The following is a 69837-nucleotide window of genomic DNA, read 5'->3' on the forward strand; positions in this document are numbered from 1 at the left end:
TCTGAATGGTTATTTGGCCATAACTTTCTCTAGAAAACTCCAAATGAAGTGATTCAAAAAGATTTGGAAACCTAAGACAAAGGTCTAAAATTTTGTTTTAGGGACCAAAAGCTAATTATGAGCCTAAGATGCTCAAATATTTGTTACAAAAACTTGGTGAAATTCTAGAAACATGGAAAGTGCAGGGTTTAGTACCCCAAAATAGTCCCTAGTAATTTGACCATGACTAGAGCTACAAAACCTCAAATTGAATTATTCAAAAAGGAAATTAAAATTAAAACATAGGGGAACAACTTTCATAAAGAAAGTGAGGTCAAACTGATTCTACATCTTGGCCAAATTGTTAGGAAAAATTAAAGCATCAATTATGGAATTTATTAAACTTTCACAAAATGACTTGAAATGTAATAGATACTTAACATAAATGATTTGAAGAACACATATATTATGTGAATATGTAATTGAGACTTATGTTTCCATCATGAATGGAATGAAAATGCTATGAACATCAATGACACATGAAATGAAATAATGAGACTTATGAATACATAATGATATTAATTTGCCCATGTATGCCTAGACATTAGTGTATGGGTTGGATAGATTGACATGCCAAATAGAGACCACAGATGTAGTACTATCCATGGCTTTCGAGCCTACTTCATGGATGATCATTGATAGACAATGTATGTCTGATATGGTTATTTTTTTGGCTTTATACATGCCCGCTGACTTTATGCCTGACATATTTTATTGGCTTTCATGCCTGCCCGCTGGCTTTATGCCTGACAGATGTATACCTGATAGGCACATGGGGTGTCTAACTAGTATACTTCCGTGTATCCAGTCTTAACAGTCTGTTATAGGTTACTTGGGCATTGAAAAAGTAATAAGAAGATTGAATGTTAAGCAAATAAATGGAAAAGATCCTTATGAACTAAATTGTGCTTAAAAATCAACAGAAATGTGCAATAACTCATAATTAATGAAAATGCATTTCTCTTATATGACACTACAAACTTGAAATATTTATTTTTATTTATTTAGTCTATTTTCAATTTATTACTGCACCACTAAGCAATATACTTAGCGCAATGGATTTTTTTTTACCTCGTGTAGGTACCGAAGATACAGCCCAACAGACAAAGGACTATAAATTGGACTTCAGATCTGCACTAGAGTCGGTGTCACCTCAGGAGAATATTTTTAGTAGGGCCCATGAGCTACAGGAAATTTTTATCATTGTATATTATATTTAATTATTAAGTTTGTAATGTAAATTCTGAATTTGTATAATAAATTTTGTACTTTATGTAAGTTAGTAAATTTTATAAATTTCCTGTATGAAATGAGTTTGCAAATTTGATATGGAACAAGATAGAAATGTTATGGATGAAAATGATATATGATTTGAATTATTGAAAATGATGATGGAAATTGAGATTGATATGGAATTATTTAAACAAGTTATTGATTTTAACAGGTTAAATGATAATACAACAAGAAAAACTCTGACAGTTTCTCCATTTAAATATTATAATTTAATTAATATTGGAATTAAAATTACTAATAAATAAAGCAAGATAAGATAAGGTGTTCCGACACAAAATGTGACGTTCCTTACTCGGCCACACTGTAGATCGGGTAAGGAGTGTTACACTTAAGGTATTTATAAATAAGAAATTGACAATAAACATAGGGTAGTTTCTATCCATTACGTTTCAAGCTGTAATGCTCTATTAATATAATCAGAAATATTGATAAAAATATATTTTGTGCATTATATTTCAGCTTATTTAAAAATTTAATAATTATTTTTTTTTTCATTCTCATATTTAAAAACATGATAAGAGAAAGAATTCTTTTTTTTTTAATTAAAAAAATTATATAATTGTATGAAAATTTAATTTAATTTTTTTTCTTGTATATGATTTATTCATAAGAAGCCTCATAATTTGGTTTTATATATTTTTTATTCAAAACGTAATGAACGAAGATAATTTTGTTTTTATATTATTTTTCACCATTCAAAACGTATTTTGTTATGAACGAAGATAATTTTTTGAAAAAAAAAAAGCAGAAGATAATTCTCAAAATGTCCAACTTATGAAAAGTATGGTTTCAAAAATCGGACTTTTTTTTAATGAAAAAGAACTTTTATTCATCTAAAAAAATAAAGGCACTTACAACTTTTTATGGGGTTTGTAAGCTTTTTCAGTTTTGATACTTACAACTTGTATGCTTTATTTAGACCATCTATTTTTTTTTTAATGTATTAATTTAGATATAGTTAAAAAAATGAAAAAACTATAATTTAGTATGAGGTTTAATTAAATATATAATTTAATTTTTATATTTTCAAAATTAAGCAATAGTTTATTTTTTAACATTTTAGTAAACCTGCAAGTTAATTCCTATCGTTATAATTCTAGTTAAGTTACCGTTAATTTTAACAAAAATGACCATAATACCTTTAATTTTATTTTTAATTTAAAAATAAATTAATTTCTAAAATTTTATTTCATTGATAATTTAGTATATGAGATTTAGTTAAACCTATAACATATAGTTTTTATAGTTTTAAAATTAAACAATTTAGTCCTTATATTTTAATACGCCTACAAGTTATTTTTAGCTGTTAGAATCACTGTTAATTTCTCATTAAATTTAGCAAAAAGTAACCAAAATGTCTTTAATTATATTTTCAATAGAAAACAATTTAGTATCTAAAGTTTTATTATATTAATAATTTGCATCTAGATTTATATTTTCTTTTCTTTTTTTATATTAAAATATAATATAACACATGAAAAATTTTACAAAGTGATCATATATATATATATATATATATATATATATATATATATATATATATATATATATATATATATATATATATATATATATATTAAATAACAATGACATAATAGAATTTTATAAAATTATAAAGGCTTATTTGTAAATAGTTATAATGTTTAAGGATTAATTTATAAAATATATGAATGATTTTGTAATTAATTAAAAATTTTAATTATCTTAAATTAATTAACCTATATTTTAACAATTATAATTTAAATTTAAAATTTTTAATTTAATGGACTTGTATTTTAAAGATACAATGACTAAATTATTAATAAAATAAAAAATTATAAACTAAATTATTAAAAAAATAAAATTTTAGAGATTAAATTATTTTTATATTAAAAATAAAATTAAAGGTATTTTAATATTTTATTAAAATTAATAGTAACTTAATTAGAATTCTAATGATAAAGAGCTAACTTGTAAATTTATTAAAATATTAATAACTAAATTATTTAATTTTAAAATTATATAAACTAAATTATAAATTTTACTAAATTTTAGTAACAAATTATAGTTTACCATTAAAAATTATTTAATTGTTTTAATTTTTTTTCATCGTTAAAATATATTAAATATAACTTTTAATTAACTTATTTAAAAATATATTTTTTCTTAATAATAGCTCTAAAAATAATATCAATTATATCCTGATCCATCGGCTACTGTTTTTTAATTTTATATTTGTAACAACTCAGAAAAAAAAAAAAAAAATTTGAAGAATGGGATTGGCGTGTGACAGTGGGTTTCCCACTGTCACAGCAGCCTTTTTATTAAAAAAAATATATATATATATATATATATATATATATTTTTTCAAAAGAAAAACGGGAGGAAACCCCCCCATTTCTCTTCTCTCTCTCTCCTTCCCTCCCTTCTTCTTCTTTCTTTTTCCGGTGACCGGCCGGCGACGTCCCAAGCAGCTCCCCACCGGCCGGCGACCCTCCGGCGACCACCAGGATCACCAGAAACGGCAGCAAGAGAGGGAGAGGAGAGAGAAAACGCGCGCACAGTGGGCAGCGGCTTTCCGACGCGATTCCGGCTTCGTCCGACGTCCGATCGAGGCGATTCCGGTGGCGTTGGAAAGCTTGTTCCGAGAGCTTTCTTTTGACACCAATTTTGAAGCAAATGGAGGTCGGATGAGTGAGATATGGAGGAGAGAAGTTTCGGGTTTTTCAAACTTTTTCGTCAGATCTACGACGATCCGACCGTTGGATCAACGATCCGAGACCACATATGGACTGAGGAAGAGGAGAGGAACATGGTGGTATGATCAGATCCGGCAAATGTCGCCGGTGACCGGCGGCCGGCCACCGTGCGCGGTGGTGCCGGCGGTGGCTCCGGTGAGCTATGGAGATGGTTCAACTTCCAGAGGCTTCCTCATAAATTTTTGGAATTTTTGAGACACAGATAAACTTCGGGTAAGACAATTTTTATTATTTCTGCATGCATGGAGCATAAATACAGTGTTTCTTAAACAGGAAAAATTGGAGAAAAATTCTAAGAAAAATATATGATGAAAGTAAAATTATTTGGAGATATTCTATGGTGTTAGTTGAATTTTTGGGTGATCGTAGAATATTTTTGAGAAATATGGATGGATTTTAGTTAGATTTTTAGCATATAGGCATATAAGATTGTTTGAAATTAAGATGTTTAAATTTTATATAATTGGTTGAAGCTTGAGGATGGAGGTTTAAATATGTGAATATTAAATTGGGTTGAATTAAGAATATGTTAGCTGTTGGAAACTTATGGAATTGAGTAAAATTCTTGAATAAAATATTCATGGGTGACTAGAAAATTACAATTCATTTTGCAATAGCCTTATAATATTATTAAGGACCGCGGAGCAAAATTTTAGAATTTTTAGAGCTTATTTGAGTGGATTTTTGAAAAATGTCAATTATAGGGACTAAAATATAATTTTTAAGATTTTGAGTATTGTCTGATTTGGAGGGCCCAGGAGGGGCCATGTGATATCGATGAGATGTGATTGTAGGAATTGAGAAATTAGAAGTGTTGTTTAAGCCTTTTTGCAGGTTGGGTAGGTCCCAGGTACAGGGGAAACTCTGCCGGATTTTCGGCATGAATTAGGCTGTCTATTGCCTCTTTAGAGTTTTATCTTAACTTAGTACTAATAAATTTATAATTTAATTATTAGGTGATCGAGGTCAGCTATTTTTCTGCATCCAGCAGCCACAATAGTCATCGGTGTACTGTGAGTAAAATATTAATTTTAATTATAATTTCACTATTATTATTATATGTTCAAGCATGCCCATGCATCACTTATATGCATGTAATTATGTAGTTAAACTCTAGGCACGATTTATGTTGCATTGATAACTGTTAAAGTGCCATGAATGTTGTTGCGGTAATTTGGAGCAGTGTGCGTGCGTTGGCGTGCGTGTGATGTGGTATGGACTATGGATAGGACGGGTAGTCACGGCTTGAGTTCTTCGCTGGGACCCGATCCTTCGAGGGGTAGTCACGGCTTAAGTTCTTCAGACCCTCGATTTGGTTATTAAGTGGAAGTCCGAAATGAGTTCTTCGCTAGCACGAGTTGGATTTAAGAGAGTCAGTATAGGATCGGCTCATATGTTATGATTGATACTACAGGGTGTGTGAGTGCTCCAAATTACCTTTTTGATGTTATGATGTGAAAATGTTGTTGATGTTGCATTTCACTCTACAGGGTGCATTAGTTTTAGATAGTTATAGAGATTATGGTTAAAATTGATATTTTACTCTCGAGTCGACGCTCACTCTGTTCAATATTTTCCAGGCCACAGGAGGAGTTATTTTACAGAGCGACCTGTTTCCTTTCTCGCAGGTTTAACGTCGATTATTTAATATTATTATTATTCTCTAAATTTGTAATTTAGGACTCCGCATGTGCTAGTAGTAGCATTAAGTCTGTCAGGAACTGTATGAATTCAAGTTTGCGTATTAATAAATGAAAAGAAAAAATTTTATGAGTTTTAAATGGTTATGAATGAGGTAACAGGGTTGAGCTGGGCTCTCCAAATTTTTGTTTCTGATAATTTCTGGGCTAAATTGGCCCGAAATATAATTATAACAGTTTAATTTAAATTATTTTATGTGCATATTGGGCCTAAATTGTGGGTCTGGTTATGGATTTGAGGAATAATTAGGCTTACTACGGGCCTCGGGGGCTTTAAGCTGGCCCAGGTCCTAGTGCCGGTCCGGCCCATAGATTGGGTCGTGACAATATTTTAATAATATCATGGATAGATTTTTGAATATTGTATTAAATATATCTCTTTTTGATCAAATGCAAATTATTCATACCAGTATTAGAAAATTCGTAAATGAAAAAAAACTCCTTAATTTGTGGTTTGACTCTAATATTTGAACTCTAATTAATAAGAGAACAAAATTAACTAATAATTAAGCTAATTCTTGGGGTTCAGTCGTTGCAATTTTTAATCTAACTTTGGTATTTATCTAAAATTAATAGATGAAGAAAAATTTTTAATAATAAAATATTTATCTCATAATATAGAACGTAACTGTTATTCTTCCAAAATTTTTAATGTATAAAAAGAATATAAAATTCAATTTATTTTAGATATACTATTAATTTATTAAATATAAACATAGTGACTTCATTTAAGTGTTAAATTTAATAGTCACCCAAGATTATATGATTAAGTAAATTACCCTAAAATAAGCTTTTATCTATCACTTCTTATTAATAATAAAAACAATGAAAAAGGAATGACAAGATAGATTCGCAAGAATTCCCACTTACATTAGAATTTTATTTGATATTAAATGGGGGCTATTGATCAGAATATATAAAGATTAAGAGTTAGACTTCTTATCTTTAAAGGGTTTATAAACAGTCTGCCTCATTATAAATTTACTCAATCCAATCTATTTAAATAGTACTAATTATTAAATTTATTATTTAATATCATTATTAAATTTGTAAATTAGTCTAACAATTTGGTTATTGCCGATTCACATACATGTATAAATAAATAATTCAATGTTAAGTGGTATATTAAAATTATTTTTAAAATTGTAAGATATATATATATATGCTCTGGAAGTTGGGCCTGCGGATTGATAATTGAAGTTAACAGGGTAGGGGGGGAGATTAAATAGACAGGACGAAACCTCTAATCTATGTATAGATTAATAAATGGGATTAAATTAATTGGAAATAAAAATATTTATAAAAAAACTTATATATCAGGTTATATAAATTATTTTAAACGCTCAATCAATAAGAATTTAAGAAATCATGTTTTATAATGTGAGCTATTATATTTTATAATAGGATTTATTATATTTGTTATATTAATGACTCATAATTTAAGTAGGATTTGGAGAAATTTTTTTTTTAATTTAAATGGAAGAAATATTTTTCAATAGGATTAATGATTATTTTTCTATATTAAGAAAAATTCCTATTATATTGTTATTACTAAGTTGAGTTAGTTTCTATTAGTATTGAGGGGGCAAGCTCTATAAGTAAGAAGTAGCCCTTAGCTCGGTGTGAAGAAATGCATAGAATTTAAAAAGAATTATTTTTGTATCAGCAATGGGACTAACTAATATATTTAATATGAATAGCAAGTATAGTTAAAGTACCATATAATTAAAAATACCTTTAATGGTATATAATATAATTAAATCAGTAATATAAGCCATTTGTAAGAAGGGATCTGTTGAATGTAATTGGGATGATGGATAAATAGTATGAACTTATAATAGATTAATTATATTTAAAAATAATAAAAGATATATATAAATATGGATGTAACTTTACGTTGAAAGAGTGAATTACATAAATTTTATTGTTGTGAATGTTTTGCTTAATTTTCTTTGTGGGTTAACATACTTCTATGCTGGCAAGGAGGTAGAGGATTTAACTACAACAATTTTAATAACGTGTCTATAATTAATGAAATGCGTCATAAAATTATTGTGTGCTTCTTAGAGTATATACTCTTTTATATTAAATCGTGGATTCTACTTTCTGTAAATATGAAAAAGGTGAAAATTTGTATCTAAGGAATCACTTAAAAATAGTGCTGTTGATGTGTATAGTGTAATTAGCCCTTATGTAGGGGTAGAAGTTCTTAAATTAGAAATACACTTAAATTATTGGTACCTCTTTATCTATATTAGGTTATATGATCTTATGTAGGGCAGGAAGTTCTTAAATTAGAAATACACTTAAATTATTGATAACTTTTTATCTATATTAAATTGATATATGATTAAAATGATAATGGGTTTAAAATATGATGGATTTTATTGTAAAATATAATTTTTAAATTTTGATTGATTAGGTGTATAAAATAATTTATGCATGTTGATGTATGTAAGAAAAAGAATTTTTCTACATTGTTTTGAAATGAGAAAGAAGAAAGTGTGAGCTTGACATGCACAAACAATACAGTCAAAAAGCTTGCAATAATCAAAACTCATAAAATAATCCCAAACAATGATAATGTTGCATATATATAATTTTCTTTTACTGTTTAAAAAAGGAGTCTGGCTAATTTATTTGCTAAATAAATTTACAATTTTTTTGAAAGAAACCTTTAACACTAATTCCAGCAGATTTTTATAACTATATATAATTTTAGCAAAACTTTTTGCATTTTAACTTTTACTTTCCATAACTTAAATGGTATAATTGTTGGTTATGGACAATGTATATGTGAGATATAAAAATTAGTAAATTTTAATAATTTTATCAAAAGATATGTATCTTTCTTGTTCCATGATATGCGTGTGTTCTTAATCAATTAAAAAAAAATTGAATTTATTCGATAAAGTTGTTTATACCCTTTTAAATAATTGAGCTGATCCTTCAAGATCTTATATCGATTATAAATAACGTGTGTATAAAATATAAGACTTAGCATATTTTAATAAAATTATCGTAATTTTGTTAAAGATTGTGTATCTTTTCTATTTAATGTGAATGTTATTCTTAACCAATTAAAAATAAATTGTTTAATTGTTTACAAACAAAGCCTTAAAAAAAAAATCAATAGCTGAGGAAAATAATCATATATAGTACTGAAATCTTGCACATGGGAAAGCGGTAAGTGGAGAAGCTCATGAAAAGCAACTAAACCTTGTCGTTGATATAGGAAACAGTCCAAAAACGTTTTTAACCATTTGCTGCAGCTAGATTTGAGGGTTATACACGCTTATACTTACATGTCTATGACCCTCTCTCAGACCTTTCTCTATCAATTCCAAACACTGGGGACAAGCTGCAGTACTTTCAATTTGAATTATCAATCATGCATTCTTCCTAATGAAATAACATATTAAATTCATTATATGATAGAGCATTGTAATGCATATTGATAATAATTTTGATAAGCTAAATTTCTTTCTAGAAGGAAAAAGTGTTCTACGGATGTTAACTTCGCCGATTCTTCCTTTGAAAAGACGACTTATTTGTATTTGTGATTTATGTAACCCCACCTCATAATAGTGCTTCTGTTTTAAGTATATACGAGCATTCCCTAAAAGTATGTATGAAGTACTTGCCACCTTTCTTGAATTTGAATATTTATCCAATAATTGACACTATAAGATTCTACCCATATATCAACGAAAATTATTAATGAATTTTATTTGTTAATAAATAGTAAAGGATTTATATTTTCAGGTTGTGGGGGGAGAGAAAAAGCGAAAAGTTTATAGATTAGGATTATAGGAGTGCATTTTTACTTGGATAAGCAAACATGATTAAATCTATCTCCTCTGCACCATCGAGAGAGAGGCTTTGCATGAAGAAGATGAAGATGAAGCGCAGTAGAGACATCTATTGACCATCTATTTATAATACATAAAATTTATTTATTAATTATTATAAATCCAATTAGCAAGTATAAATCACAATTAAATATTGTTTACTATCCCATGTTACTTCAGATAATAAATACTTTTATTTATTTATCATTCTCAACTTAAAATAAAATTTTTTAATTTTATTTTTTTTTAAATATATTTTACCAACTTTCTTTAAAGATTAATAAATAAAATAGATTGAATTAATAACTTGGTGATTTCAATAGAACCAATTCTGAGTACGCACTAGCCGTGGTCAGATCTACATTAATTTCCTTCATTGAAAGCCTAACCTAGCCATCACCTAGTTAAGGTATATACTTTTTGTGTGTGAATCTTGCTTTTGTTAAAACCTAGGTCGATACATAGAAGCAATGATGGACGTGCATGCAAAGGAGATTCATAAAAGTGATTGAACCAAAAAAAAAAAAAATTAATTCGCTTGCTTTCCAACGTATCTAGATCAATGGTCAAGATAATCATATTCGCATCTATATATGTTTTACTACTTGCAACACAATCCGCTCCTTATCACTAATGAAATAAAGTACATGGAAAAAGGAAATTTTCATTTTGATTCCATGTTTTTATATATATATATATATATACTCAATAGCAAACTCCTCCTCAAAAGTTATTTTAAACGGAAGAGATTTACTCAAATCTTATATATAGCATAAACAGTTTATCTCAAATTAATGCAGGACAACATATCTCTCTTACGTTCAGATATAAACATTTGAAGCGTAAAATTTGTAGGAAAATATATTTACAGGTGGACCAACATTAAAGTAAGGTAGATTTTGATATTATGTAGAAAAAATATACTAGGTCTAACTCTCAAAAAGTAAACTCAAGGAAAAAAGATTTGCTCAAGTCTTATATATATGACAAACACCTTTCTCAAAACAATGTAAAATAATATATTGCACATTTCGCACTCACACATAGTTGAAAGTATCCTCACAGCACCTATGATCAGAATTAAAATTTATAGTAATTCTATAAATGAGGTTAATTAAATGTAAATACATCATGGTAATAAAAAGCCAATGATGAGATTTAAATTTGAGGCTACTATGATTGAATGAATATCCCTTGTTATCTTAGCTAACCCAAAGAAGAATAGAAGTAATATAAAATATTTTTTAATATATCCAAAACTTGAAATTGTTTTTTAATAAATCTCATTAGAAAAAATTAACGAGTTAAATCTTTTTAGGAAATTACTTCGATGCACTCCAAACATTAAAATTTTAGTCCTCTTTACACTTACATGAATATGTGTATCGCTCTATCAATTATTAAGAATGAATCTCGAATCTATGTGTTTTCATATATTTTATAATTTGCCATCTTTTCAAGCAATTATATATATATATATAATTCAAGAATCATAATGGCCAATTTAAGAAACGTCGAAACTAAACACAGAAAAAAAAAGGGAAATAACAATAGAATTACAAAAACAAGAACACTCAAACAAGAACAGTGATTTTAAGAACATTAGAAACAACAAAAACGAAGAGCACTCAAAGAACAACAGATATTTTAAGAACAGTAGAAGCTAGAAAAACGAAGAGCACCCAAAGAACAATTTTAACAATGTTGTTGTTCTTTGTGATTAAACACACTACATAGAGAGGCACGCATAACAGACGCAGGTGCAAATTATTCGAGGAAAACGAAAAACGAACACACGTTGACCACATTTTATGCTAGTAGCTGTAGCTTAGTTTTGCATTCTTTGAAGAATAGCACTTCTCACAACATCTTCATTTGTGAGTCCATCTGGAACTCTAGCCACAACATCTTGAAGCACCATCTCCTTGATGCTTGACATGCTTGCGTGATGAACTTTGAACTCTACTTCTTTAAGCACTTCCATCAACCTCGCACCTGGGTAATTAACATCTGGGGAAAGGAATCTTATCATGGCTTCTGATCCTACAATTTTCACATCCAATTCCATTGACTTGACTTTGTAACTTGAAGAACACCTGGTGTGATCAATCATGGAATCTGTGCTTTGATTGTCTGTGACGTTTATGCTCTTGCATTTCTTGGATACTGCTTGTAGTTTGGACTCCAATTCATCAACTTTGGCCTTGAGCTCCTCGATGTAAGTAACAGCATCTGCTAGTAGAGATGCTTTATCCATCTTTGACACATTAGGAACTACAGATCGTAGTGCATAGAATCGATGATTCAGCCTTTCTCTGCGCTGCCTCTCTGCTTCAACGTGGTTCAGAGGCAATTCTTTGCCGTTTAGTTGCTTTCTTCCTTTTTTCTTGAACCGATCAGAACTCCCAGCAACAAAATTTCCATCAGAATCAGAACGTGCAGAGTCAGATGATGACCGACCTTGACCAGTGGCATCTTTCTTTTTGTCGTATTCATTGTGCTTCTCTGTAGAGGTCTCCTTCTGAGAAGCTGAAAACATGCCAATATCAAGGAAAGAAGTATTAGGAATCTGAAGCTGAGACTCATGGCTTGGCTCCCTTGAGACCAAACAGGCTGAGTCTCCCCCGAAGAGCGATTTGCAGAGTTGCACTAGGCTCCAATCTTTATCGATCGAATCCGAGGAACCCAATTCAACAACTCCGCAAGAGGTTGAAACACAGGTCAATGTCTGTATTCCATGCATACTAGCCTCTTTAACTCTCTCACACTCGTACATCTGTAGCTGATGGTTTCCCGTCAACCAAATAAAAGCTCCGGATCCAAATGTCCTGCCAAGAATTCCATCCTCAACAGTGAAAGATCTAGTCACTGATACTGTATAAAACCATTCATAGTCAATAACATTCACGTCTGCCAATCTGTCCATGTCCATATCATCAGTGAAAAGGATTTGAGACTCTTTGTCAGTCAACTTTCTTTCAAGATTGAACCCAAATTTGTGTTGGTTCTGCTTGTTGCAAACTTTGGCTGCAAATTCTTTGGTTCCACGGAAATGACCATCGCCCCATGATAAAACAAGGCGGCCAGTGGAATCCTTGGACGCCTGCCAGAATATAGCGTAGACCCACCATTCAGGCCGGCTTTGGAGGATGAACTGGAGTCGTTGTTGGAGTGGGGGAGAGGAATCTTGACAAAACGACATAAAGGAGGATGAAGAACATTGGGACGTTATCTCCTCCATTGATAGCTTTTTCTTGCACCTAAGTATTTCAGTTGCATATGTTCTCTGTGTTTTTGGTAGAGTCAATAAGGAATTCCATAAAGTTTGAGAAATGGAGAAAGGGACAGGGGAAGCTGAAGAAATGAGCGAAGATGGTTAACAGGGGAAACTAGGGGTTATTTAAATAGAGACATTTCCCCACCTCCCACTCCCCACAGCCCCCCCACCCCTCCGCCCCCTCGCTCCCCTTCCCTTGTTAAGTTGAGAAATCCTAACCTTAAAGGCTAGTTGAATTACTCTTTTTGCCCAACCACATACAAATGTTTTACATATTTTACTTACTTTGTGAACTTTTTTTCAAATAAAAAAATTGACAATTTATTAATAAGAATTATAAAATAAATATAATATAATCCTTTCATCAAAGAAAAAAAATATAAATATAAATCATTAAAATTTTTTGTTCAAATATGTTTTGGACAAAAAAGAATATTTTTTTTCAGATAATAACAAGTCATTTTTCATCTTAAATGACTAAAGAAACATTATATAATAGTGCCCTTTAATAAATTTATTATCAGAAGAGATTAACTCACTAAACGTCAATAAAGAAATAGGTCGACCAAAAGAAAATAACTATTTATGTTGTAGTTTAAATTATCACCCATTAAATACGACATAAAATAAATAAAATCCCACTAATAAAAGAAAACATGACCTTAGTAATACGAGAAGAGCAAAACACCAATTTCAAATTCATTCCTAATTGATACATATTTAAAAAGATAAACTTATATTTGTTTCAAATTGATATAGATTTAAAAATTTATTAAAAAAATAATAAAATAAATAAAGAAAATCGATTTTGAGATAACCATTGATAAGAAACTCATCTGTATTAACTCAAAAAAAAAAATTAAAGAAGAGGAGAAAAGAGGAGAGAAAAGAGACTTGCTAACTTGATATATTTATTATATTTTTAGTAGGAACTTACATATTTATTACAATAAATATAAAAAAACGAATAATTAAATCATATAAAAAATAATAAATTAAATATGTAAATTTTATAAATTATAATTATTAAATTGTATATAAAAAAATCAGAAATTATCAGATATATTTATTATACAAAAATGTAATACTCTTTGCCCTTATATATATATATACATACCCATAAACGGTTTCATGTTTGCTCTGAGTGAGGGGTGTTTGTGATTTCTAGGACTGGAGACAAGGGCTTAGCATGAAGATGCCTTCTCCCCTGCTTTTTGCAATATCAATAAAAGTATATATGATTTCCAAGAAGTGAATAAAGTAGTATATATATATATATATATATATATATATATATATATATATATATATATATATATATATATATATATTATATGAGAAGTGCATCAAGTATATAAATTCTATAAAGCATATATCATATGGGTGACAGAGTATTATGGTTGTATTAAATTTTTGTAACAAACACGAGTTTCTTATTTATTTTCTCTCAACCTATAAATTTTTTTCATGTGTCCATCCTTTTTTCTTTCACTTTTATTCTTCATTTGCAATTGACTGGTCTACAATTTATAAACACATTATTTTTATTTTATTTTTTTTCTTAAAAATTCTGCTTAAAATTTAAAAAAATTATTTTTAAAAAAATTATTATTTAATCTCTATATTTTAAGAAACTAATTATTTAATTATTTTATTTTAAAAAATATGCTTTTAGTCTATGTATTTTACATTTCTTAAACTATTTAACCTTCCTGTTAAATTTTTTTTTAGTCAATCAAATTACTATTTAATCTCTTTATTTTAAGGAAATTAATTAGTTCATTATTATTTTTTAAAAAAATAATACTATTTAGTCTATTTATTTTAATAAAACTAATCAGTTAGTATCTGTCGTTTAAAAACATAATATCTTGAAAAATATTCTCTTAAATAAAAATGAAAATTTTACTATTTTAAGATTTATTTTAAATTTATATTTTTAAAATTGTTCAAATACTTTCATCCAATTTCTTCCATATTGTTTTTTTATTTTTTCTCCATTGGAAAACAATTTTACTTTATCACTTAAAAATTTAAAAAAATTAATTAATTTTTTTGTGTTATACCATTTTTATCAAAAGATATAAACAAAGTGAAAATAAAAGGAAAAAGAGTGTGTGAGTGTAAAAGATAAAAATATATAGAGAGAGAGAAATAAGAGATAGATAATTAATAATTATGAAACTAAATAGCTAGAATTAATTAATATATTTTTTAAAATACAGAGATTAATTAATTATTTTTATTAAAATATAAAAATTAAATAGTATTTTAATTAAAAAAATCAATGGAGAAATTAAATAATTTAATAAAAATAAAATATAATAATTAAATAATATATTTTTTTAAAATAAAAAAATTAAATAATTAATCTCATTAAAATGGTAAACTAAAGAATAATTTACTTATTATTTTCTTTTATTTTGTTTGGGTGAATTATTAGGCTTACAGATCAACTGTGGTTTTAGTGGGGATTTTTTTTTTTCATTTTTCAAATCAATATATAGATTTTTTTTTTCAATGATTACCTTTATCATGCCTGCAAATTATTAAATATCTGTAATAATCCAAAATTTTGTTTGTTTATTAATTTATTTTTACTATATTATATTTTCTCCAATTTAAATGAAAATATTTAGAATTTAATTATGTGCTTTAACTTTTATTGGCTTCATTTATGTAGTTTTTGAATTGCCGATATTTTATACTAATGTTTTATAATATTGTAAATTGAAACTTTTTAAAATTTTTGTTTGGATAAGGATGAATGAAGAAAATAAGTGCAGGGGCAAGGGTGTAAGACCTTTGGTTCTAATTGAAAAACTTTTGAAAGTCTAAGGACTACCTTATAATTTTCTTTTTTTAAAAAAATTACTATTTAGTCTCTATATTTTAATGAAACTAACTATTTAGTTCATGTATTTTAAAAAATATACCATTTAGTTCTTGTATTTTACTTCCATTAAACTATTTAGTATTTCCGTTAAATTTTTTGTTATTTATACTATTCAAATTACTATTTAATCCCTCTACTTTAAAAAAATTAATTAGTTAATCCCTATATTTTAAAAAATACTACTATTTAGTCTATCTATTTTAATGAAACTAATTAGTTGATCAATATATTTTGAAAAATATAACATTACTATGTGGAAACTAAATCTGAAATAAGGGACAGAAGATTAGTGTAGTTTATATATAAAAAATAATTAAAATACTAAATAGATAATAGTGTTAAATTACAGGGACTAATTAATATATTTTTCTAAAAAATATGGACTAACTAATTAGTTTTACTAAAATAGAAAGATTAAATAATAATTTGACTAATATTGATTAGTGAAAAAATTCACAGAGGGACTAAATAGTTTAACGAAGATAAAATATAGAAATTAAATAATATATTTTTCAAAATACAGAGATCAAATAGTTAATTTCGTTAAAATACAAGACTAAATAGTAATTTTATAAAAAAAAAAGATATATTTTAAAGCTAACAATCCTCTACGTAAATTATTAAGTGTATTCAATATATTTATAGTTTCGCTAGCAAAACAATGAATCTATCTTCCTATTTTCATAATATAATTAATTTTATGTAATTGTGTGGTGTCCTAAATTTTATGCACCGGCTTACTACTGACTAGCTCGCTAACCATATCAGTGATGTTAAGCAAGCTTGGACCATACTTGAAGTTAATAGCCCGTACTTATAGGTAAGGGCCCTAAAAATAGTTTTATATCTTATTGTTAGAGCCGTCAAATAATATTTTTGCTTCCCCATTTGTGCATGATAGGCATTGGACCTTGAACCCAGGCTGCATCAATTTGTGATCAAATGTGTCATGGATGTGAAATGTTACCCTTGTCTCAGCTTCAGCCCATTCTCATGTTTGATGCTTAAGCTGATTTTGTGCTTCCTAAACATCTTGAACTCCTATTAATTTTAATTTAATTAGTTAAATAATTTTAATCGTATTAAAAGTTGGATTATAATTTTAATTGTATTAAACAACCTTTTCTTTTAAATTTTTTTTCATTTTTTTTTAAATTTTATATAGACTCTTTGGTCTTTTTGTCTAGCTTTTTTTTTTATTTTTTTATTTCTTTCCTTTTGATTTTTTTTAAATTATTCATATAATTAAGCTTACTTAATATTTACATAAAAAAGATAACATTATTTAAATATTTTCATATATTTCAAATAAAATCTAATTAAATTATAGACTGAACGTATAAGATATTTTTATTTTTTTATAAATAAATATTTTGAATGACATGATTTTATAAAAATATAATTTCTTAATTAAGAACAAACTAAAAATAATCTATACTATTATCATTAAAAAAAAATACAAATTACAGTATTACATAATTAATTTCACAATTAAAAAAAAATTTATTGTGCAATCAATCTTACTTGTATTATCAAAACTCAATTTTGAGTTACTATTTCAAAAATAATATTGTAAAATTTTATTAGGCATTTTTTTTCTCCTTTTCCTTCTTATTTCAATTGGTTGAATCTCTCAATTTATACTTTTGATTTTTTTATTGCAATATATAATTTTAAAATTTTATTTTATTTTAATTATTTTTAGCTATTAAATTATTATTTTTATTTCAATCACTATATGCGCTATAATTACAATAAATATGGGAATTGAGACATTATTTTTTATAAAAAAATTATCCCTATTTGCTTGCTTTAGCCTATTAATTTATAAAACCATAAAACTATAATTTTTTTAACCAAATATATAAATATAATTTAAAATGCGTTGGAAATGAAAATAATTAAATAACTTTTACAAATTATAATTTTGTTTAAAATATATAATCATAAAAATTATATTTATTAATAACATAGTAAAAATTTTAATAAAAAAAAATTATTAATAAAAAATTATTTATACCAATTCAAAGTTTGCTCAAATTAATAAAATATTAAAATTATTAAAAATAATAAAATTAAAAAGTTCAACTAAAATTAATGATGAACGAAAAAATTGAATAATTTTTATCAATTAAAGAAATATATTATTTTAATTAAATTTATTACTAAAAGGTTTAGGATTAAATTAACAAAATTAAAAGATTTTATTAAAATTGAAAAAATTTATAAAAAAATTATTTTTTATTTATCCTATTTTTCAATTCATTAACTTTTTTATTAAATTAATTAATAGAGTGGTAAAAATATTACAATAGAATTTTTATAAGTTTATATAAAATAATAAAAAATGAAAAAGAAAATATCCAAAAAAAAGTATGGGTTTACTTTGAATATACTAAATATCAAATTATTTCTCCATCGATCAAATCACTCAATTTCTACAATATCAGCCCCATTTTATTGAAATTTCAACGAAATCCTCGTTTGGTTGAAATGAGCCTTCGAGAAAAAAAAAAAAAAAGGATCTTTCATAATTTTTTAAAAATTAGTTCGTATCTAAATTGTAAAAAATAAAAATATTTATTAAAAATAATTTAAAGTATATTAAATTAAAAAAATAAATTAATAAATTTATCACACTTAATTAAAAAAAATATAACTTAGTAAACTCTATTTAAATAAATTATTTTCCTTATAAAAACAAATTTTTACTTTCAAAAAATTAATTTAATAATGCAAATCGAATAAAACAATTTCTGGCACTTATTAGATAATTGAAGTTTTCGAACTGATTTACCCAATCAAACAAGGCGGAAGAGTAACCATTGGAAAAACAATCACAGAATAATTAGTGCCTATAAAAAAGGCGCCATTACCATTGCTCGTTGAAAGAGTGAAGCTTTAATTGGAAAATTTCCAAAGCCGTTGACTAGGGACTTTCAAAACTTTCAGCCATCTATCTACGTATCATAAAGCAAATTGATCATATTAAATGAGATATTATAATTTTTAAATATTTATTAAAAGTCTGTTTGATTGTATTAATTATTAATTATTTATATAATAATTTAAATAAAAATATTTAATAAAAATAATTATTAAATTAATTATTAAATATAAAATTAATAATATTACCTTTTTAACTTAATTAATTTATTTATTACTTTTTTCGTCTAAAAATAAAAATCATATTTAGAATTTTTAAGATAATTAAAAAATTATTAAATTATCTTATTTTTATAAAAAAATGTTAATAATTTATTTAATTATTTTTTTAAATTTTAAAAAATAAATATTAATATGATAAATAATTAATTTAATTAAAAAAATATAATATTAAATTTAAAAAATTATATAAATATTTATTATATTTTTATAGAAATAAAAGATAAAATTAAAAAAAATTAATTCTCTTTAATTTTTTAAATATAATAAATAATTTTAAATAATATAAAAAATTAAATATAACTATTCTTTATAGATGAAGAGAATAATATATTTTTATTTAATATTTATTAAAAAATAAATTCATTAATTTTAAAATTAATTTAATAATATAAATTATTTAATTTTAATATAATAATATAAATAGGTTATATATTAAAAAAATAAAAAAAATTTATTACTTTAATTATATTAATTATATATAAATAAATATTAATTTTATAAAAAAAAATCGACACTTATTTGACTTCGCATTTATTGAGACGCAAATCATTAATTGATTGAGAACCCCACACGGAGGTCTGTTGGCCAACCATTTATTTATTACTTCTTTCGTTGATATTTTCTGGTCATTTTAATTCTCAGTTCTATTTTTTTTAATCGCTTAATTGTGAAATCTATCAGGAATACACGAAAATATTATCCGTTGATATTAGCCGTTAAACTGCATAAACGGTTAGATATTAATTATTTATCATTAATAATAATTTAAAAAATAAATATTTAATAAAATTAATTATTGAATATAAAAATTATAGTTTTATTTTTTTTAAACTTAATAAAAAAATTTTAAAAAATTATGAAAAATAATTTTTTAATAATTATTTTTTTAATTTTTAAATATTAATATAAATACTATACTATTAATAAAAAATAATTATTATCAATATAATTTTTAACTTTTTATTAATATTATTTGAATACTTAAAAGAGATTAGGATAATAAAAAATGATTGTTACATTTTTTTGAGATGTTAAATATTAGTATTGAGGAAATTAAATTAATTATTAATTTTTTAAATATTAAAAATTATAAAAATAATATTTAATTTTTAATTTTTTTAACATTTTGCCAATTTCATCTTAACATTATCTTAAAATCTATTATTAAACAAGATTAAATGTCACGACCCAACCTATGGGCCGGACCGGCACTAGGACCTGGGCCAGCCTAAAGCCCCCGAGGCCCGTAGTAAGCCTAACTGTTCATTAACCCAACTCTAAGGCCCATTGGGCCCAAATTCAAGAAAACAAACGGACAGAGTCCGGCCATAAAATGGATTTTCCAACGGGGAGTTTTCGACTCACCCGACCTGTAAACACAATAAACCATCCATTGGGGAGCTCAGCTCACCCTCCACATACTCATCAACATAATAATAAATGGGAGCTCAGCTCCCTCATCCAATCCATCAAAACAGACTTAAAATATTAAGTTTACAGGTCCAACATGAATATAATATTACAGACCAAATTCAAATAATTACTGCTAACACTTGCGGAAATTCTAGGAGTAAATAAAATTACACAAATATCGATAAACAACCTGCGAAGTATAAAAGCAGGTTAACCCAGAACAAAATATCCTCCTGTGGCCTGTAAAAATTTTTGAACAGGAGTGAGCGTTCGACTCAGAGAGTAAAATATCAATCTTAACTATAATCTCTATAACTATCTGAAACTAATGCAACCTGTAGAGTGAAATGCAACATTAACATCATATTCACATCATAGCATCAAAAAGGTAATTTGGAGCACTCATACACCCTGTAGTATCAATCATAACATATGGGAGCTGATCCCTATCTGACTCTCTTAAATCCAACCAGTGCCCGGTAATTACTCAAGCTCGGACTTCCACTTAATAACCAAATCGAGGTCCCAGGTAATTACTCAAGCGTGACTACCCCTCGAAGGCAGGTCCCAATTACTCAAGCCGTGACTACCCGTCCTATCCATAGTCCACACCACATCACACGCACGCCAACGCACGCACTGCTGCTCCAAATTACCACAACAACATCATGGCACTTTAATGATTATCAATGCATCATAAATCGTGCCTAGAGTTTAACTACATAAATATATGCATATAAGTGATGCATGGGCATCTTTGAACATATAATAATATCGAAATTATAATTAAAATTAATATTCTACTCACAAACTTGACGACAAATTCTTGTGTGGGCGGAGGAAGAAAGGTGTCATCGGCTCACGACAATCATATTACATTTATTTAATACAATCGACTCAACACAAACAAAGAAAAGACCAATTACGTCCTAAGTCGTCTGAAAATCCGTGAGTCTCCTATACCTAGGACCTACCCAACCCTTTGCAAAAGGGCTAAAAACGCACTTCTATACTCACAATCCATACATCAACAGTTCAATCATATCACACAGCCCTCCCGGGCCCATCAAATCAATCATCCATCACAATACGCAAAATTTTAATTTAGTCCTTATTATTGATCATTTTTGCAAAAAGCGCCCAAACAAGCTCTAAAAATTATAAAACTTTGCCCATGTCCTTAGCAATATTACTAAGCTATTGCAAAAAGAATCGTAATTTTCTAAGCTACCACGAATATTTTATGGATTTTTAATCCTATTTAAGCACTAGAAAATTACGAAAAAAGAAAGGTTCGGGTTTACCTTTGCCGATTCCGACTTGAGAACGCTCGGGATGCACGACAATGGTGGGGTAGCCAAAACCTCGATCAATTCGGAGACTTTTCCAGATAGCAGTGCATCGGGCCGAATTTCATGCATCGGCCAATCAGCCGAATTTTCGCGAATTGAGGATACCTACACGAAGCCCAATAATAATATATAAAAAATCAGGGGTGTTACATTCTTCCTCCCTTACAGAAAATTCGTCCTCGAATTTTACACAAGGCAGAATAAAGCACATGATTATACATTGAACAGATAAGGGTACTTGCTACGCATGTCCCGTTCTAACTCCCAGGTGCACTCTTCCACTGACTGACTCCTCCACAAAACCTTAACCATAGGGATCTGTTTTGATCTCAGCTGTCTCACTTGGTAGTCCACTATGGCTACAGGCTGCTCCTCAAATGTCAAATTCTCTTTTAGCTCTATCACATCATTTGCGATTACATAAGAAGGATCGGGAATGTATTTCTGAGCATTGAGATGTGAAATACAGGATGAGCGTGAGAAAGGTTGGGTGGTAGCTCCAGCGGTGAGCAAGCTGCTCCAACTCGATCAGTAAACTCAACAGGTCCAATATACCGAAGTGCCTACTTGCCTTTCTTTCCAAATCTCATGACTCCCTTCATTGGAGAAACCTTCAGAATACATAGTCGCCATCGCAAACTCCACATCCCTCCGTCTGGGGTCTGCATAACTTTTCTGCCTACTGAAAGCTGTTTTTAGTCGTTCCCTGATTAAAGGAACTATCTCTGAAGTGTACTGCACTAGGTCTACATCATGCACCTTCTCTTCTTCCATTTTCATCCAACACAGAGGAGACCTACACTTTCTTCCATATAGTGCCTCATAGGGTGGCATCCCTATCTTTGGAGTGATAATCGTTGTTGTAGGCAAACTCCACCAAAGCTAATTGTCTCATCCCATTGACCTCCAAAATCCAAAACACTCATGCGAAGCATGTCTTCCAGTGTTTGGATTGTCCTTTCGGATTGTCCATCTGTCTGAGGGTGGAAAGCCGTACTGAAGTTCAACTGTGTGCCAAGTGCCTCCTGCAACTTTCTCCAAAACCGAGAAGTGAACTGGGGCCCTCATCGGATATTATGGAAGCGAAACTCCATGCAATCGACTATTTCTCGAATGTAGAGCGGGCGTCTTGTGCCCGAGAATATGTAGTCTTCACGGGCAAGAAGTGAGTGATTTGGTTAGGCGGTCTACAATTATCCATATCGAATCATATCCTCGCGTGATGCGAGGCAACCTTGATCCACAAAATCCATAGTGATCATTTCCCACTTCCATTACGGGATAGGGAGCTCTTGCAACTTCCACGACGGTCTCTAGTGTTCAAACTTCACCTTCTGACAAGTCAAGCACTTGGACACAAAGTCTGCTATGTCTCTCTTCATGCCATTCCACCAATAGCTATCTTTCACATCATGGTACATCTTGGTGGAACCTGGGTGGACACTGTACAGTGTGTAGTGTGCCTCTCGCATGATTTCATTTCTGAGGTTGTCCACATTGGGCACACATATCCTAGAACCTTGCACTAGGGCGCTATCATTGGCAAATCCAAACTCACCACCTTCACCTTGCTATACTCTTTCTATGATCTTCATTAATTATTGGTCTCTGCGTTGGGAAACTCTAACTCTATCTCGCAAGTCTGGCCTCACTGAAAAATGAGCCAACAAAACCCCCTCATCTAAAAGATCTAGGATTAAACCTTGATCCATCAACTCATGTACTTCCTGAATCAACGGTCTCTTCTCTGCTGAAATGTGCGCCAAACTGCCAGAAGATTTTCTGCTTAAAGCATCTGCTACTACATTGGCCTTCCCAGGGTGGTACTGGATGGTGCAATCATAGTCTTCCAGAAGCTCCATCCATCTCCTCTGTCTCAAGTTTAAATCCCTCTGTTGGAAGATGTACTTCAAACTCTTATAGTCGGTGTATATCTCGCACACTTCACCATACAGGTAGTGTCTCCAGATTTTTAGTGCAAAGACTACAACCGCCATTTCCAAATCATGGGTGGAATAGTTCTGCTCATGCCTCTTGGTGCCTTGAAGCATAAGCCACTACTTTTCCATTCGCATCAAAACACACCTTAGGCCAACTCTGAGGCGTCACGATTGCGGTGTATCCTTCACGCTCATAGGTAGTTTTAACACAGGGGCAGTGGTTAGACACTCCTTATCCTCATTATTATAACTGACTCTATCGAGCTCTCTTCCTGTCCTTTGCATCTTATCCACTTCCCTTTTCCTATTTTTGGTATTGTTGGTATCTTTTCAACCTGCTGTACTTATTCCTTAATTTTAGTCCTATCTCATCCTTACACCTTTTCCTTCGAAGATGTCTATCCCATCATCAACTTTAACTTTCTTTTTATTTCTTAGTCTTATCTTGATTACTAGTTCCATTACTTAGGGAATTCTAACCTTACGATTTTCTCCTACCAAGACATTCTTCACCTTTTGTAACACTTATAATTAACCATAGAAAATTCGTTTTTGTAACCCCTTTCCCAACTTAACTATCAGAACATTATCATTCCCTACCAGCCTTAGTAGGAAATTGCTCATCCTGGATGGATAGGAGCTTCAGAAACTATAACTTCCATCTGAACTAACACGGCTGTGGGAAATGTGTGTCATGCCTTAATTCTAAATAAGATACTTCACGTGTTTATTCTCCTTAATATAATCACATATACTGCCCACAACTTTCCAAACTTCAACCTCAAATTACCCATTAGCAATAATTTCATCTATTGAAACTCATCCACAATTAGTATTTCCTCCAGCTCATAGTTTAAAACAGTTGCAAGCCTTAGTAGCTAACTCAATTTAACTCATGTCATTACTCTGTTTGTCCTTTCATACTTAATACTAGGTATGCACCTACTGTCATTCTCATATCAGGAAATTATGTATGAATTTGTGCCTACCAAACTCTCAATAACTAGGTCTCCTTGACTCAGTTTCTGTTCCTTATATAACCTTCTAAAACCAAAAGCACAAGCTAAACTTGAAAAGAAAGAAAAATATCCTCTTATATTCAACTACGCCAATTGTCCATATAATAACGTTTAACCTATGTTTCTTGGTATTTCTCTTCAAATTTCATCATCTCTTAGCACAATTTTGCTCTACCTATAAGATATCATCTGCATGAACACTTTACCGTACCATTTTCCTTCTTGACATAATATTTTATAATTTATTAACTTTACTTATACTCGACCTATGATTCATATCTATCATCGTTTTTATTGTGCCCTTAACTTTTATTGATTCCTGAAAGATTTCTCTCACTAATAAATTCTTCCAACACTAATTCCACCCTTATCTAGGGTCATCAATTTAATCCCTTAGACTGACTTTTATTCAACTTACTGCTTACTAACTTCTCTTTCTCTACCTATTTAGGTAGTCCGCAATACCATCGCACACCTTCTAACATTTACTCATTATTATTGTATTCCATACCTCCATCACTTTTCTCACTAATGTGATCCCATTTTAGGTTTTCCATCCTTGTCATTCTCCTTGCCAAGAATAACATTTAGCCTATCCTATATCTTAACTTTGTTCCTTTTATTATGCGCTCTTTAGGTTGTCCTTTCATTTATTTCCTTTGTCTTACCCAAAATAGAACTTGACTATTCTATCCCTGGTTCCATTCTTCTTCCTAACATAATAAATTGTACTTGCTAACTATATCTTTCGAGTCTCTATCGCGTTATCATATGTCATGCTACTCAGATTTGGTCCTTTGACCACTCTAGCTAGTACTTCCACTAGCATTTAGATTATATTGCATCTGCAATCAATTGCCCAAACTTTCATTCTGCACTTTCTTTATCCATTGGCCTTCTGTGATTGATCTTCGCTAATTTATTACTCTTAACACTATTATAATTAGATTATACTATTGTTTTGAATAATTTGAAATTAGAAAGGAACTCAGCAAATTACAGTCATACTTTTATTGTATGATCTCTATTCTTATCCTTTAACTTACATAATACCCTTACTACTTCGAGAACTGATTCTGCAGTAATTTTATTTATTATTATTTTTATTATTATTATTATTATTATTATTATTATTTTCCATGTTTACTCAATTCCAAAACTTAAGATTTCGGGCACCCAAACCCGTCATCCAATTCAAAGGATTTACATCCATCGTGATCTGATTATATATGATTCCTATAATGGAACTTGTATCATCTGCAGGATACCCCAGCCAACTACTCTCTACCACACTCTACAGTCCCATCTGGGCACTATTTGGTTGGTCACCATTATTAGTAATAACTTTTGATCCCTTCTGAAAAGATAGGACTACACCCTAACTTGCTGCATCAAAGGTACTACATTTACCACCTTGCCCAAACCATATCAAATTAATGACTCTCCTATCATATCATATCTCTGTGAATCATCAATTCATAGTTTCGACCTTCCCTAGGTAGAAGGGTTGCACTTTACACCTTGCTAATACACACAAGGTATTCTATTCTCACTAAGTTCTAAGCAAAACGTCTATCGTTCTGCAAAAACCATCCAAAATTCCATACCAAAGACTAGATGGTCTCACTCTATAGGTATCAACTTTACTTTGCAACTAGTCAAAACCTGCAGTCTGATGGCAACTCTTACTGTAACTCTAGCTCATGCTAGGGTAACTGAGTCACTAACTCTAGTTACCACCCAACTGTGACCTTTCGATATTCTAGCTCTAGACTCTTAACTAGGAGTTCCCAACTCCTCTGCAGATATAGAACTCTGTTATGGCATAATTGTACCAAAACAGAAGCCACCCGCAAACACCCTCATTATGGAGCACCACGGGGATGCACGCAGCTCTATACAATAATCTCATGTCGATGCATGTCTGCGACTTACAGAGCGGACATCGAGAATATTGTATAGTTACTACGATACGTCTGACGGACTAGGTCTCCTAATTTCTTATCTCTCCTGAATCTTCTATTATCACAAACTTATTACATTTGGGTCATCTACCGATGATTGCGGTAGTGGTATCCTCATCCTTATCTAGGCAACTGTACTTTTAAGACTCACTTTTATGTACTCGTGTCTTACGAAATGGGCACACCATTTAAACCCATACTGACAAAAATATAATATTTCTTGGAGTACGTATCCTCATGATATATCTCACATGTCTAAAAACTCTATTTCAAATTTATGTGTACTCAAAGAAAATCAATACACTAAATGAGGTAATCTTATATTTCAGGTATAACGTAGAATCTAGAAACAAAGAATTACAGGAAAAAGCGAAAGCAGAATCCTATACTCGCATGTGACTCTAGTAGACTCTTCCCAATACTTAGATAATTTTTCCCTATGAATGGAGCCTAAGCTCGATACCACATTTGTCACGACCCAACCTATGGGCGGACCGGCACTAGGACACAGGCGACCTAAAGCCCCAGGGCCCTTAGTAAGCCTAACTGTTCATTAACCCAACTCTAAGGCCCATTGGGCCCAAATTCAAGAAAACAAGCGGTGAGTCAGGCCATAAATGGACTTTCCAACGGGAGTTTTCGACTCACCCGACTGTAAACACAATAAACCATCCATTGGGAGCTCGGCTCACCCTCCACATACTCATCAACATAATAATAAATGGGAGCTCGGCTCCTCATCCAATCCATCAAAAGCAGACTTAAAATATTAAGTTTACAGTCCAACATGAATATAATATTACGGACCAAATTCAAATAATTCTTGCTAACACTTGCGGAAATTCTAGGAGTAAATAAAATTACACAAATATCGATAAACAACTGCAGTATAAAAGCGAGTTAACCTGAACAAAATATCCTCCTGTGGCCTGTAAAAATTTTTGAACAGGAGTGAGCGTTCGACTCAGAGAGTAAAATATCAATCTTAACTATAATCTCTATAACTATCTGAAACTAATGCAACCTGTAGAGTGAAATGCAACATTAACATCATATTCACATCATAGCATCAAAAAGGTAATTTTGGAGCACTCACACACCCTGTAGTATCAATCATAACATATGGGGTGATCCCTATCTGACTCTCTTAAATCCAACACAGTGCCGGTGAATTACTCAAGCTCGGACTTCCACTTAATAACCAAATCGAGGGTCCCGAATTACTCAAGCCGTGACTACCCCTCGAAGGAGCGGGTCCCGGTAATTACTCAAGCCGTGACTACCCCGTCCTATCCATAGTCCACACAACATCACACGCACGCCAACGCACGCACACTGCTCCAAATTACCACAACAACATCATGGCACTTTAACAGTTATCAATGTATCATAAATCGTGCCTAGAGTCTAACTACATAAATATATGCATATAAGTGATGCATGGGCATGCTGAACATATAATAATATCGAAATTATAATTAAAATTAATATTCTACTCACAAACTTGACGACAAATTACTGTGGCGGCTGGGCGGAGGAAGAAGGCTGTCCCGGCTCACCTGACAATCATATTACATTTATTTAATACAATCTGACTCAACACAAACAAAGAAAAGACCAATTACGTCCTAAGTCGTGCCGAAAATCCGGCAGAGTCTCCCCTATACCTAGGACCTACCCAACCTGCAAAAGGGCTAAAAACGCACTTCTATACTCACAATCCATACATCAACAGTTCAATCATATCACACAGCCCCTCCTGGGCCCATCAAATCAATCATCCATCACAATACGCAAAATTTCAATTTAGTCCTTATTATTGATCATTTTTGCAAAAACTGCCCAAACAAGCTCTAAAAATTATAAAACTTTGCCCCGCGGTCCTTAGCAATATTACTAAGCTATTGCAAAAAGAATCGTAATTTTCTAAGCTACCACGAATATTTTATGGATTTTTAATCCTATTTAAGCACTAGAAAATTACGAAAAAGCAAGGTTCGGGTTTACCTTTGCCGATTCCGACTTCGGGAACGCGCTCGGGACGTCTGACAATGGTGGGGTAGCCAAAACCTCGATCAAATTCGGAGACTTTTCGATAGCAGTGCATCGGGCCGGAATTTCACATACCCGGTCAACTGTCGAATTTCCGCGAATTGAGGATACCTACACGAAGCCCAATAATAATATATAAAAAATCAGGGGTGTTACATTAAACATTAAAGAAATTACTAGGTTGGCAATTTGAGTAATGTGGCTAATCTTCCGACACCCTTAAGGCATAGAAAATTAAGAGATTTTGAGTTCGAATATTTTTATTTTTTATATATTTTAATATTATTCACCTTTTATGGTGAGAAAAGAAGAGGGCTAAACTATTAATTTTAATTAGCCTAAATTACCTCTATTGAATAAAAACAAAAAATTACTAGGCTCCCTAATATTTAAAATTTAAAAATATAATTTTAGGAATATTTATTGATAAGTTTTGTCTTCATTTATTTTGTTAAATATGAAAATTACGTAGAAATAATACTAGTGTAATTATAAAGAAATGACATGTGATTTTATTAGTTTTCATTATTAAAAACATTTTTTTTTATTTTATATGTCAAGAAAGAAAATTATAAAATTATTAAGTTAATGGTTAAACATTTATTTTAGAATGTAAATAATTAAAACTTAAATATTCTAATAATAAAAAATAAATACACTAAAGAAAAATATCAAGAAGGAAATCATTCCAATGATTACTCTAAAAATTAGAAAATAAAAATATAATTATTTTTATATGTAAAATAATAAATAAAATAATTATATTTTTTCCTTGAATCATTAAGTGAAGAGTGTATGATTGAAAGGTGTTATTGTTTAAATTATTATTAATATTAACTAAAAATTGTTAAAAATTAATTTTGCAATAAATTTAAATATTATATTCAATATAAAAATAAGTTTAATTTATTTAATTTAAATATGAATATAATATATTTAAATTTACATAATATTTAAATTTATAATTATATAATACTCATGATGTATAAATTAATTAAAATTTAAGAAATATATATAATATATAAATAATATAATAAAAAAATTATTGATACGTTTTTAACATATCTACCAACGCGTGTTAAACACATATCACAGAAACTTAAGTACTATTTTACGGCTAAATTACCAGATTGCCACTGAAGTCTTTTACATAAATTAAAAAAAATAAATCTTATATTTTTTTATTAAGTACTTTAGGATTCCTATTCCCTGTTACGCAAACTTACGTACACAAGAATTAAAATCATCAAATCCTACGCGTTCATCGGATCCAACGACTGATTTTGATATATATCAAATACATATTTCTTTATAAATTTAATTAATTAATTTTTTAAAAAATTAATTTTATTAATATAATTAATTTCAATTAAAATTCATACTTTAAAAATTACGGTCATAAAAATTAATAATATTATTAAATTAAAGTTCTTTAATTATACATTTAAATATTATTTATAAGTTAATTAATAAAATATTAATTTTTATCGATGCTAGTTTAATTATTTTTATAAAAATATATTAATAATTAATTAAATTATTATTTATTTTATTTAATTATTTTAATTTATTAATTTTTAAAAATTATATAAATATTTATTATATTAAATAAAGATAAAAGGTAAAATTAAAAAATAATTAATATTTATTTTTTTAAAATGTAACTAATAATTTTGAAAATAAAAAATTCAGAGGTAAAAAGGGGCTAAAAGAGTAATTTTGAATATCTAAATTTGGATTATATTGTAATAATTAGAAAAAACGATCCTTTTCCATGTAATTTTATACTGATAAGAAAAAAAAAACAATATCTTGGTTTCTTAATTGGATTTAGAGACGTTGATGTGTGTGACCTTTGTCTAGACAGACTGAAATAGCGAAAGCAAGGCAAAACAACAGGGACGGCTATACTAGCACTCGTCACGCCCACGCAGCTGAAAAACGAAGGAACAGAACCATACCCATTTGCCCATGTACCACGATAAATCTCGCACGCAAGATTTCTTCAACTCACCAAGAAAAAGCTATCAATACAACGCAAATCTTTGATTTTGTTTCCAAAACCCCCTAAATCTGTAAGCTAACGACAGAAATGACCTTTTGAAGTTTGTTTTTTCTTCTTTTTTTTTATGATTATTATGTTTGCTGGGCACCAATTTTATTTTTTGAGGTCAATCGATTGATCCCCAAAAGCAAAACCCAGAATTTTTTTTTTTTTGGTTGAAATCGTTTTGGGACGAGATGGAGCTCAGAAGACTAGGATTTAGTCTCTGTCTAGGGTTTTTGTTTGTGAAGTTGATGGTTCCTAATTCTCTAGCGAGATTTGTGGTGGAGAAGAACAACTTGAGGGTGACTTCGCCGGATAAAATAAGGGGGACGCATGATAGTGCAATAGGGAATTTTGGGATACCACAATATGGGGGTAGTATGGCTGGGGCTGTGGCTTATCCAAAAGACAACAGGAAAGGCTGTAAGGAGTTTGATGATTTTGGGATTTCGTTCAAGTCTAAGCCCGGAGCTTTACCGACTTTCGTCTTAGTCGATCGTGGAGGTACTCCCTTTCTCTTTTTAGTTAATTTGATAGCTGTTGCGTATTTGAATAAAATTGCTTGTTTTTGAGTTCGCTTTAGTGATCCGTAGCTGTGACTCAGTAGTGTTAGTGTGTGTGTGTGTGTTTTCTTTTTCCTAATTTTGATAGCCATTTTGATGTTTTGAGTGTTATCTTTTCTTACTTTTACCGATTAGTTGAGCACTTCTATTTATCTCTGTTCATTTGATCCCTTCCCACGCCGGCCCCCCCGCCCCCCCCCTCTCTCTTTTGCGAGATTTGAAGAATAATTAGTCTTTTATTTTTTGGTTTAGTGGGAAAGTGGCGTGTTTATTGATTAATATGAGTTATCTCTTTTGCCGCTCCTTTCCTTTGAGGTTTTTGTGGAGGTGCCCTTTGTTTAATTAAGATTGCTTTGCATACTCTCAGCTTCTTCCTGGTCTGGTTTTAGGTTTTTTTGTTGATTCTGATAAACTTGGTACATTATAACTCATTTTAGTCTGTGTGGGGAGTTTCTTTTGTACATTTATGATAATTTCTACTTCTTAGTATAATTGTTGTTTTAGCAGACAGATTATGCACCCTTGTGCAAAACTGGATAAATTTGCCTTGCTTTACTCATTTTTTTTATAGCATTTCCCAAAGTACAAGTAAGGTTTTTCCTGACCAGTTTGATATTTTGGGATTTAGATTTAGTTTCTTGTTCGACTATGAATGTAACTTGTTATATTAGTTTGGATTGATTGGCATGTTTTATATCATTTGTCATTTTCTAGAATAATCATTTCATGATTTTGATTAGCCTATGTTCTTGTAAGTTGTAAGTAAATTGCAGGCGAACCCTTTCAATAATTTAATTATGACTTTTTATTATTTTGGGGTTTTTGTGATGTGGTTATTGTAATGACTGATTGATGATTGAGATCTTTCATCTAATTTATGGTGACGTTTTTTTTTTTTTTTAATTTTTTTAATCACAAGGCATTGTTAAGGGCTATTTGTTTAGCTTAATTGAGGAGTAAACTTTTTTTTCTTGGTTAAATTGAATTAATTTTCTTTATTTTTGCTCTTTTTGCTAATCAGGTGGCACCTTTGTTGTTTTTTTGATCAATCTGATTAATATGGGTTTGCTTTTTGATTTATTGAGTCATTGAGGGATACCCTTGTCAGATTAGTATTTATTATTGGTGAACTTTTCATGTTGCAATTGTTTTATTTGGTGAATATAGGAGATGGTGATGGGTTTGATGTCTTAGAATTGTTCGTTGGATTGATTAAGGAGTGCTTATTAACTATTTAAAATTGTTTGTCTGTATATTGTTATTTTCTTTGTTTTTTTTGATTGGTTGGGGGTGCTAATCTGTTGACTTTAATTTTTAAGATTTATTTTCTTTGTTGTTGGTCAATGTCCAACTTTCTTATAGTTTTGATCTATTAGCTTTGTTTTTTTAGAGCTTGAACTCAACTTCATGAGATACTTGAAGCACTCAATCTCAAGTCGGCTTGACTCCATAACTAAAACTGGAAGTTTAGGATCTCAAATACAAGTTCAAAGAAGCTTGAATTAGATATTTAACATTTTTTCAAATTAGATATTTAACATTTTTTTTTCAACTATATATCAATATATAGTGATAAAAGTGTAATTTTAAACTAGTTCAATTAGGCTTGTGAGGCGCTTGAGTCAAGTATTATGGTACTTGAACTCAGCTGACTCAGCTACTTGAACTACTCGAGGTCTACTCAAATTTTTAGATTTCAAGTATTTTCCTAGTAGAACTTGAGTAGCTTGACTTATTTTACACTTCTGTGAGAGATTAGATTTGGAAGCTTTAACCTTTCTTTTTTGATTTTTCTGCTTCTTGACATATCAATGTTACAATGAGTTGTCAACTTCTGCATGGATAAATGTATGAGAATAAGCAAATAGATTCCACACATATATGTGTGTGTGTGTTGAGGGGATATTTATTTTATAATTCTTTACAAAAAGTGTGCGCGTGCGTGTGCGTGCGTGCATTGCGGTGCGCGCGTGTTGTGCATGCACGTGTGCGTGCGTGTGTGTGTGTGTGCCGTGTGCGTGTGTGTGTGTGCCGTGTGCCGTGTGCGTGTGTGTGTGCGTTGAGGGAATATTTATTTTATGATTCTTTACAAAATGATGTTTCTGTTGAGTTTAAAATGCAGCTGTTGTGCTAATTTACTAATGGGTTGACTTTTGGTGCTTTCCAGACTGCTTCTTTGCTTTGAAAGTTTGGAATGCCCAGAAGGCAGGGGCTTCTGCAGTACTTGTTGCAGATGACATTGAGGAACCGTTAATAACGATGGATTCACCTCAAGAGGATGGTTCTTCTGCACAATATATCGAGAACATAACCATACCATCTGCACTTATCGAGAAAAGCTTTGGTGAGACATTAAAGAAAGCAATAAGCAATGGAGATATGGTAAATGTGAATCTTGATTGGAGAGAAGCTGTTCCACACCCTGATGATCGTGTAGAGTATGAATTATGGACCAACAGCAATGATGAATGTGGGGTAAAATGTGATATGCTGATGGAGTTTGTGAAGGATTTTAGAGGTCCAGCACAGATACTTGAGAAAGGTGGTTACACCCAGTTCACACCTCATTATATAACCTGGTACTGTCCTCAGGCATTCACCTTGAGTAGGCAGTGCAAGTCCCAGTGCATAAATCGTGGCAGATATTGTGCTCCTGATCCTGAACAGGATTTCAGCACAGGTTATGAGGGGAAAGATGTTGTTCTTGAAAATCTTAGGCAACTCTGTGTTTTTAGAGTGGCAAATGAGAGCAAAAGACCTTGGGTGTGGTGGGACTATGTAACTGATTTCCAAATCAGATGTCCCATGAAGGAGAAGAGATACAACAAAGAATGTGCGGATGCTGTTATCAGAACCCTGGGTAAATAAATTCTCATTGCATCCATTAAAAGGATTTCACAAAAATGGGGGAACAAATTAGTGGTCATATTTATTGATTTCTTCTTACTGATGTGACGTGTACAGGGCTTGATGTTAAAAAGGTTGAGAAATGTATGGGAGACCCAAATGCTGATTCTGAGAATCCTGTTTTGAAAGAAGAACAAGATGCCCAGGTAATTGTCTTGTTTATATACCATAGCTTTATAAGTCCTTGTATGTTTCTTTAATCTGTTTGAACTCTTGTTGCCACTCTGCATAATTTTGAAACTTCTGATATTACGTTCAACCATGCATAGCTGCTTGACAAAGACCTTCATGCAGGTTGGGAAAGGATCAAGGGGTGATGTAACCATATTGCCCACCCTTGTTGTCAACAATCGACAATATCGAGGTCTGTTACTGTGTGCTTCTGTTGCTTCTGTTTCCATGAGAAGCTTATTTGTTGGATGCACTTGCAGGAAAGTTGGAGAAAGGTGCTGTTCTGAAAGCTATATGTTCTGGTTTTGAAGAAACCACTGAGCCAGGTGTTTGTTTGAGTGATGGTAAGTTTTCTTATGCTGTTCAGTGGGAATTAACCGGTGACAGGCATTATCTATAAGACTCAATTTGTTAAAGCTCACATAATAGAGGTTCAGTCTTTAGAATGGTCAATAAGGTCATGTTTGATATTGCTACTGCACATAGCTACCAAATGTGCATGACAAGAATTTGAATTAGAGAATGGCTAGCAATTTGCAAAAGCTTCAAACATAAATTTTTTTTCAAAGTCAGCTTTTGGCATATGAAAATCAATTTGTAAAATCTATTTTCTTTTACTGAAGGGAATTCCTTCTAACATTTTGTCTTAAAGTTGCTGTTAGCAACAAGAAGGTCAAACATGCTCTAAATATAAATAATTCTGACCAAGCGAGGACCATATGTAGTCACAATTCCAGCACACTGCTTGTTGCAACTAATGTTGGATGGTGGCAGTCTTAAGTGACTTGTTATTCTTAACTTTAGTTTTTGATTTTGGAATCTTCCCAATGCAGATGTTGAGACTAATGAGTGCATGGACAATAATGGGGGTTGCTGGCAAGATAAAACAGCCAACATTACAGCTTGCAAGGTGAGGATAAAAACTTGCTACCTGGCACTATCTCTGTGTGCTTGTATCTAGCTGTTGAGTTCTTTGTTTGTCTGTGTTTCCTAATTAAGAGTGGTGTCTATTTGTTCAGGATACATTTCGTGGGAGGGTGTGTGAATGCCCTTTGGTTGATGGTGTTCAGTTCAAAGGAGATGGTTACAGTCACTGTGAAGGTGATTTTAATGCTTCCTGTTAGTACATATTTATGATGCATGATTAGTAAGGATCTTTCCAGTTGATTTAGCAAACTTTAGGGTTTCTATTGTTACTATTCTGAATGATTGTCTGATATATATATGTTTTTTTAAAGAGTATGAAGTGTGGATTTTAATGGAAAAAGACTTGCAATGATTATTCTGTTTGGTAATATTACAAGATAAAATTAAGGAAACATTTAAATTCAGTATAATTTAAGGTACAACACACAATATATGTAGTTTTGGGTGGTCAGTACTCAGTAGGGCTGTTGACCAAGTCAAGCTGAACATTGAATGGATTGCTGTTTGGTTTTCCTGGATCAGTGGAGCCTTGTTTAGAACTTTTAGGCCTTTTTAAGTTATGGATTTTTTTTAATTTTTTTTTTAATTTTTTATGTTTTCCATTTTCTTCTCTGTTTCTCATTTTTTTTTTTTAAATTTTTGTTTTCTCAGTAGAAAGCTGGAAATTTAGAAAACATATTCATTTGTTCAATATTTCTGTCATCCATTTTCCTTTTTTCCTTTGTAAAATCTTTTATTAGGTTTTCGTTTGTTAAATAAGCTCTAAGCACTATTGCATTGAATTGAAAATACAAATTATCTAACACAAAGTTGAAATAAGGGGGAAAAAAAAGAAAAAGAAAATTAAGTTGTAGGCAAGGGAGGATTATGATTTATGACACCTGCCCAGACTCGATCAATAGACTTTAAGTCACCTAACATTATGAATGTGGCTTATAAGTTGTTATGTTGGGTTGGTGGATCCTGGTCCATTAAACTAGTGTAGTAACAAATGTTGAACTGTGCTTTTTGAGGATTGATTCTTTGGGCCTGACTCTGATAATACATATAAATGTAAATGTGTATGTCACTTATAAAGTGGTTTATTTTAACTGAATCTTTAGATGATTTTTTTTTTTTAACATCAAATGTACTGTTATGTCTAAAATCAACTAATTTGTATTTTACAGTGAGTGGACCAGGGAGGTGCAAGCTTAATAATGGAGGCTGTTGGCATGAATCTCGAAATGGACACACCTTCTCTGCTTGTTCGGTTAGTGATCTTTTATGATATCTAATTTATTGTCCATTAAATAAATTCAGTTTCAGATTCTAATTATCCCAGTAAACAGGATATTGATGGTGGTAAATGCCAGTGTCCTGTTGGATTTAAAGGTGATGGTGTGAAAAGTTGTGAAGGTAACAGATGCTTACGTTTGTACTTCTTATCAATTACTTTTACATGGATTCTGAAACAATAATTCAATGTGCAAGAGTATGGTGTCTGAGGCATAAGGCTTGGAAAGAGTAAGTCATTATGTTGTAATAGATGATAAATTTCAGACTTTTTTCTGATGTCTATTTCACTTCCCAGTGGGGCTCTTTTTGCCTCTTATGGTAGTTCTTGGTTATTATTACCTAAGAGTAGTTGTTGGCCTTGCAAGGTTGTCCTTGCTGACTTGCATAGCATACTGCAGGCTTCAGTGATAGTAGGCTTAAATGAACAGTTCTGTTGCAGTATAACTTCAGAAATCTTTAGTTGTTCAATTGTGCAGTTATCAGTAGTTTTATATTCATACATTTAAGCAAAATTTCAGTACAAGGCCATTGTTTCACTTTGAAAAAACCTAATTATGTTTGGAGAATCAGGATGCTCCAACTGCATTGATTTGGTTTCCAATGCTTTCAATAGTGAGCTTTTGTTATGTCAAAACAATTTTGTTTTGCACCTGGATTGCAGTTGAAGTCACGTCAAAGAGAGACTGCAAGCCTGTCAACAATCTTAATTGATATTATTTTGTCACTTCTTATTGGCCATGCAGATATTGATGAATGCAAAGAGAAGAAAGCCTGTCAGTGTGCTGAATGTAGCTGCAAAAATACGTGGGGTAGCTATGATTGCACTTGTAGTGGTGATCTTCTTTATATGAGAGACCATGATACCTGCATAAGTGCGTTCAAACCTTGATTTTTAACTAGTCTGTTTGAAAACATAAATACTACTGTGCTTGTTAACCCATTGTTCAATGTCAGGTAAGACAGGCACTGAAGTGAGGTCAGCATGGGTTGCTTTTTGGGTTATTTTGATAGGCTTGGGAATGGCTGCTGGTGGTGGATATCTTGTGTACAAATATAGATTGAGGGTACGTATAGTGCTGTCCTTTTTTCTAATATTCATTTCTTTTTGTTATTTTTGGTGGTTTATGTTTTCTTTCTTCAGCAACACATTATATTAAGCCTTAGAAATTATGATGCTACTATTTATATTTAGAAATTATGATGCTACTATTTATATTGAGCCTTAATTATTCCCACTTGTCATGATGAAGTGTTATGGTATGTTTAGAAGCTGCATAAAGAGTGGGTTCCGTTGGCCTGTAGAAACTGGAATAATAGTCATACATGAAATTATTGAATTAAAAATCTGGATAAAATCTTACCTGGGCAATGCACTGGTCATGGACTTGCAACCAAGATGTTGCAGGTCAAGGCATAAGTGCAGCCTCTTGCAAAAATGTTGGATGACAAGACTGTCTCCAGATTTCCCTTGCAAGACTCTTTTCCATGTAATCTACCTATGTTATAATACCTATTTCATGAACCTTTGTGAAGCAGGTTATACCTCTTTTCTTTAGTATTTTCTTTCAATGCTGACAGTTGAAAATTCTCAATTATTAACCTATAGTAGACTAGGAAGGTGTAATGAAGTTCCAAAAAAGAAAAACCTTGTAATGAATGCAGCATAAATAGTTTTCCCTGCTGTTAGAGCTGCATATGATCAGCTGTATCTGACAGCTATTCCATATCAATAAGGTGGCTTGTTCTGAAGCTTGTGGCTAGTCTTGTATTCAAAACCAGTATGAGGCTGAGCCTACTATAGTAGGCTATTTAAAGGAATATCTATACTGTTTACCTAAAAAATTTAGGAATATCTGTAATGTAGTTTGTGAGATGATGTTTTCATGGAAATTCTGATGTCTATGTGCCATCATTACTGCATTGCTGTTGATAAGTATCCAGTCTATTGACATTCTCTTTTGCTTTTGCAGTCTTACATGGATTCTGAAATCAGAGCTATCATGGCACAATACATGCCTCTGGACAGTCAAGGAGAAGTTCCAAATCACGTCAACGATGAACATGCCTGAGAATGACAAGCTACATTATTGATCTTCTAGGATTTCAAGTAATGCTGGGTGATGTGGTTCAAACTTCATACCGTTCTCTTTATCGAGTGGAGGATTTTGAGCCTGAATTATATGTCTGTACTGTATATGGACAATAAAAATTGCAGATTAGAATATCCTGTTTACTGGAACCATAACATGCTCAAACAGTTTAAGGATTGGATTTGAGGCAGATGATAGGGATTTGGCGATAATGTTTTAGAATTTTCATTTTCATCCCTGAATCTGTATGGCGATTCTGTAACTCATTAACGCCATTTGGACAGCTTCACCCTTTATTTTTTTTTCTTTTGGCCGTGATTATACCTTATTTATACGGATGATCAAAGATTGTGTTGGAAGTATAGCCCTGGCTGCTAGGTAACACTGCAGATGCTATTTGCTGATTCTATTGCTATGTTGGTTAATCAAGGCTACGATAAGAAAAGGCAACAGAGTGCATGATTCAAATTAATATATTTTGAACTGTAGCTAAAAAAGTTTCTTTTAATTTTTTATTTGGAATTTTACTATTAGTGGGATAAATTAACCCAAAATTTGACTGGAAGTATATTAATTCAACTCACAATTCGAAATGATTCAACCCTCGGACTCAGTCTGTTTGACACCTTTACTTTGAGATTGATTCCGCAGGTAATGGGTATTCATAGATTAGGCCACGGGTGAGTTTGAACCATTAACTGGATTGGCTCGGGTCAAATGCGGAATCAATCTGAGTCAACAATTTTGGTTCAGGCCAGGAATTGGAGTATGGGGTTGGTTATTTTTAAAAAATCAGCTTGATTAAAAAATTGTTTTTTTTAAATTATATTAGATTTATATTCGGGCCTTTTTAATTATTTTACATTAAAAATTAAATAAATAATATTTAAAAAAATTATTATAATTTGATAATATCATAAGCTAAACTGGAACATACAAAAATGGATTGGAACTGTATCAAACTTGAATTGTTACAAATTGAAATTGTATTGAATCCAAATAGTTTCTAACCGTAAGCCCAATCGAATCGACAATTTTGACCTGAAATCGGACCAAAATCAGCGGTTGCTAGGTTTGAATTCAACTGTCGCCGTACGACCCAAAGGCTAGTTGCAGACAAAAACTTCAACTACTGCTAAAACCTGGAAAATTATATCAATTCCAGCAAATATTCAATAGAGTACTGTGAAAATAGCAGTCATTGATCATGCTTTTATACGTACCTTCTAAAATTCATCGACAACTAATTTGGGCATCCCACATACATAAACAATCTACCCTACCCTACTTTCTTAAGTGCACTAGAGAGAATTCATCAACCGATAGGGGAGTTCTGTAAGTGAAGCTAGAGATCATTGGCTTGCCAGTTTTTCCAATTCCCTTTTATCACAGAGAACAGTACAACAGTAGGCAGATTTTCAACTAATAAGCCGAAATTTTCAATTTTACATAGCTATAAGATCATGGGTTCAAACTCCAACCACAGTCCATTATATCAAAAAGAAAAGAAGACGGATTCTCAAATTTGGCGCATAGGCGCCACACCACAATATTTAACCAACTTTATCCATTTTTTACAGCTTAAAGTGCAGCTATGCCCTGTAGATAGAAACTAATTGGGCTCCTGAAGCTTTGAGGTCCAATGGAGTTGGTTAATGGAATTTCACATTCCTGCATTGTTAGATAGATAACCTCGAATCTCTTGGATTCAGATGTTCTGCTGTGCCGAGGTCAGAAAGAATAAGCACATTGATTAGTTGGTTTAAGCCCAGTTAGCTAAGTTTTGAAAGGCTGATCTTTAAAATCCTCTGGTTATGAGGTGGATAGCATATATAGCACCAATAGGTTCATATGTATGCATCTCCTCGTGATAAAACTTCAATTTACACAGAAGAACAAACTCTGATCCAACAATATCCACTATGCCAAAGTGACAACATCAATGATCTGATGAATTTTCTTGATGATTTCTCCTCTTGCATCTTTTTCTAAGAGGAATCTATATACTTGTAAATAATAAGTCATTTCAAAATGTAATTAACTTTATCTTAGTATAGATATGTAACTTGATATATGTTATTCTGTAATTTCAATCATCATCTTGGCGTGCTTAGCTTCAGATCAAGTCCAATGTCCATTCCATTGTAAGCGATAGGGGCATACATCCAAAGGTCATTAGAACTTAACAGCTGGAGAAATCAAAACAAGAAGAAAATTAAAAAGTTGTGTCAGAAAATCTGTTTGTAGCCTTTCATGTAGAGAAGGATTCCTGTTTTGTTCTTACCTTAATTTGGAGCTGCAAAAACTTCACATAATGGACTGCTTCTTCAAGCATTGTACTAATATCAACCTGCCATTTAAAGATTCATTCTTGTAAATTATTCAAAATAGTTAAGAACTTAAAAGATTAATGACATTTTGCAGATGGTTTCATGAAGTGGATACTGCTTAATTACCTTTGTTCCATTAGGCACAAGATTCTGTAGAATTCTCAGCCTGTCATTTATTCTTTCTCTTCTTTTCTGCAAGACACAAAAGACCATCTATCACTGTTACATTAACTGGCCTAGATGCAGTACAAAATTGTTTGTTTGATGCATAACAATTCAGTATGCACGTGCGCACAATGGTGGGAAACTCGTACGCACTAAATCCTTTCTATTATCGCTGATGAGATGTAGCTTAGTAAACTGAAGTCTTCCCTAGGGGTTGTGAGATCTAGAGTTTGAGTTTCAGTTGGACCCAATTGTACAAAAAAAAAGAATAATTTCTGTTATTGAATCAATGAGCTATATATAGAATTAAGAGAGTAGTTTACCCACCCTTGCATAGAGGCTCTGGGGATCAGTCGCTGTCCCTCTACTGGCCCTTGTTTTGCCATCCAAGTTGAGAGCTAAAGTCCCTTTCGAGCTCAAACTTGAACTAGCTCCTCCATTGAGTTCTTGGGATGCATTTAAGTCATCCTCTGAGTAGCAGCTGCTCGAGGCTGGCCTATTAAGGCTGGCATTACTCTCTATATCATTGCTGCTGCTCGAGGCAAGCTTCTGGCTCTTCTTAGACCTTACATTCCTCTTGTTCTTTTGAGCCTACATTGTTAAAATCACAATGAGAAGGTGCTCTATAAACTAATTGCCATATATTCTACATAAAAAACACAACGCTGAATTCTGTTTTTTGTACTCACATCTCCTGCACTTCGTGATCTTTTCTTAGAAATCTCAGATGGGTTGTTGCTTTTATCTTCTGTCGATTGTTCAGGCGCCAGCTTCTCTTGTTCCTTCTTGGGCTGATTGTCATCAGGTAGATCAGCTGCAGCTTCAGGCTGCTGGTTTCCACCAGATTCTTCCACATTGCCATTGCTCATTTCCTGGTTCGAGCAGTCATCGCCTTCGACGAGATACGAGGCAGTATTTGTCACATCTTCAATACAAAAATCCATAGACATGAAGCTGTTATTGTCAACCAAAACTGGATGAGAATCACTCAAGTAGTAGCTTTCCTGACTAGAGGTGGGAAAAAGAAAACTGCTTCCACCGCTATAACTACTACTCCCTTGTGAAAAATTGCAGAAACTAGTATTAGTTGAACCTTCATCGACTCCTGCCATGTTCATTTCTGATTCATGGCTAGACCAGAAAGAAGATGGAACTCCCAAGCAGGAAATTGAATCATTGTTACCAAGCAATTGTGCCAAGAAATCAGCCTCCTCGCTTGTGTACATTCCACAAAGAGAGCTCCATTCTCCCTCCAAGGCGACTCCAATAGGCTCCATTGATTTTCTTGTTAATTTCTGTTCTTGGCTAAGCCTATTAGAGAGTGTTTACTTGATGTCAAGCAGTTAGCAGAAGTCGAAAAACCGATGCTTGAAAGGAAACCAGGATGAGAGTTATTTATACCCAACAGGAACGAAGAATGTCTCGAAATCATTGACTTAACCTTCTATAACAGTATCTGTATTCATTATTATCAATTATTAGAACACGAAAAGGTCTAAATTCTTGTAACCAATTGGGACAAGTCCGTAATGGGGCCAAGTACAACTCAGCAACAAGACTAAGTTCAAGCACTTATGAAGCTAAAATATTTAATTATCATGCTTAAACACCTTGGACTTAACCAAAAGACATGATGAAGAGAATGATTATAAGACTAAACAGAAGGACTTAAACTGGGTTTAATTATACATAAACTTGTCAATTATTTCAGGCAGGGGGAATGAGAAGTGAGATTTGGTGAAGAAAGATGAAAGAGAATCACACCTGGCAATATAGAGACGTGGGGGTGTTATTATTGAATATTATGATAATGCTTAAAGAATTTGAGGTAAACGGGAATGAAGATGACTTATCAAATATTAGAGGACGGCTAATGATCGTGGATAGATGAGACTCTACGTAATTGACATTCTCATAAACTGCCTGGAACCAGACAATGTATCAGATTACTGGATTCTTCTGTCGCCTGCTGCTTTCTTCTTCAAAACCCACCAAGTTTTCCTTCAACTTTATCAGAATCTATCTTGTAGTATTAACTGTGACAAGTTCTGCAGAGGGATACGATTATTACAAGGGATATCTTTCCCTTTTCTTTTTCAGAACAAATCTTTCCTTATTATTAAAAATTAGTATAATCTATCTATTATTATAAAATCGATCGCATTGAGTTGATAAGAATGAGAATTCTTTTCCTTATTAATTCCATTTCATTGAAAAACCTTCTAAAATTTTTAATATTTAAAAAAATTAATTTCAATGTATAAAAATTAATTCAAAAATACCCTTTATCAAACAAATTAATATATTATACTTAAATTATTACCTTAATTTTATTTCAGTTAGATTGAATTGAATAAATTTTTATCTATTATTTAAAAAAAATTAATATATATATTCTTATTATTCTAATAAGCCGATCTCAAACTATCTGGACTCACAAGATTAATGCATATATTTCTTGGAGTTTTCAACTTATTAAGAAAGATTAAAACACAATAAATTATTTTATCGATCTCAGATTATTTGATATTAAGTAAATAAAACTATATAAAATACCCATCATAAGTTTTCATCTATCAATTGATTGTAATTTATTTAATCAAATTTAATTGAAATAAAATAAAATTTTAATAATATAACTAATATAAATTAATTGTTTGTGACAATAATAAAATTACTGATTAATTTAGTGATTATTGGTGCGATAGAAATCTCTGAAGATTTATGTATACACCCCTTATTTTATAAATATAATAGGGTATTACGACAAATTCTCATATTGATTTATATAATTTGAAATTTAACGGATTTAATTTTTTTTTAACTTTCAATCAATAGAACCAGAATACAAATTGAAAATATAAAATTTTATTCTGTTACAATTTTATATAAAAAAATTTAAGATAGATCACTTATACAAATATAATAATAATTATTTTGATTTGAAAGATCTAACATGTTGAGAAAGTATTTTATTTGACTATTCACGAGAAGAATGCTTAACTCGATAATATATCACTGTTTGACTCCATATTTTTTTTATGAGCACAATTTGAAAACTATCTAATTTTAATATCATTATGAAAATAAAATCTGTTTTTTTTATCATTACACTTTTATCCAAATAATAAAGTAAAATATTCAACAATTCCATGATAAAAAAAATTCTCAGAAATTCTAAATTTTCATAAAAAAGGAGACAAAAAATCATCTAAAGGAGAAGATAAAATTCAATCCATAAAATAGAATAGACCAAGGATAAATAGAGATCTGTTAAAAAAAATACAAATATTGAGGATCTCAAAATTATTTAAAAAAAATATAAATATATATATATAAAGGCCACTCCAAAGAGCTTGTAAAGAGGAAAAAAAAAGAAAAGAAAAGGAGACCATAAGATTCCCTGCAAAGTATTGCTATACCAATATTTGAGGTAACAATACTCAGACTCGACTCGACTCAATCCCATTTATCCATTTCTATGATTTAATTTTTAATATTTTGATTTTATTAATCAAGTAATCATTCCATCCGAAATCATGTTAAATCACCATTAGTAAAAGGCATAAAATAAAGTTAAACCTGAAAAAAATTTAAATTTTAGAATTACCCCCCTCTCTCTCTCCTCTTCAATAAAATCCATGCAATTCAAAGAAGTAAAAGAAAGATATCTGATTCATAAAAGTTCAGAAAATTATTTGCCTGTTACTTTTACAATATTAATCTAAATCCTTTAGCATTCATACTTTAATTTATCCACGAAAATACCAAACAAAATCAGAATTGATAAATAAAATCAAAATACGCTTATCAACTCGGCCACAACATTAGCAAACAAAATCAAAATTAGCAAATAAAACCCCTTCTCAATTTGGTTATTGGTAACAATTAACGAAACCAAAAATCAATGAAAGAACAAACAAACTCATCTCAACTAGCAGAAATATCTGGAGGGAGATTTATGGCTTGATCCTTTTGATCAATATCAACGAAGAATCGAGAAGCAATGGCTGTCACCATACATTCTTATTGGCTTCGAATGAAGTAGAAGTGTGGCTTTGTCATCACTTGAAAATGGATTTCATGAATTAACTAAACCAGTATAAAATTCCCTACATCCAAATCTTATATTTAAATAATTATTTTTTATATTTGAATAGGTAAATATTTTATAAATATTAAGTATTTTTATATTTATAATTATTTAAACATAAAATAGTAATTATAAAATATGAAATCTATATATAGGAACTATTTTGTTAATAAAACAAAATTTCAAGTACTAAATTATTTTAAATTGAAAAGTAGTTAACGATGTGGACTAATTTATTAATAATATTTAAATTTGAGGACTAAATTATTAATAAATAAAAAATAAATTAAAGATTGACTTGTGATTTTGTTATACTTTAGAAACATAATTGTAATTTACTTAAATATTTTTGAAAGTAAGATATGAATTTTCACATTAATGAGTAGAGGGGTAACTTGTCTAGGGATAAGATTTTTCAGAAAAGAAGGTTATTTAGATGTTTTGGAAACCTTTAAAACATACTTTTTAACCCAGCAAATCACTGATTGGATAGATTTTGGAAACTTTCAATTTTTCATTACTCATATTATTTTTAATATATTTAAAAAAATTCTAAACTCGTTTTTAAATATTGGTGTAATTTTCATTTAAAATCTGTGAGTTATTTCAGTGAAGTCATTTAATTTCTTTTTTTTTTGAACGTGATTCAACTTTAATTTAGGTATTATTAAATTTATTATCATTATTGTACAAAGAAAATTACTCAATTACCCTTCCCTTATATTAAAATCTCTTTTCTTTCTTTTCCTTCACTCTTTTTTGCCTCGCACTTCCTCTTTCTTTCTCCCCTCCTCTCTCCTCCTCTCTCTCACACATTCTGCCTCTCTCTCTTCTCTCTCTCTACCCTAATTTCTATCACATATTTTCTCTCTCGTCTTAAAACCTAGAAAAAGAACAGAAAGAAAACAAATTAAGAGCTTCCAAATAAAAACCCACAAAAATATACACAATTCACCCCACAAAAATCAAAGCAATAGTAACAAGTACTGTAACACCCCCTACCCAGTCAATAATAAGCTCAGTCGGGAATGCCACAAACTGTGTTGAAATACATAATATTTTATTTAAAATATTTTAAATAATAGAACAAACCATGTTTAATATCATTTTAAATCCATCCATAATAAAGATAAAATCATTAAAAAGATAAAGTTTGCAATAGCCATTATAAATTACGTAAAAGATAAGAAGTTTGATACAAAATGACTTACTTGATTACATCAATTATTTCTAATGTACATGCCAACATTTTATAACTTTTCCAAGGTTCAATGGAAAAGAAAATTACAAAATGTCTGATGTGCTTCGCAGCTGATGCAAACTACTGTGGCCCTCTACTGGTGACTGCTCTCTGCTACCTGCGCATGGAGAAAATCAAACGCGCTAAGCTTATGCTTAGTGGTGCTAAACTCATCTATAAAAGAAAAATATGCAAGCATGAAACTAATATGCAAATTGAAACAACAATTTCTATAATATTAACAGCCATACATATTCATGAACAAGATGCAAGAGATAAAGAAAACATATCATATGATAAATATTAATCAATTTACATCATATTACTTATGTCTCAGCTCCTATAAACTCTTAGCAGGATCGCTTAGCTAGATAAGAAAAAACTATAACTGTAGGGCACGGAGTGCCAAAACTGTAGGGCTTAAAAGCCAAGAACTGTAGGACACCATATGCCAATATCATGTATTCTGTGGTTGTAGTACTGCTAGTCATATGGCATGCCACACCTTATACTAACTCACGACCTCTATCAAAGTTTACTAGGGCTAAGAATACATATTACAGTCTTTTGCAATTATCAAGTTCATGTACTTATTTCATATGCTCATATTTGCCATACATAGCCAAAATTTCACTTAATTCATTTCAAAGAAAGTTCATTTCACAATTTGATGAGAAATACTCAAACAAACCTACATGAAAAGTGTGTAGCTTAAAAATCACTTTTTGCAGAAAACTATAGAAAACTGGCCACATGAATGGTAACATTCAAAATTCTACCAAAATTCATAGAGACAGAATTTTAAGGCCAAATTTTGCAAAAATAAACTTTCATATGTCTATTTTGGTTTTCAATTAGAATAATGGCAAAATATATTTTACAACTCAAGATATAAGCAAAAGTATACAAGCTATCCAGAAATCTATTTCAATGTGCACAATAATAGAAAAGTATGAATTTCAATAGGAAAACAGCGGAATTAATTCCCGGCTATAACTACAAAGTTTTAAGCTCTCTTTAAGCTTTCTAAAGCCACAAGAATCACCCTATTTAGAGTTTTCTACCTCAAGTTATGAATTTTTAAAATCAGGTCCCCTGTTGCTGGAATCTGCCAGATCAGTTCTAGAATTGAGCAATTAAATGTTTTGGCTTCAAATTCTATCCTATCATCAAAATTAAGGCTAACACTGAACTACAAAGTTTTAGGGCACTCTTCAAAGTTTCATTTGCCACAAGAATTACCTCATTTCAACTTCCCTAGCTCAAGTTATGAATTTTTGAATGTTGTTGTCCAGCAACCTCACCCAACACAGATTTCAGATTTCAATCCCTTAAGCTCTAATTTCATCTAATTAGCAAATAACAAGAAAATCACACATATAAACATAGCAATAATGATGAGTTTAAGCACTAACCTCTAGTAGAATCACTTAATTCCACTTCTCGTCAAGTCTTCCACTTAAAACCCTAGAAGGAGATGCCTACCTTCAACTTCTTCAAAAGCTGGTTTTTCTTCTTCTTCCTAAGGCTTGAATTGACGATGTTTAAGGTAGAAATCAGCTAGGTTAATCTTCTTGGTCTTCTTCTTCTTCAATTTGGGAGAGTTTGGCTATGAAGGGATGAAAGAAAAATGGGAGAAGAGGGTTTCAATTGGGGCAGCAGAATTGTGAGCTAGATAAGGTCAAATTTTTTTTTATCCAATGGTTAAAATAGTTTTTGTTTAATGTTCCTAATCTCCCTTATACATTCTACCCCAAAACTTTTTTATTTACTTCAATTTAGTCCTTATTTCTTTTAATTTACCCCTCAACTTTTTAATGTCATCTTCAAGTCCTTTCCTCCTTACAAAAAAAAAAAAAAGTACATATTACTCTTTATAGATAACTTTCATGTTAAAGTTCCAATGTCAATATGATAACTCTTGCAACATAAATAGATAAAATTTTAGAGTAGAATTGAGAATGTTACAAGTACTACAACAATTAAACAAAAAAATAAATAAAATACAGTTAGTGGAGTTCCGTAAGCAAAATCAACCAGAAAAATACCACAATAAAAACCAACCCAGATATAATTTTCCCTATATTTTGATGAACATGTGTGGATCAAGATGATGTCCTGTTAATTTCTTCTTATTGAATGAATTCATTTGTTTAAAAAAAAAAAAGGTAGCAATTTCTTTGTGCTCTAACACTAAAATGATTCCATATGCTTAGATATTAAATGAATCCTTTTCATATAATTAAGCAAATATTTCATGCTAGATCAAAGGATATGAAATAAATATATTCTCAATATTTTGGCCTTGCAATTAATATTACCCATTTTTTTTTTCAATTGAAGTCTAAGAGATATTAGGTTTAGGTCCCACTTTCCCTCTCTCTTGTATATAAAATAAAGCCTAAAACTAATGGATAAATTCCTAATTTTACTGCTAACTACCACACATTTATTTCCCGTGAATTCATAAAATAAAAGATATTATTTATATATGAATTTCATAAAATATGCATATATAGAATAATTAAGAGTACTCCATCTTCCAACTTCCGTTATTTGATGGAGTTATTACTAAACTAATTCATTATTGATAGCATAACCTAATATTTTTATATGTTCGTAGACAAGTCATTAATATGACCTTGATAATCGCACCCATTGTAATGAAAACCCTAATGCGAATTCACATTGCATGAGCTGTCAGATAAGCTGTGAACATATGAAAAAAATTAATAAACATCGGCAACGAAACCCAATACTAAATAAAGTAAGATAACATTCAGACGTTTAAGCTGGAATACTTAAGTTTTTGGTATGATAGTAAATACTGGATCTTATAAGTCGAGATTAAGGGCGAATCCTTGATAAGTGTCAAAAGGAATTGTTGACATTGAGTTGGGATATCTCAGTGGATTAATATTCTGTTCAAATCTCTTTGATCTTATGATGTTTAGACTACTTCGCTATAAGAAAATGGAATTGCACCTCACTCAATCCTACACTATACATGTGAAAATATGAAAAAACTCACATTCAAGATATTCGAAATTTTTTTTTTAGATTCGATTTATTATGATTTTAAGATACAATATGTATAATAAGATTCATATATAAAATAAGTGAGACTTGTATATTTATGTTTTAACTCTATAATATACTATATTTAAACAAGTTTTTCCTACAGATATTTAATTTGTACATTTTCTGAATCATAAGCACTGATCTTGGTAAAATTGCATTTGAACGTAGTCAAGGAAGTGGTCCTTTTTCACTGTTTAATTTTGTTTAATTAATTATATATAAAAAGGATCATCATTTAAAAATCCTAGATAACCCCGACCCAATCAGTGTGTACTTAACAAGTCATTAATTACATGCATAAAACCCTCCTGTAAATTGCCGTTGAGCTGTAAGATACGAAGATAACAAAGATGAAGATACCCATATGAATATAAACTAAAAGAACTTGAGCATATATAAAAAGTGAGCACACGAACAATAAATTAAACCTAGACTAGAGAAAGAAGAAGAAAAGCACTTACTCTTTATTATGCTAAAACCAGAAAGACGTAGACGTAGCCATCTGAGATTCTGGCGAAGTTTGCGGTAGTTTGTGCGCGTCAAAAAAAGATCATTTTGACATTGATCCACAGCGCCGGCCATTGCACGATCTCTTGTAGGGTGGTATTAATATAAAGGCTGTCATAAAGGAAGCAAGTAAGGTTACATAACAGCAGGAATAATATCTTTGCATTGCAACAGTGTTGGAGAACTGTTTGTAATCCGATTTTGTTCCCTTTCTTTCCTTGTTTGATTGATCAGAAATTTGAATATTATTTGCTTATTACTCATAATGAGAATGTCTCATTTAATTTTTTTTTTCTTGATTCTTTGGCCGGCCTGCATGACCTGGTTATGGAGTTTTTGTGGAAATCTTCTCTTTTCTGTTTTGTTAGCTGGCAGGTCGCAGCTGGTTAACAACCCCTGCCCATTAAAGCAAAACCAAAAGGGCACTTTATCTCTTCATGTGTATAATTTATATATTTATAATCTGACTTTTTTCTTTAATTAATTAAATTTTCAAAAGGGATCGGATAAATCATGTATATATTGTACCTTTAATTATCTTATTCAACAATTTGTTTATTGATTTTGAAAAATTTTTGCTTACACTCATTTATTGTGATTCAAGATATAATATGTGTATTGAGATTCACGTATAAAATAAGTAATTTTACATGTTTATATCGGAACTAAACTATTGGTTGGAGCCATAGCCCTCAAAAGTTTTCAAAATTAATATTTTACTTACAAATTTTAGTGCATTTTTTCAAAAAATTATTGTTTGCCCCCAAAAATTCTTAATATATATATATATATATATGTTAGTGTATTTTTTTTTAAATATTATCTATCTCTCTAATATTTTTATCTTTGTTTCAGCCTGTTTAATTTTATGTGAGTTTCACTTTTAACATTTTTTAATTTTGATCTCTTAATATTTTATATTTTTATTTTGGACTCTACATTTTTATTAAGATTTCATTTACAATAACAAAACCCAATGTGAAAAATGGTTGAAAATTTTGCTATAGACTTACTTACTTATCAATGATTTTCGGGGCTTAAAAGAATGACATATTCTTTTTTGATATGTTACATATGATAGTGGAGGTAGATTGTTGGGAAGTGTCTAATCTCATGTTATTTGTTGCTAGGATTGGTCAGAATTTAATTAAATTATTTTGGATTGTAAGTCATTTTTTTTAATCTCAGGGTTTTGATGTGCCTCTATTCTGGATTAGACAACAAGCTAATAAGGCTGCTTATACCTTAGCAAGGGCAATTTCATTGCATGCTAGTCCCACATTTTGGGAGTAGCCTCCAAACTTCTTATGTCCTATTTTGTATTTTAATGTATTTGTATTATGTTATTTTACTTAATATTTTAGATTCTAAATTGATTGTATGGATAGGTATGTAATATATACCTTCTTTCTTAAGTTTTTCTCAATTACGTAAAATTAATAAAATATATAATTTATTAAAAAAAATAATGAATACTGATTATTACTCAATAAAAATATAATTTATAAATTATTATTAATTATAATAATTATACGACTATTTAAATTTTAACCCTAATATATATTTAGCTCCACATCCACCCTACTTGTATCTTAGATTTATAATTAACTAAATTTAGGTAAGTTTTGCCCATTTTTAATGCTTCAATATAATTAGCTTGTGTTTTAAGAAATTATAATGTAATCATAAGTAAAGTCATTGTTCTAATCTATTTGGGTAGAATGAAAGGAAAGAAAATAGTAAAAAATCCAATCAATTATCAACTTTTATATATATATATATATGCGCCATATGATATCATCAGTGATTTCAATTTGCTTATTATTTTTTTTTATCTTGGGGATTATTATTATTATTAGCTTATTCTATTGCATATGGTGAATGTATACGTGTACATCAATCGTAGTTTAATCATCTAGTTCATGTAGTTTTTTTCCTAATAGGAGAATAATCAAATAACAAATTTGCAGTATCTCAATGCTCATCGAGACTTGAGGAAAGATGCAAACATCTTCTTGTACTTTAATACTTAAACTATATAATGTTCTTATAATAAGCTTTCAGAATGATTTCAGTGAGATTATGGTCAAAAGGTGCATAGATGATGCTATTATAACTTTTTTTTTTCTTCCTTTCTTTTATTAAGCAGAGCCTAATCTGTATTCGAATTAGTAATCGTACAGTTATAAACACGATTTCATTTATATAAATTTTTTTTTATTTTTTTCCCTTAAATTGGAAGGAAAGTAAGAAAATTTTTTTATTTTTTTCCCTTAAATTGAAAGGAAAGTACAATCCCAATACTAAATCTCATGTAAATTATAAGATGCCGATGCAAATTATAAGAGTCTCTTCTCTTCATCTGTGAAGGGAATCATTTTGCCATTTAGAAAAAAAAAATTAGAAGGAAAATTTAAATTTAAAAACTTATCACGTTGAAAGATACATTTATGGTGCCAATTGAAATAATTTAGCAATGAAAATACCTACCAAAAATGATCAAGATATTTATGGGTACTCTTAAGAATTTTAATTTAGAGATGCATAATAATTTGGAAGGTGGTGGCATTGATGGCTCTCCGTGACACATTATCTAATTACTCCAAACCTGCAAAAGATCAGCAAAATCAATAAAATTTTGATGGTGTTAGCATGAGGTATACGTGGAAAAATTTTATTTAGATGTATATTATGAATTTAAAATACAAATATATATAACACATGCATTTAATAGGTGGTTCCATCATATATTTTACGTTTTAAATTTATAATAAATCGAATTTAGACAAGAAAAATCATGTATAAGAGATTGATTTATTTTCCTTGTGTTATTAAATGTTGTAAATTAAACTAAAACACTAAAAAATAAAAGAAAAAAATAAAAAAAATGTAAATTTGTAATACCCCGAATTTTTAAATAATTATTTTATATGTAATTATATAATTTTTGACAAATATATATAACACATGCATTTAATAGGTGGTTCCACCATATATTTTACGTTTTAAATTTATAATAAATCGAATTTATACAAGAAAAATCATGTATAAGAGATTGATTTATTTTCCTTATGTTATTAAATGTTGTAAATTAAACTAAAACACTAAAAAATAAAAGAAAAAAAATAAAAAAATGTAAATTTGTAATACCCCGAATTTTTAAATAATTATTTTATGTGTAATTATATAATTTTTGACTGGTTTGGTGGGCCTAGAAGGGGTCATATGATGTTGATGAGATGTAGATATGTGAGATGTATTTTAAAAGTATTATTTGGATCATTTTGCAGATTGGGTAGATCCTAGGTATAGGGAGAATTCTGTCGAATTTTCGACAAAACTTAGGATGTCCTTTGATTCTTCAAAGTTTTGTTTTAAGTAAATATTGATCAATTTGCAATGTAATTGTTTAGGGGATTCAGGTTAACTTTTCTCCTCAGTCCAGCCGGTTAATCTGTGAGTAAATATTGATTTTATTTATAATTTTAATATTATTATATATTCAAGGTATGTTCATGCATCGCTTATAGATATATTTACATAGTTATTTGCTAAGCATGCCTTGTATTGCATTTGTATTTGATTATGTTGTTGTGATTATTGCTTTATGGTGATCTGGAGCTGTGTGTGTGAGTTGGTGTGTATGAGTTGTATATATGGATATGGATAGGACGGGTAGACACGGCTGGAGCTTGACTTACAGGGACCCGATCCTTATTATGGATAAGTCAAGGTAAGCACAGCTTTGAGTTAATCTCGCTGGCCCCCGCATTTGAATATTAAGATAAAGTCCGGCTTTGAGTTGATCTCACTGGCAGAGGTTAAAACTAAGAGAGCTGTATAAGGTATCAGCTCTCATATATATATGTGTGAGTATGGATGTGACACACGAGTGTGTAAATGCTCCAGATTGCCTTTGATGTGATTATGACTTGATTTGTTTGAAATATGTGAAGATGATGCATTTCACTTTTATGATGCACTAGACATAGATAATTATAGAAATTGTAAGTAAAATCAATATCTTACTGTATGAGTCAAACGCTTACTTCTGTTCACCCATTTTTTCTAGGTTATAGGAGAGTTTTTCTTGTGATAGGCTTGTCTCCTCATTTGCAGGTCCATTGGTGCCTTATTTAAATTTATATTGTCAGTTAAAAATCTAGAACTCCGCCTGTGTTAAGAAGTATTTAAATTGAGATGGGATTGTAAAGACTATGTATTTTGGAAATTTTAAATTTCATATGATGCATGTATGGTTGAATGGGATTGACATATGATTTGGATGAGGGACCTGAGCTTCCACTTGATTTTATTTTAATTTATGGATGATTGTATGAGTGAGCTGAACTCCCCAAATGTGTTTTATTGAGGTGCACCATTAGAAGAAACGTATCCTTAATGCAACAATTATGTTAACTTGAAGTCAATTGCGTTGATAGTGGGCAAAGTAATTTGTCATATATATCTTCTTAAAATTTTCAAATACAAAATAATATTATCAAATTTTCAATAATTTTATTCATCTAAACCTATCAATTCTTAACCCTTCAATTCTTAACTCTTCAAGAATTTTCAATGAAAGAAACTTTAACTTTGGCGTAGTAGAAGCAATTTGGCTCATTAGAAGAAAATGTGCTCCTTAATATAATTGTGTTGACTTGAAGTCAGCTCTATTGATAGTGGACAATTTTTTTTTTTAATAACCGTCCAAAGGCAACATTATTAGAAATTTTATATTAAAATGGTAATTTTATATAGATTTAATATATAAAATGATATGTTAAAATAACATAAATTAAAATGGTAATTTTTTTTTAATTTAGGCTCCATTTGATTAGGAAAAAACTAATTTAGGTATTAAAATGAATGAGAATGATTCTATTATGAGTGTTGAAAAACTTTTTTTTTTTTGTTCACATTCTCACAGATTAAGGAATTCACTATGACTAAAACAATCATCATTTCTCTTTCTAACCTAAGGAATCAAAACATAAAAATAAGAATGGTTATTTTATTAAAAGCCAAATGCTTAATTTCACTAATGTAATTTTAATTATTATATTTTTATAGTATTAATTAAAATAAAAATATAAAACAATATTTTATATTTTCATATAATTAATAAAATTAAAAAATTATAATTATTATCATTAGTGTGAGAGTCTAATGAAATTTAATTGTCTTGACTTAAAGTCAACTACGTTGATGATTGACAAGCGACCTGTTACCTTATTTTAAATTGAGACAATTTAACAATTATTTTTTTTTTAATTTGAGGATGAGATGGATTATCAAATTGTTTATTATTTATTTATTTATTAAATTAAAATTTAAGTTAATTCAATTAATTCAAACATGTCATTTTTAAATTAAATAGTACATCATCAAATTGCTTTCAAATAAAATTTTAATTTATAAATTATTTTAGATATAATGTAAATTAAAATAATTAAAGATTGATAGGAATGAATTGACTAGATTGAAATTAGAAACCCAAAGTGACCCATTTATCTTCCCACACGCTAAGAAAATTTTCATGCTTAACCAATGTTCCATCGCACTCCTAGATTTAGCACAACGCTCACTGCAAGAAAACTCGCCCATCCCCCATGACGGGTTGTGCTCTCCACTTGTTGACCACGTATCAAGGGAATTGAATCCCCTTGCACAATGCATGAATCCTCATCTAGGATTTTTGAGGAGTTATTTGTAAATTCAATTGTTATGGGTGATTTGGTTTTTGATAATTGCATGGCGTAATCTATTTTCTTTTTTAATGATACCATTTATGAAATTATTGTAGGATGTAGATGAGATGGCAATCGGTGAATATTTTTAGGTATTTCATTCGATCAAATTTTATTGGGATATGAATTTAATATTTTAAATATTTGAAATCATGTCCAATTAAATAAGATTGAATATTTATTACATGAAAGTATTTAATTTCATTCTCTATTAATAAACGAGGAAATAATGATGCTACATTACTATTAAAATATTTTATTTTTAAGATTAAAATACAAGGGCTTTTTTTTTTGAAAAAAAAAAAATCTTTTAATGGTATGATGTTATATTTAAATTTGATTAAAAATTATATTTCAAGATTTTAAAAGTATTTATATATATATATATTAAAATCATGAAAATATTTATAGTTTGATGATAGAGTTTGGTTTGATTAAATAAAGAAATAAATTTAATGCATAAAAATTGATTTGTAAATAAAGAAAAGTTGGATTCCCTTTTTAAACCTTTACCGTGAATCTGTGAATATTTAGTTAAAAGTCCTAATTAATTAATACAAGAGTGAAGAAAACGCTCATTTAATTACAAGATTATACATTGAAGTCAGTCAATTGCACTTTCAATCGTTACCGTTCATTCCACTAGTCATCTTTCAAAAGAGATGAAGACTTGTTATAACAATTGTGAATTCCACTTCTTCTCGTGAATTGAAGTCTATCATGGTGAAAACCAGAAGAAATAGAACAATAAAATATGGAAGACTTGCTATGCTAGTCAACTCCAAACGTATTGGCTGGTTTAGAACATTATGATATAATAAGAAAAGTGAACTACTTTTTTTATTTTTTTCTTTTCTTATTATTTGAACTTTTCTTTTCTTTTTTAGATTTAATTAGAAAATATTTTGAATCAATTTTCTTATAATCTACAAATTCACCGCTCTTTAGTTTTATTATCAGACGGTGGAAGGGCAAAGCTGAAGAAACACCCACTTAATTACAAGATTATAACTTAAAGTCAGCCAACTGCACTTCCAATCCATATTCTTTATTCTACTAGTCATCTGTCAAATATTAACTAAGAGACCAAGACATCCTATATTTGCCCAAGGCCAAGATTTCTGATCTTCCAAAATGGCTTTCTACAATATTGCCTCTTCCATCAACTTAACAATATTGGCTACCATCATTTTCTTCTATACGGCTAGTAATGCCTCCACAAGCGTTGCAAATGTGACGTCCCAATCCTCATCTCTACAACTGGAAGGCAAGGCTCTATTAGATAGTGGGTGGTGGAAATCCTGCTCCAATATCTCCTCTTTACATCGTAAGTGGCCTAATATAAATTGTGATGTTATCATAAATTCTAGAAGTTATTGCAATTGGCCTGGTATTACCTGCAATATTGCTGGAAGTGTCACTGAAATTTATCCACCCTCGGACTTGTTCATAGGAAATAAGTTTCGTAAATTGAACTTTTCTTGCTTCCCAAACCTTACTCTTCTTGATCTCAGAGGCCATTGGATTTATGAGGAAATCCCTCCTCAACTTGGAGATCTTACAAAACTAAGGGTACTTGACCTGTCCTCCAATTACATTCATGGTGCTATCCCCCCTGAAATTGGGAACTTGAGCAGCCTTCAAAATTTAGACGTGGGTGACAATATTCTCAATGGGTTAATTCCAAAAGAGTTAGGACAACTCAAAAATTTGGTTACTCTTGATTTGTCTGATAACAGGCTCATTGGGTCAATTCCACTTACTCTTGGTCTTTTAACCAATCTTACTCAGCTATACTTGCAATACAATCATTTTCGTGGTGCCATCCCTCCTGAAATTGGGAACATGAGTAGCCTTCAAAATTTAGATGTGGGTGACAATATTCTCAGTGGGTTAATTCCAAAAGAGTTAGGGCAACTCAAAGATTTGGTTACTCTTAATTTGTCTGATAACAAGCTCGTTGGCTCATTTCCACCAACTCTTGGTCTTTTAGCCAATCTTGCTCAGCTATATATGCAATACAATCAATTTGATGGTGCCATCCCTCCTGAAATTGGGAACATGAGTAGCCTTCAAAATTTAGACGTGAGTAACAATTTTCTCATAGGTCCAATCCCATCTACTCTAGGTGATTTATTCCATTTGAAATCTCTATCCCTTTTTAGGAATTCATTCAATTGGTTTATTCCACAAGAATTAGGGCAACTCAAAAATTTAATTACTATTGATTTGTCTGATAATATGCTCGTTGGGTCAATTCCTTCATCTTTAAGTTATTTAATTAATTTGCAGAAATTGACTCTTTCACGAAATCAAATTAATGGGTCCATTCCTTTGGGGTTAGGAAATTTGAAAAATTTAGTTACGTTAGATCTTGGAGACAATAACCTCTCAGGCCCAATTCCGTCATCCCTGGGACAATTGTCCAATTTAACATTTCTTTTCCTTGAATCAAATCTCTTAGAAGGTCCAATACAAGGAGAACTGTGCAACTTACATGCATTGAGTGTTTTGTACCTTGCCAATAACACAGTGTCTGGCACAATGCCAATAGAAATTGGTGGGCTCTTCAGTATTAATGAATTAGACCTTTCCCAAAATAAATTGGAAGGACCCATTCCTCCCCATATTGGTAATCTTACCATGCTGTACACTTTAAATCTCAGTCACAACTTAATCAGCGGAGAAATACCTTATGAAGCAGGGTTCTTGCAACACTTGACACTCGATCTAAGCTACAATAAACTTACTGGTACTATTCCTAATTTCAGTGCTTCGTTTAATCAAATCAATTTTTCATTTAACAATTTCACTGGTCCAATTCCGTGCAATTTGCGTAGACTCTTTCCCATTCATAGTTTTGTTGGCAACAAGGGTTTATACGGAGACGAAATAAATAATGTTTGCTTTTCACCCCCAGCAAGCATTGGCTCTGCAAACTCAAATAAGTGGATGCACTATTCAAAGATCTTTCTTCCCATTACCTTGTTTCTTGCCTTCTTGATTCCCGGATCATTATTCCTCTATCGTCGGCACAAGATCAAGAATTCACAAACTGAGACAAAAGAATCAAGAAATGGGGACATATTCTCAGTATGGAACTATGATGGCAGGATTGCCTTTGAAGATGTCATTGAAGCAACTGAGAATTTCGACATTAGATACTGCATTGGAACTGGTGGCTATGGGAGTGTTTATAAGGCACAACTTCCTAGCGGCAGAGTAATTGCCTTGAAGAAACTCCACAGAATGGAAGCAGAGGAGCCAAGTTTTGACAAATGTTTCAAGAATGAGGTGAAACTGTTAACAGAAATTCGTCACAAGAACATTGTCAAGCTGCATGGTTTCTGTTTACATCGAAGATCAATGTTCTTGATTTATGAGTACATCGAAAGGGGAAGTTTATTCTGTGTACTAAGAAATGAGGAAGAAGCTGCGGAATTAGATTGGATGAAAAGGGTGAACATTGTGAAAGGAATGGCATATGCTTTATCATACTTGCATCATGATTGTAGCACACCAATTGTTCATCGAGACATATCAAGCAACAACATTTTGTTGAACTCTGATTGGGAGGGTATTGTATCTGATTTTGGAACAGCAAGATTTCTTTATCCTGATTCATCCAACCAAACTATACTTGCTGGCACGCATGGATATATTGCTCCAGGTAAACACTTGTCATTCTGCTGATTTAACTTTTGAAACTTGTAACACAGAGCACTCACAATGAACCAGAGTCCTTAGATTTATTCCACTTAACTAATAATACCAATAAAATAGGAGAATATCGTTTGACGCCCAAATCAAAGCTGATCCGGGATTGAAATTGGGAAGAAAAATGAATCACGTTATATTGAATTTGATTATGCAAGAGTCTTTTGGTCCACTCTAAAAAATGTTCCCTTTTTCCCTTTAATGTAGAGCTTGCATATACTATGGTCGTGAATGAAAAATGCGATGTGTATAGCTTTGGAGTGGTAGCACTGGAAATAGTTATGGGAAAGCATCCTGGAGAACTTCTTTCCTCATTACCATCATCACCATCAGATCCACACATAATGTTGAAAGATGTGTTTGATTCACGTCTCCTTCCTCCAACCAACCACGTGGTTGCTCAAAGTGTGATTCTTGTGGTCACATTAGCACTAGCATGTCTGCGATTCAACCCAAAATCTCGACCAACAATGCAGCAAGTGTGTAGAGAGTTTCTTGTTCACAAGCCAGTTCCATTGCCTCAACTTGTTCAGGAAATTCCTTTATGGCATCTGATGAATCAAGACATCTGCATAGTGGAGCAAAATTAGCTAGAAAAGGTTATTAACAAGTGTTGAAGGTGAGTTATCACAGTATGAAGTCTAAACCGGATGAATAGCTAATGTCTTTTTTAATAATTTCTAACAATTATTAAAAAGGCAAAACTATCTTGAAACTAAACCAAAATGTAAAGAAGACAAACTCTCATTTTCTAAATAAAATTAAAAAATATATATATAATTATATATTTAAATAAATATTATTTTTAATTTAACACAACCTAACACTTGAGCTTATTATTCATGTTGCTTTATAGTGTTGGACAAAAACAGGAGGGCGTTGGCAAAGACAGTCGGCTACATGAAATTGCAGGTCTATCTCATCTTCTGAAATTAAAGCGTCCTCAGGCTAATAATGGCTTCACTAAATTGTGTTTTGATAATCATAAATTATCATTCTTGTAAGTAATTTTGTGTAATTTTGATGATTCAATTGTTGTGCTGTTTTAGAGATTTAAAAATCCCAAAACATTGTATCGATGTGAAAAACCTTAATTAGGATCTGTTGCTTACCACAATTTTAGTCATCAATTAGAACTCTGTAGCATCCTTCTATTTATATATGTAATTATTTTTGCAATCTCAAAAATTTTATAATTATATTTCTTATCAACTAATTAAGTTTAGTAGTCTCATTAGCCTCCAACAAGTGGGATTATATTGTTGTGACATTGGGGTCTTTCACTTGGTAAGGACTAGAAGAAATTTCCTTCAATTTTCATAAACAACTAGAAACAATAAAAGTCCTAATTAACATAAGAGTGAAGAAAACGCCTACTTGATTACAAAATTAAACCTTGAAGTCAGTCAACTTGACTTTCAGTTTATTTTTTTAATATTTACATTAATATAATATCCAAATTAAATTAGTTTTTGCAAATATTATAGTAGAAAATATAAAATTTTATGATGGAATATTACGTTTTGAAGTTTAGTCTTTATTTTGAAGAGTGTAAGTCTTTGTACTAAGTATTGACTGTCATTCAATAATTAATGGCAAGTGGTATGTTATAACCTCTCAAATTTTCCAAAAGAAAATGATATTATCACAGTTTCAACAACTTTATTCATATATATATATTGATTGAGATGTTTAAGTCTTCTTTTGTAGGCAGTCATTTTAATTAATGATTCATTAATTTCTTATCAATAACTCACATTTTCAATAACTTTATTTACTGAAACGTATTTGCAGGGATGTTTAAATGTGTTTTTGTAGGCCATCATTTCAATGATTCATTGATTTCTTACCAACAACATCATATATGATATGATTGTCTTTTAAAGAATCAAATATCTAATTTGGTAACTTATACATATAACATGGGTGAAACTAGCAGATGCCTTAGGGGTCCCTAGTCCCTGGTCCCGTCAATTTTTTTTTTTAAATTGATATATTATAATTAAAAGAAATAGAAAAATACTAAGCATTTAAGTGAGCCTTCGCCCCACATTTTTTTTAAAATATTATATATAAAGTTAAAATAACATAAATACAAAATTTTTAAAAAATTGATATGATTTATAATTCTTAAATCTCAATTCCTATAATTTCTAACTATGATTTATAGTTTAAGATTTGTAATTTTAAATAGCTAACTAAAAAAGAATTTAATCATTTTAATTGAGATTCAAATATTTCATAATTTTACGCATTATTATTTCATAAATGGTTATATTGTTACTATTTAGTATTAAAATTTGCATTTTTTTTAATTTATTGTTCCCTTTTTATTTTTGTCTTCAACATGTTTAAAATTTATGGTTTTTATGTTTCAATTTATAAGCGATTTATTGACAATATTTTTTTATAATATATAGTTGGATACTGATTGATAAAGTATAATCAATCTAGTATTCAAAAGATTATATTGCAAAAACTTTTTAATTTAAGCTACATTTACTACTGAATTTAGGTGGTGGCTCCCCAAAGGCTTAGGTGATAGTCTATGTATATGAATATTATAAAATTTATATTAGTTATTTTAATTGATTGCATTTATAATAAAAATTTATATATATATATATATATATATATATATATATATATATATATATATATATATTTGAAAACCATCCATATTTAATAAAATATATGATTTATTTAAAAATATAAATTATATTATTTTTATAAAAGTGTAATTTGTAAATTTTTATCTCAATATTTAACCCTGCGTCTGCCACTCTTATCCCATTCTATGTAGAAAAAATTTTTTTATCCCAAGTCGATATAGAACAATACAATCCCTTATGCCTAGGCTTTTATATTTTGAAAGTTCAAAACATCAATTTGAGAAAACGTATACAGGATGGTTTATGAGATTAAGATGGGTTACGAAGTTGGCTAGAAATTAATATGATATTGAATGAGTAAAGTCTTCAACAAGAAGTGGAAGATATTAATAAGAAAATTAAATCATAGGCGAACCAAAGCCTCATTCAAGTGTGATGTTTTTAAAATTGTGGCCCTACAAGAGGACTTTCATGCTCCCTATAAGTGTCATAGTCCACAATTAACTTGATTAAGTATTTGTTTTCATCAACCTCATTTTGATTGCATGAATTATTCGATTATAATAAAAAAAATAATTAAATTTTATTGTAATAATAAATAATTTAATTAAAAATATATTTTTCTAAAAATTTCATTTTTCATTATCTACTTAATTACTTTTTAAATGATAATAGGATTAACTAAATTTATTTAATTAATAATATAAATTATAATATTTTTATTTTTTATTAATAATATTATATATTAAATTATTTTTGTTAGTAATATATAATTATATTTTTGTTTTAAATTATAAATTTATAAATTAATATCAAGTGTATTTTTTTGGTTAAACTAAATAATCAAGTGAAACATTTCGATACAATTATATTCAATTAATCATTAAATTTCAATTTAATTTAATTAATATTTTAAATGCATATAAAATTTAATTATTTAAATATTTGATTTGATTAATCAAATGCACATCCTAACCTCATCTCTCTGCTTCAAAGCAACCTTTGTTTCCATGGATTTGAATTCACTGGATCATAAAACCTAATACTAAGCACTTTGCTAAATTTGCCAACTCCATTTGAAGATGTGATGCTCCCATTCACTACTTCTCCCCCCTTATAATTACTTATAACTAGTAGTCTACCATAACATAATGATAAAGACCCTTTTTTTTTAATAAAAAATTAAATTTCTAATTTTATAATATTGTTGAAACAGACAGCTCACTCAATGTCATTTAATCAAAAATTAATATTACTATTATTATTGTGAATGGAAGTTTATTACGAACTTATAATTCAAAAGCTATGAACTAGTGTACATGTATGTATAATTTTAGACATTCTGTACCCAATATATGTAAGATGGAAAATATTTTAAAATTTTAAATAATATATCCATTAATACAATAAATAATGCTATTTGATTTTGTATTAAAATTAATGGTTTTAGTTTATTTTGAATTGAGACCATTTAATAATAATTTTTTTTCTTAATTTGAGGATGAGTTGTATCCACCAATTCTAATTATATTCAATCTAAAATTCAAGAGAGAGGAAGAATGATTTTAATTTTGAAATTTAATTGTGTCAATTTTGATTTTATTTTAAATAAATAAAAAAAAAGAGTTCAATTTGGTTTAATATATGAGACCTCAACCTAGAACTCAGGGTTTGTAATTTATAAAACTTTTGGTTAAATTTTTCTTTTTCATTTTTATTGATTTTTTCGTAAATAAATTCATAAAAATTTTCATTATAAAAATTTTAAAATAGTTAAATAGCAATGGACTTGGAATTTTTTTCTTCTTTATAGAAAAGTTTTAATTGAATGTGATGTTTTTAAAATTGTGGTCCTGGAGGAGGACTTTCATGCTCCAATGTGTGTCATACTCCATAATTGACTTGATTAAGTGTGTTTTCATCGGCCTCATCTTGGTTGCATGAATTATTCAATTATAATAAAAAAATAAATTTAATTAATTAAATTTAATTATTGAAATAATTTAATTTATTTTTTGAGAAAAAAATATTTCATGAAGAAATTTTATTTATCTTAATTTGTTTAAAAATTTTTATATTTAAATAATTTGCCAAATTCTCCATTATTTATAAATATTCTATTATTGTGCAAAATAGTGAAATTAATGAATAAATCCTTTAATGAATATTATTTATTTGTTTATTAAATTAAAATTTGAGTTAATTTAATTAATTCAAATGAGTTATTTTTAAATTAAATAATATATTATCAAATTGATTTTCAAATAAAATTTAATTTAATAAATGATTTTAGATATAATGTGAATTAAAATAATTAAAGATTGACTGGAATAAATTGACTAGATTGAATTTGGAAACTCAAAAGGGACCCATTTATCTTCCCACACGTTAAGAAATTTAGCGCGTCACCCACTGCAAGAAAACTCGCCCATCCCCTGTGTCACGGGACGGGAGTTCTAGCCCCGTGCGGCACCTAGGTCCCCCTTGGCCAGGGCCCCCAGGTCAGCCTCCCCCTATCTGGCAAGCTCACATAAGCCCAAATATTAAGCATCTTCGAGATTTCTGGCACGTACCTATACAGATTCACACTGGTTAGCTCCATAGGGCAAGAGACAGCTTGTGACGGCCTTGCCAACCGCGAAGAATAGGAGTGGAGAACTTCCGAACCGTTACATTCTGTGACGGGTTGTGCTCTCTACTTGTTGACCACGAATCAAGGTAATTAAATTTCCTTGCACAATGCATGAATCTTCAACAAGGATTTTTGAGGAGTTATTTGTAAATAAATTTTTAGATTATTCATTGCACATACATCCTCTATCAATACTTGGTCTGACCTTTAAAAAAAAAAAAATTATTTTTAAGAGAATATTAATTTTTAATGCTCTCGTACAATGGTTCTCTCTCACAAAAATCTACACAATATTTTTATTGAATAATCTATTTGAAACCGTTGATAACTTTCATTATTAAATAATAAATAATATGAAATTTGCATATCTATTTGAAATTACGATTAAAGTTGCTTTAAAAAAATATCATTTTAAATATATTAATTTAAAAATATTAAAATTAATTTAATCACATTTTACACAAAACTATTTTCACACAACACTTTTATTATTATTATTATTATTATTATTATTATTATTACTTGACCAGGGACAAGGGAATTAATTCACATTATTCCTTGGCAAGGGAATTAAGTAGTGGTGTGAGAATCTGAAAATTTTTAAACTTTAGATAAAAATAAAATTAGAAAAAATTTAAAATTTTTATTATTCTTAATTTACTTAGAAATTTTTAATTTTAAATAATTTCAGCGGATTATTCAGATTTTTTTCACCTCATTTTTTTTTTTCATTTTTTAGTGGATTGTCCACCATTTTATAAATTCTCTACTGCTCTTTAATTTGGAATATATTTTTTCTACCGTTGATGTTCATGTGAAAAAGTAAAACTAATTAATAAGTTATAAAATTTCACATCATCTTTAAAAATTAGAAAGTAACACTTCAGGTGGACCATTAGAAGAAACGTATCCCTAATGCAACAATTATGTTAACTTGAAGTCAATTGCGTTGATAGTGGGCAAAGTAATTTGTCATATATATCTTCTTAAATTTTTCAAATACAAAATAATATTATCAAATTTTCAATAATTTTATTCATCTAAACCTATCAATTCTTAACCCTTCAATTCTTAACTCTTCAAGAATTTTCAATGAAAGAAACTTTATGTCACGACCCAACCTATGGGCCGGACCGGCACTAGGACCTGGGCAAGCCTAAAGCCCCCGAGGCCCGTAGTAAGCCTAACTGTTCATTAACCCAACTCTAAGGCCCATTTGGGCCCAATATCAAGAAAACAAACGGACAGAGTCCGGCCATAAAATGAACTTTCCAACGAGGAGTTTTCGACTCACCCGACCTGTAAACATAATAAATACTCAATTGGGGAGCTCAGCTCACCCTCCACATACTCATATCCTCATAAAAATAAATGGGAGCTCAGCTCCCTCATCCAATCCATCAAACATGCATATCATTATACGTTTACAGGTCCAACATGATAATAATATTACAGACCATAATCAAATAAATACTTCTAACACATGCGAAAATTCTATGAGTAAATAAATTTACACAAATATCGATAAACAACCTGCGAAGGAGAAAAGCAGGTTAACCAAAATAAAATCCTCCTGTAGCCTGAAAAAAATATTGAACAGGAGTTAGCGTTCGACTCAGAGAGTAAAATATCAATTTTAACCATAATCTCTATAACTATCTAAAACTAATGCACCCTGTAGAGTGAAATGCAACATCAACAACATTTTCACATTATAACATCAAAAAGGTAATTTGGAGCACTCACGCACCCTGTAGCATCAATCATAACATATGGGAGCTTATCCCCTATACAGCTCTCTTAAATCCAACCTGGTGCCAGCGAAGAACTCAAGCCGGACTTTCGCTTAATAAACCAAATCGAGGGTCCCAGCGAAGAACTCAAGCCGTGACTACCCGTCCTATCCATAGTCCACACCACATCACACGCACGTCAACGCACGCACACTGCTCCAAATTACCGCAACAACATCATGGCACTTTAACAGTTATCAATGCATCATAAACCGTGCCTAGAGTTTAACTACATAAATATATGCATATAAGTGATGCATTGGCATGCTTGAACATATAATAATATCGAAATTACAATTAAAATTAATATTTTACTCACACACTTGACGGCAATCACTGTGGCGGCTGGACGGAGGAAGAAGGCTGTCCCGGCTCACCTGACAATTATATTACAATTATTTAATACAAATGACCCAATACAAATCAAGAAAAGACCCAATACGTCCTAAGTCGTGCCGAAAATCCGGCAGAGTCTCCCCTATACCTAGGACCTACCCAACCTGCAAAAGGGCTCAAAACACACTTCTATATCCATAATTCAATCACATCACACAGCCCCTCCTGGGCCCATCAAATCAATCATTCATCACAATATGTAAAATTTCAATTTAGTCCTTATAATTGATCATTTTTGCAAAAACTGCTCAAATAAGCTCTAAAAATTATAAAACTCTGCCGCGCGGTCCTTAGAAATATTACTAAGCTATTGCAAAAAGAATCATAATTTTTTAAGCTACCACGAATATTTTATGGATTTTTAATCCTATTTAAGCACTAGAAAATTACGAAAAAGCAAGGTTCGGGTTTACCTTTGCCGATTCCGACTTCGGGAACGCGCTCGGGATGCCTGACAATGGTGGGGTAGCCAAAACCTCGATCCAATTCGGAGACTTTTCCGGTAGTTGGTCTGTCTGGCCGGAAATTCACAGATCCGGACAACTGTCGAATTTTCGCGAATTGAGGATACCTACACGAAGCCCAATAATAATATATAAAAAATCAGGGGTGTTACATTCTTCCCCCCTTACAGAAAATTCATCCTCGAATTTTACACAAGGCAGAATAAAAGTACATGATTACACATTGAACAGATAAGGGTACTTGCTACGCATGTCCCGTTCTGACTCACAGGTGCACTCTTTCCACTGACTGGCTCCTCCACAAAACCTTAACCATAGGGATCTGTTTTGATCTTAGCTGTCTCACTTGGTAGTCCACTATGGCTACAGGTTGCTCCTCAAATGTCAAGTTCTATTACATCCGACTGTAGTACATGAGAAGGATCGGGAATGTATTTCCTGAGCATAGAGATATGAAATACGGGATGAACGTGAGAAAGGTTGGGTGGTAGCTCCAACCGGTAGGCAACTGCTCCAACTTTATCAGTAACCTCAAAAGGTCCAATATACCGAGGTGCCAACTTGCCATTCTTTCCAAATCTCATGACTCCCTTCATTGGAGAAATCTTTAGGAATACATAGTCGCCCACTGCAAACTCCACATCCCTCTGTCTGGGGTCTACATAACTCTTCTGCCTACTGAAAGCTATTTTCAGTCGTTCCCTGATTAAAGGAACTATCTCTGAAGTGAACTGCACTAGGTCTACATCATGCACCTTTGCTTCCCCCATTTCCGTCCAACTCAGAGGAGACCTATACTTTCTTCCATATAGTGCCTCATAGGGTGGCATCCCTATACTGGAGTGATAACTGTTGTTGTAGGCAAACTCCACCAAAGCTAGCTGCTCATCCCATTGACCTCCAAAATCCAAAACACTCATGCGAAGCATGTCTTCCAGTGTTTGGATTGTCCTTTTGGACTGTCCGTCTGTCTGAGGGTGGAAAGCCTTACTGAAATTCAACTGTGTGCCAAGTGCCTCCTGCAACTTTCTCCAAAATCGAGAAGTGAACTGGGGCCCTCTGTCAGATATTATGGAAGCCGGAACTCCATGCAATCTGACTATTTCTCGAATGTAGAGCCGGGCGTACTGTGCCACAGAATATGTAGTCTTCACAGGCAAGAAGTGAGCTGATTTGGTTAGGCGGTCTACAATTACCCATATCGAATCATATTCTTGCGTGGTACGAGGCAACCCAGTCACAAAATCCATAGAAATCATTTCCCACTTCCATTCTGGGATAGGGAGCTCTTGCAACTTCCCTGACGGTCTCTGGTGTTCAAACTTCACCTTCTGACAAGTCAAGCACTTGGACACAAAGTCTGCTATGCCTCTCTTCATGCCATTCCACCAATAGCTATCTCTCACATCATGGTACATCTTGGTGGAACCTGGGTGGACATTGTACAGTGTATAGTGTGCCTCTCGCATGATTTCATTCCTGAGGTTGTCCACATTGGGCATACATATCCTAGAACCTTGCACTAGGGCGCCATCATTGGCAAATCCAAACTCACCACCTTCACCCTGCTGTACTCTTTCTATGATCTTCATTAATTGTTGGTCTCTGTGTTGGGAAACTCTAACTCTATCTCGCAAGTCTGGCCTCACTGAAAAATGAGCCAACAAGACCCCCTCATCTGAAAGATCTAGGATTAAACCTTGATCCATCAACTCATGTACTTTCTGAATCAACGGTCTCTTCTCTGCTGAAATGTGCGCCAAACTGCCAGAAGATTTTCTGCTTAAAGCATCTGCTACTACATTGGCCTTCCCAGGGTGGTACTGGATGGTGCAATCATAGTCTTCCAGAAGCTCCATCCATCTCCTCTGTCTCAAGTTTAAATCCCTCTGTTGGAAGATGTACTTCAAACTCTTATAGTCGGTGTATATCTCGCACACTTCACCATACAGGTAGTGTCTCCAGATTTTTAGTGCAAAGACTACAGCCGCCATTTCCAAATCATGGGTGGGATAGTTCTGCTCATGCCTCTTCAGCTGCCTTGAAGCATAAGCCACTACTTTTCCATTCCGCATCAAAACACACCCTAGGCCAACTCTGAAGGCGTCACAGTACACGGTGTATCCTTCACCGCTCATAGGTAGTATTAACACAGGGGCAGTGGTTAGACACTTCTTATCCTCATCATTATAACTGACTCTATCGAGCTCTCTTCCTGTCCTTTGGATCTTATCCACTTCCCTTTTCCTATTTTTGGTATTGTTGGTATCTTTTCAACCTGCTGTACTTATTCCTTAATTTTAGTCCTATCTCATCCTTACACCTTTTCCTTCAAAGATGTCTATCCCATCATCAACTTTAACTTTCTTTTT

At 30.8% G+C, this 69837-nt stretch overlaps 4 protein-coding genes and 1 long non-coding RNA gene across 7 annotated transcripts; 3 read left to right on the forward strand and 2 right to left on the reverse strand.

Annotated features, from left to right (window-relative positions):
- Window positions 1-3753: 3753 nt before the first annotated feature.
- On the forward strand, window positions 3754-5794 carry LOC131173261 (uncharacterized). Its single transcript, XR_009143515.1, has 3 exons — window positions 3754-4283; window positions 5027-5083; window positions 5651-5794. It is a non-coding gene; the product is annotated as an uncharacterized LOC131173261 (long non-coding RNA).
- Window positions 5795-11150: 5356 nt separating this feature from the next.
- Window positions 11151-13085, reverse strand: LOC110652320 (transcription factor MYC2). Its single transcript, XM_021807884.2, has one exon. It carries the CDS (start codon window positions 12860-12862, stop codon window positions 11450-11452), a length of 1413 nt encoding a protein of 470 aa, XP_021663576.1. The 5' UTR covers window positions 12863-13085; the 3' UTR covers window positions 11151-11449.
- Window positions 13086-30544: 17459 nt separating this feature from the next.
- On the forward strand, window positions 30545-38968 carry LOC110645603 (vacuolar-sorting receptor 3-like). Its single transcript, XM_058135462.1, has 12 exons — window positions 30545-31253; window positions 33480-34172; window positions 34277-34365; window positions 34514-34583; window positions 34651-34734; window positions 35224-35300; window positions 35410-35491; window positions 36487-36569; window positions 36649-36715; window positions 37339-37467; window positions 37550-37659; window positions 38566-38968. Exons 1-12 carry the CDS (start codon window positions 30944-30946, stop codon window positions 38662-38664), a joined length of 1893 nt encoding a protein of 630 aa, XP_057991445.1. The 5' UTR covers window positions 30545-30943; the 3' UTR covers window positions 38665-38968.
- Window positions 38969-40781: 1813 nt separating this feature from the next.
- LOC110645601 (transcription factor RSL2-like) lies at window positions 40782-42457 on the reverse strand. Its single transcript, XM_021798812.2, has 5 exons — window positions 41870-42457; window positions 41508-41771; window positions 41142-41207; window positions 40970-41035; window positions 40782-40874 (listed from the first exon to the last, which is right to left on the reverse strand). Exons 1-5 carry the CDS (start codon window positions 42455-42457, stop codon window positions 40782-40784), a joined length of 1077 nt encoding a protein of 358 aa, XP_021654504.2.
- Window positions 42458-56762: 14305 nt separating this feature from the next.
- On the forward strand, window positions 56763-60685 carry LOC110641258 (MDIS1-interacting receptor like kinase 2). 3 transcript variants are annotated; one of them, XM_058135461.1, is made up of 4 exons: window positions 56800-57178; window positions 58772-59521; window positions 59776-60187; window positions 60425-60685. In XM_058135461.1, exons 1-3 carry the CDS (start codon window positions 56986-56988, stop codon window positions 60156-60158), a joined length of 1326 nt encoding a protein of 441 aa, XP_057991444.1. In that variant the 5' UTR covers window positions 56800-56985; the 3' UTR covers window positions 60159-60187; window positions 60425-60685. The 3 variants fall into 3 exon arrangements, with proteins under 3 accessions (XP_057991443.1, XP_057991442.1, XP_057991444.1); XM_058135460.1 differs by having other exon boundaries at window positions 56763-59521; window positions 60441-60685; XM_058135459.1 differs by having other exon boundaries at window positions 56764-59521.
- Window positions 60686-69837: the final 9152 nt, after the last annotated feature.

This window comes from Hevea brasiliensis, chromosome 14, assembly GCF_030052815.1.
Source record: "Hevea brasiliensis isolate MT/VB/25A 57/8 chromosome 14, ASM3005281v1, whole genome shotgun sequence".
NCBI lineage: Eukaryota > Viridiplantae > Streptophyta > Magnoliopsida > Malpighiales > Euphorbiaceae > Hevea > Hevea brasiliensis.

Excerpts from the sequence above, each read along its gene's own strand:
- LOC110652320 (XM_021807884.2), bottom strand. The coding sequence starts at position 12,862 with ATGGAGGAGATAACGTCCCAATGTTCTTCATCCTCCTTTATGTCGTTT.
- LOC110645603 (XM_058135462.1), top strand. The coding sequence starts at position 30,944 with ATGGAGCTCAGAAGACTAGGATTTAGTCTCTGTCTAGGGTTTTTGTTT. Across the intron at positions 37,468-37,549 it reads AGACCATGATACCTGCATAA|GTAAGACAGGCACTGAAGTG; the intron begins GTGCGTTCAAAC and ends GTTCAATGTCAG. Across the intron at positions 37,660-38,565 it reads TGTACAAATATAGATTGAGG|TCTTACATGGATTCTGAAAT; the intron begins GTACGTATAGTG and ends TTGCTTTTGCAG.
- LOC110645601 (XM_021798812.2), bottom strand. The coding sequence starts at position 42,457 with ATGGAGCCTATTGGAGTCGCCTTGGAGGGAGAATGGAGCTCTCTTTGT. Across the intron at positions 41,208-41,507 it reads CCCAGAGCCTCTATGCAAGG|AAAAGAAGAGAAAGAATAAA; the intron begins GTGGGTAAACTA and ends TGTGTCTTGCAG. Across the intron at positions 40,875-40,969 it reads TTTTGCAGCTCCAAATTAAG|CTGTTAAGTTCTAATGACCT; the intron begins GTAAGAACAAAA and ends TGATTTCTCCAG.
- LOC110641258 (XM_058135460.1), top strand. The coding sequence starts at position 56,986 with ATGGCTTTCTACAATATTGCCTCTTCCATCAACTTAACAATATTGGCT. Across the intron at positions 59,522-59,775 it reads GCATGGATATATTGCTCCAG|AGCTTGCATATACTATGGTC; the intron begins GTAAACACTTGT and ends CCTTTAATGTAG.